Here is a 54,388-nt window from a genome sequence, read left to right on the forward strand (position 1 = left end):
GAGGCAGAAGTATAGGGAGGGCGGGGCATGAGTGGTATGTACAGTACCTATAAAAGGTGTTCACACCCTTCAGATGTTTCACCCTTTTGTTGAAATCATGGTAAAAATATATAAGGTAAAGCAAATAACTGCGTTAATATTCACCCCCTTGAAAGTGAGCGACCTAAACAACAGAGGCCCAGCTAGATGATTCAACAGTGTCACAATTAATGAAATGGAGATGATCTGAGAGCAGCTGATGTGTGTGAAGTGATTGTAGGATAAAAACACCTCTGGAAGGTCCAGTCTCTGGGTCATCAGTATTCCTGCTGCAATTACAACACAAAGACAACAGAACACTACAAGCAACTCAGAGAAATGATCACTGAAAAGTATAAATCAGGAGATGGCAACAAAAAGATTTCCATTTCACTGAACATCCAAGAGTTCAGTTAAATCCATCATTAAGAAATGAATCTGCTTTCAATTTGATATTAAACAGTTTTTTTTAAAAATTCTTGTCAAAAAGCCTTTATTGTAATAACAGTGTGGCTTTTATACTGTCATTAATATCTTCATAGTGAAAGGAATTACACCACCTGCAGTAGGACTAATAATATTCCTGTTTTGTAGAATCTGAATCGTGAATAAACTTTGACAATATTCTTTGCAGCTTTTTTAAAAATTTTACCTCATAAACCAATGGCCTTATTTAGATTGATTTTACATTTTGTATTTTTAGTGAATTGCCATGACTTTATTTTAGCATATTCTGTATAAACAAACATACATATGCAAATAGTTCACACAGCTCATTTATGCTGACTTTCTAGCTCACCTTTGTCAGCAGACCAAAACCACAACAGTCCCACATAGGGTGGTCAGATAGGAAACCAACGGGGTGAAACAGGCTCAGATCTGCTCTGAGTTAGCTGTTAATGATGGTGATAACAGAGTAATTAAAGAGACCTGTGAGAGAGATGCAATTCTGAGCGAGCCTGCAGGATTACAGTGGCCTTGAGGGATTGAGAAGTGGGAGGAGGAGGGGTGGAAGACGCCACTGTTCCTGCTGAACATGACTTCCAAATGCTCAGCAACACCTACAGCCTCCACTGGGACTCCAAGCAGTGCCAGGGTTACAGCCTCTCCGTTCAGTTCTCTCCTGGGAAACGTTGCTCTGCTTTCCTTACACATCCAGCTGACACACAAGGCTTTAGAGGGGAATCAAGAGCCACGATGGCAGCACCTGCATCTAGAAAACAGGGATTTAAAAAGTGTCGGAGTGCTACTTTCAGCATCGATGGCTTCAGCTTCACCATTGGTAAGAGACTTTCAGTTTCAGTGTGTGTGTGTGTGTGTGTGTGTGTGTGTGTGTGTGTGTGTGTGTAGCTTTTGTTAGGAGCTACTGTGTTGCTGTACAGATGATTTTCTTTCGTTAAGGTTTATTATAATAACTTGTAAGTGCTCATTCTCCTGGTGCAAAAACTTAACCAAAAACATGATGTGTTCTGTACTGACACATCTATAGTTCTATTTCCATTTCTGAGGTTTCCTGGTCTTTAATATTGATGTGCTATGGATTTAACGCTGAATCGGTGCTTACCCTCAAAACAATTGGACTCGTGTGTCTCTGTGTGTGTGTGTGTGTCTGTGTGTGTGTGTGTGTGTGTGTGTGTGTGTGTGTGTGTGTGTGTGTGTGTGTGTGTGTGTGTGTGTGTATAACATCATAAAGTTTAATACTATCCATCAGTTACTGAGGAAAGTGAAAATGTCACTTAATGACACTTACACACAAACCTCTTTTCGTAGTCTGGCCTCACTATAGTCAGGATAAGAAGTCTTGAGAAGCTAGTTACCAAGTCAGTAAGTGAACCCAGGGTTTCTGAACCTGGATATGAGTGTGTTCTCTTGAAAGAGGTGGAGTTGCCAATGGACAACCAATTGCAAACACAGACAGGTTTTCTTGCAGTGGAGTGTGGTATTATACAATTAGAAGGAAACTATGATATTTGAGACATGGGAAGATTTCAAACACAATACAGACTAAAACAGCTGCAGCAGCTGAAGAAGAAGGGAAAGCTGCAACGATCTGCAGACTGCCGGATTGCAGAAAACAATGGAATTATCATAGTCACCACTAAATTATTAGGGAACAAGTAAATATGACTAATTACAATTGTATATTCTATTAAATGAATGTGGTGCTGCTATGTAGCTTCAGACACCCATCCATGATTGATACACCGCTTAATCCTCATCAGGGTCATGGGGGGCTGGAGTCTATCCCAGCTGACTGAGGGTGAAGGCAGGAGACACCTGGACAGGTAACAGTCTATCACAGGGCTACACATAGAGACAAACAATCACACTCACATTCACACCTACAGATAATTTAGAATCACCAGTTAACCTCAGCATGTTTCTGGACTGTGGGAGGAAGCTGGAGAACCTGCAGAAAACCCACACATGCACAGATAGAACATGTAAACTCTACACAGTAAGATCCCTGGAAGGCTGGACGTGAACCAGGGATCTTCTAGCTGCAAGGTAAAAGTTCTAACCACTGATCCACTGTGCAGCCCTAGCCTTAGACAGTTTAGTCTTATTCCTTTAGATGCAACCCTGGTTTTATTCAATGGTCTGAGAGTACGTTAAAAACGGTCATGACAATATAAGTTGTGCTTAGTAGACTGACATAATAGAATAAGACACCATTAAGCCTTTTTTCATCCCTCAGTGGGGAAACTGGCAGCAAAGGAGAACATCAGCCAAAAAGTAAAAATAAACTAAAGATATAGAGTTCTTCTAAGCGCAGATATTTACATAAGTACAAATTCCTCTGGATGTGAAAAATAACAACATTGCACACATCAGAGGTACTGCACAGAATACTGACAAAAATTAAAAATATGCACAGATTAATCTGTAAGTAGAAAAATACTGATGCTGCACAGATTGTCACACATATCTCACATTGTACAAAAGGTCACAAGTAAGTGTGTACAACTTTATGTATTTCTCACAAGAATTACAAACTACAATCCTAAACCAAAGTGAGGAATTTAAAATATATGACAGGCTATAAATAGCCACTGCTGCTGCCAAACTCAGGAAGGAAACGTGCAAAAGCTGCACACTGCCACAATGTAAAGTGTAGTTAATGTGATATCTCTGTCCTGTTGCTTAGAAGTAGGATACTTTTTCAAGATTTACGATTTAGCCTAATTGTAATCATGCATCATAAGATTGTATAATGAAATTAGTCAGTCAGTCCCACATTCAGTCTCCTTCTTATGGTGTGTAAGATATTCTTTCCACTGCTTGGCTGTTTAAAATGTGAGCAAGTAAAGAACAAATATAAAAACAAGATTGCAATCGATATTTTATACTTGTTGCAAAACTTATAAGTCAGCAAGCTTTTTTGTTTTAATTAGTTTCTGTTTTGGGATAATACCACTCTACTAAGACATATAGAACAATGAACTGACTCCTAAAACCTCCTATCTTCTCCTCTCACTATCTGCACACCAAACTCTGAGTAAAACCAGAAGCTACCTCACAACCCCAAATCCTGTTTTATGGTACAGATTTCTGGTTTGCCTACATGTCATTAAAACCAGAGACGCTTTATTGTTTGCTGTGACACACATATAAATACATATACAATATTCATACCTACCTAAAACACAGACAAGCAGAAAATGATTAAAAGTATTAAAAACACTTTTACAGAAAATACTTTAGCAATAGAACCGATGTTCCAGAAGCCGTGTACTTTTGCTATGTTGGTGTATGAGTGTCTGTGATTGTGCATGTGTGTGTCTGTGTTTATTTACTGCTGTTACTATGGGAACCAGAAGAGATGGGAAATTACTTTGATGTCATTTTGATTGGTGCAGATAAATACTTGTGTTGTCAGTTGGCAGGGCGCTGAGCTCAGAGAGTCATTATCACTAATGAAGTGACCTCAAAGCACAACCTGACCGTTCTTTATCTCCACCTTCTCTGCCTGATTTCTGTTGTACTTCCCATCCCACAATCATTTTTACAGACACACACACACAAACATATTCCATGTTTCATATTCATCCTGTTACAGAAGATATTTACTTACTTTACTGACTTGTTTTCTACTCTTTTAAAAAAAACAAAAAACATGGTGTATACAATATGCTTCTAGTTTCATTTTATTAAAATTGGTTCAATTAGAGCTTTTCTTTGTTAACCACAGACTACCAGGAATACTAATTTGACCTGATGAACACTTAGAGGACTTCTGGTTACTGTTTCAAATGACCCGTGTAAAAGTAAAGTCAGAGAATGTAACTTTGTTGGTAAAGAGTCCTGTGCACAGATGTCTGCATGAGGGCAGAAGTTGTGCCCCTGTAGGGCTCAACCATGGCAGCTTTAGGCCTTTAGTTATTTAATTATCTGACATGTCTTACTATATTTCCAGTCAGACTATAAAGTAAAAGATTTTCCAATTATTTTCTACAGTTGCCAATGAAGCAGGAGAAAACAACCGGCATCCACTGTCCCGCTTTTCACGTGAGTTCATGGACTTTTTTTAAGATTTCAGTTCTGTCTTTTTTTACAGAGTTAAGGGTTGGTAAAGATGGGTGGTGTTGTGTCAAAGTAATATAGCATTACATTTTTAAATACTTTAAATATATGGTGTACTTTGTCACAGGTCTTCAAAGAACAAAAGTATGTCTTTATTAGCCAGACAGACAGCGGTGGCAGCGGGGCATAATGCATTCAGTCTTGTCCCAGGAGGGAAACCCCTGTTACCCCAGTTTTGGGAAAAATGTAATAACACATTATTATTATTGTATAACCCATAGCCACCAAAGTTCATAAGTTTTTATTTCTGTTTTTATCTCTCAGGAGTAATAATTGCGAGGTGTAGTATGTCTGTTTGATGCCTGTTTGTATGAAAACTGTTTAGGTTCACAGTCCCAGAATGCACTATGCACTGCTGTCACTGCTGGTACCACCAGCAACAAAGGAATTCTGATTGATCCACGCAGTGCTGAAGAGATCCTGGCTGATGAGCTGCCAATCCCTGATGCACCTGATGCCATGGAGAAGACGGCTATCAGGTGAAATACCAACATTTCATTTTTGTCCATGTTGGTACAAATAATGTTCCCAAACAGCAGTCCAAAAGTCTAAGACACCTGTTCAGCACTCACATCATACAGGATAAGACATACATTTCAAGACCGTTTTGGACTTAGAATATTGAGCTTAAACCCCTGTGACACTCAAAATGTGATCTTAGGATTGTCCTGGAATAAGTGGGAACAAGTGGATCTTTTTAGTACAGTTCAGTTTCAGTGTTGCCAATGCAAGCGTCAAAAGTCAAGCTCCACGCCCCTCACCCCTCACCACACACACACACACACACACACACACACACACACCCACACACACACACACACACACACACACACACACACAGAGAGAGAGAGAGAGAGAGAGAGAGAGAGAGAGAGAGAGAGAGAAACAAGGATTTTATTACAAGAAGCAAATAATGAACAGTACTGAAAGGAAAGAGGGGAAGGTGAATGAACTCATAAAGAGTTGAACTAAAACTGACACTAGAGAATAGAGAAAACAAGTTAAGAGACACTAGGAATAGGACTACAGCTATGAATGGGATTACACTAAAAAAATAACATTCAGCAAGGACTAGACAATAGAGGAATGCACAGGGAAAAGGAGGCTTACCAGGGCTAGAGAAGCTGGAGGGCAGGGCTATCCTATAAGGAATATTAACTGAACGAATGCATAAACTAGATACCACCAAGGCGGCTGTAAATTACCAAATGCCAACATGGGAGCTGTCTGTTGAAAAGGTTTTCATCTGTGAAATGACGGCCTGGTTAATGTGCCCCATAATCTTACCTACCGTTTTTATTAGATCGTGTATCTGAGTTTTAGATAGATTTAGATTGTCACATCAGTTTCCCAAACTGATGTGACAATATACCAACTAATGGATTCAATTGTTGCTCTGTAAAAGATTAACATTATGTTTTTGCAAACTCCGAATAAATGGAGTCTACGCAGGAAGTGAAGGCGCTGATGGATTTTGGCAGAAAAACGGTGGCGACCTGCGTCTGCCAGCCCAGGTCACATGTCAGTATGAACTCTAAGGTATCCGAATGAGGTCACCTGTTTTACTGTGTAGTTATGTATGGATGCTGTGTTGCAGGTTGCGATGTCTTGTAAAGCAGCTGGAGATGGGGGAAGCATCAGTGGTGGAACTGAAGAAAAACCTGGAGTATGCTGCCTCAGTCCTTGAATCTCTATACACCGAGGAAACAAGGCAAGGCGATTTGATGTTCGCTTTAATTAGACCCTGTTTTTTGTGTTTAAATAAATCTAGATTCAGAGATTTACAAAAAATAATATAAAATGTAATGACAGATGTTTGAGCATTTTGAGCAATATGTTTAGATGCTTTAATGCTCAAAAGACATTGTTTTTGTTATACTGTAAATCGCTGCAGCACCTCTTCTCACCCTTTCTCTGAAATGCTAGATTTTCGCTCCTGTCTCTTTAAGGCTTGATTATGCATACGTTCCAGCACTGATTTTAAATGGTATATTACTGTAAGATCTACACTGATACAGCATTATGTATGAATGCTGCATCAGTGTGTAGATTCTCCTCCATGTGGCAGAAGTGAAACAACATACAGATGAACATAATTTGCATGTTTGGGACACAAGACCACGCTAGGCACTGAAAAATACCTATATTGATTATTAAATGGCTAAATTGTAATCATTGTGAGCGTACAAAAAGTACTTATGAAGACTTGTTTGACACATAAAACAAGGACTGACTTTTCCAGTTAGGCACTGTTAGAAATCTCTACAAACCAAAATAAAGGCTTTTTAATTAATTGGCGGAACCATGAGTAGATGAGTCAACACTGTGTGCCAAACATGGTAATGTTTACGTGATTCTATATGCATTTGCCTTTTTTAAGTTCAGGTAGAAATATGTGTCTTTGCTGCCATAGAAATGAAATCATTAATCAACATTTCTGGAGAGAAAGTGTGATGAAGAGAAGTGTGAGTAAATAAACAGTGCAGCTGCACTAAGCATGATGGTCATTTGTATATTTGTATGTAAAGTAGCCTGCAGAAATGAATGCTGTATGACTTTTGGGTTTTTGGGAATCTTCTTGCAGACGGGTGGTGGATCCAGAGGATGAGCTCAGTGATATCCGGTCAGACGCTGTTCCATTGGAGGTTCGTGATTGGCTCGCCTCCACTTTTACCCGGCAGAGGGGCCTGATGCTGCGCCGCATTGAAGACAAGCCACGCTTCCGCAGCATCGTCCATGCAGTGCAGGCTGGCATCTTTGTGGAGAGGTTTCATTGTTTGGGTTTGCTTTAGTCAACCAGTTGTATAGCACACAGATCAGTATGTAGTACTCTCAGCCTGGTCAGCAACACAAAGCCAAACTGGAGGAACTACACAGACAATGTACACATGCTGTGTATTGCTTTTTGCTGTGTTTTATTGCCTGCTAATTTAAAAAGCTGTTTTCACAGAACCTATACAGTTGTATGACAATTTGTTCTATAGTAAAACATGTCAGATTCAGGTTATAACTTCAGTTTAGGTTAGGTTAGGTTAGGTTTGATGGATGATAATCGAAAATGGATGATTTCACATTTGGAAAAATACATACAGATGGCACCGTGGAGCAGTGGCAAGCACTGTCGTCTCAAATCTCAGCCTGGGATCTCTCTGTGTGGAGTTGGTATGTTCTCCCTGTGCCTGTGTGAGTTTTCACTGGGCGTTCCAGCTTCCTCCCACAGTCCAAACACATGCTGAGGTTAATTGTTGATTCTAAATTGGCCTTAGGTGTGAGTATAAGTGTGCATGGTTCATCTTTCTGCCTATTTGCCCTGTGGTGGACTGGCAACATGTCCAGGGTGTACCCTGCCTTTCGTCCAAAGTCAACTGGGACAGGCTTCAGTCCCTGCACCCTATATAGGATAAAGCAGTGTATAGATAATAAAAAAACACATTCTATTTTGGTATAACTGAAGTCCGCAAATAATATATAAAGATTGTGTGGCAGTCAGTCAGAATCCAGCCAATGAACTTCCCTCCAGAACAACGATTTATCACTAACTCACAAGTTATGGAGATTCTAGCTGGAGTTATTAACAACTGTATAATTTCTTCTTTGTTCCTGTAAAGAAAAGAGAAAGGAGATACTGGCTTGAAATTTGTCCCGACACAGACTCTGGTCTGTTTTGCTCAATTGTGTTGATATTTTTTTTCTAAAGAAAAGACTGCAAAAAAACAAACAAACAAAAAACCCTCTGATTCTTAACATACTAACCAGTGGTGCTTTGATTGTGTGCTGGGATGTTTGTTTGTTTTTTTTACCCTGTGTATAATGTATCTCTGCGACAGGATGTACAGACGATCCTCCAATGTGGCTGGTCTCAGTTATCCCTCAAATGTCATCACTGTGCTGAAGGTATGAATGTGTCTTTTTCTTTTTGAATGGAGAAAAGATTGTGGTAGATTCATGAGACAACCTCTTTCATTCTTTCATGATTTGCAAATTCAGTGAGGCCTTTTGTGCACTTAATTTTTTTACATAGATTTTAATGTTATGCTTTACAGTTCTACATTCATTTATTAATCCATTTTGAAATGTTGTAGGGCTGAGGGAGGATTGAAACCAATTTTGTCAGGTTGGGAAGACAGTTGTCATCTTAATATAATGAGAGTAAAAAGGAGAATTCCACTCCTGTTATTTCATTTGTGTTTGGACAGTGATAGCTGCAGTTTGACAGTTGCTTACAATCTCCTCCAAAAGTATTGAAACTGTGAGGCCAATTCCTTTATTTTTGCTGTAGACTGAAAACATTTGGGTTTGGCATCAAACGATGAATATGAGACAAGAGATCAACATTTCAGCTTTTATTTCCAGGTATTTACATCTGGATCTGATACACAACTTAGAAGATAGCCCCTTTTGTTTGAAGCCATCCATTTTTCATGTGAGCAAAAGAATTGGAAAGTGACTCACAGGTGTTTTGTTGCCCTGGTGCGTCCTGTTACATTGATTACTAAAATAATAAATAGCACTCTATGTCTATGTTTAGTTTCAGATTTGGGGTTTTCCTGTGCAGACTGCATCTATAGTTAGAGTTGTAACCAACATGAAAACCAGAGAGCTGTCTGTGGGTGAAAAACAAGCAGTTGTGAAGCTGAGAGAGATGGAAAATCAATCAGAGTCATTGCACAAACATCGACCATAGCCAGTACAACCATTTGGAATGTCCTGAAGAAGATAGAAACCACTGGTGGACTCAGTAACAGACGTCAAACAGGTAGACCAAGGAAAACAGCAGCAGTTGACGACAGAAACATTGTGAAAATTATAAAGACCATAAAACAACTCAGCCTCAAAAATTCTGGGACAAAGTTTGATGGACTGATGATACAAAGATGAACCTTTACCAAAATGATGGAAAGGCTTAAGTTTGGAGAAAGAAATGATCTGCTCATGATCTCAACATACAAGCTCATCTATGAAACATAGTGGAGGTGATGTCATGGCTTGGGCTTGCATGACTTCTTCTGGGATTGGCTCATTAATCTTCATTGATGATGTAAAACATGATGGCAGCAGCTAAATGAATCCAGAAGTTACAGAAACATTTTGTTGTGGAAGGTTTTAGACTGACTGAGTCAATCTCCAGACTAAAACCCTATAGAGCTGCATTTTATCTGCTAAAGAGGAGACTGAAGGGAGTAACTCCCCAAAACAAACAACTGAAAGAGGCTGTGGTGAAAGCCTGGAAAATCATCAGTAAAGAAGAATGCTAAAGTTTGGTGATGCCAGTGGGTCACAGTCTTGATGCAGTTATAAAAGAATTGCAACTAAATGTGAAGTCTTATTCATTTTAATCATTTTAAGTTTATCTGTTCTAATACTTTTGCTCACCTAAAAATCTGGTGTTCCATTACTAATAATGTTATCTTCTAAGTTGTGTATTAGATCCAGATGTAAATACCTGGAAATAAAAGCTGAAATGTTGATCTCTTGTCTCATATTCATCGTTTGATGCCAAACCCAAATGTTTTCAGTCTACAGCAAAAATAAATGAACTGGCCTCACTGTTCCAATACCTTTGGAGGGGAGTGTAGGTTAGGGTCCACTTTAGGTGTTACACATGGAGGGGGTAAGGACAGAGAGGCAGTGATTACCAGAATTTTAGCTGCCTGTGACACCATGAATGGGGAGAAAGTACCGTGTCTGATAGGAGCCAAACTAGATGACAATTAAAGTACAACACATTAAGAGTAGGGTTTGATATTTAAAAGGTTGGGGAGTAGGCTGCAGAAGGTGCAGTAGGAAAGTCTGCTGGGATGGCACAAAAGGGAAGGGAAGGGGTTGGGAATGGAGAGGCGAAAGATCAAGTCAATAAGAAATGGAGCAGCTTGGGAGGGACAAAGGTGACTTGCCTTAATTGGAGCAGTTTCTACTCAATTCACAGTTTCATGTGTTTGTAAGTGGCTTGCAGTTGTTCAGCAGCAACTTAAACAGTGTGCCCCATTTTAGGTTTTCCAGTGGGCTGCATAGAATGAAATCAGCTGAGCAATAAATATGGGTTTAGCTGCTTATTGGGTCAGGCCCTGTCAGACAGAACTGGGACAGTTTCTACACAACTTTCCAAGTTGAATTGATTTACAAAACCCTTGCAACATGTTTTATTATCTATGAAGCAACAACAGGAAGAATGCAGTCATAAATTGTTTGCAGTTCAGGGTAACACGATAATGCCACAGATATTTTTGTTTTCTTGTGTATGGTTTGAGTATTAAAGGTGTACTAGTAATGAACAGCTACACAGACAGGTACTTATGTGCTAGTAAAAACATTTTGTATGTATCTGTTCTAGCATGTGGACATGTGGTCTTTTGATGTCTTTGCACTGAATGATGCGAGTGGGGACCATGCCCTGAGATTCGTCTTCTATGAGCTGCTCACCAGATATGACTTGATCAATCGTTTCAAGGTAAGCTCAAACACAGATGGCTTCCACTGCAAGCGACTTTGTTAAGAAATACCTGGATGGGAATTCCAAATTTCCAATTTGGTTTCATTCTGTTGGGCTACAAAACCATAATTTTGGAACCACAAACAATAAAAATATGATGGCTAGCTTACTTTATTGCTGCAGTGCTTGTCATTTATCACGTATCTTTCTTGTGTTGTTCATCAGGTTCCTATCTCTGCACTCTTATCATTTTTGGACTCCTTGGAAATGGGCTATAGCAAACACAAGAACCCCTACCACAACCTCATGCATGCTGCTGATGTCACACAGACCATCCACTACTTGCTCCTCAAGACTGGCATGGTGGTAAGCTTTGTGATTCTGGGTGAATGCTACAAGTTTTCATCTCAAGACCATTCAACAGGCTTTAGGGTACCAAGAATACTCAGTCATTCGACATATAGAGATTTTCCTAAGTCACACCCTACCAAAACATGTCCATTTGTCTTGAAGGTCCTTACAATGATTTTTAAAAATATATTTGCTGTAGTTATGCTTGGTGGTATGGTTCTGTTTTGGGACCTCCCTGACCCCTCCTGCATGCATGGAAAGCCTTAGGACGGGGTAACACACCTTCTTGCCCTTCTATAAGCATACATGGAAAGCCAAAAGCAGGAAGGCAGCAGCAACCCCCAAAGTATAACTCAAATGAAATCAGATTTATTAATTTAGCATGTTTAAAACAACCTCAGTTGAACGAAGTGCTGTACAAAGGAGAAAGCATCACTAGCAACAGACAGACATTGATTAAGTCAGACACATAAGCTAGGGTGGAATGTTTGCAAAGTGACTTGCAGTGGAAGCAGCAACAGTGGGAAGGCTAAAACCGGATAAATAGGATACCCTGCATTAGATTTTCCATTGGGATGCATAGAAGGAAATCAGCTGATCAATTAGCTGATGTGTCAGACAAAATCCAGGTTTTGTTTAGGTTTTACGTTGTGATCAGTGAGGTCAAATCTACGTTCTACAAAATATTTTGGCTGATTTTTGAGAATTTTGTGCCTTGGAAATGAACAAGAAAGTACAACAATTTTAAATTAGAGTGATATTGATGGGCCCAAGAAATTTCTAGTTGTCTAGTAGTTAAGTTGAAAAAGTGCGCCCAGGTAAAAAATAGCAAGAGTCAAAGTTCACAGTTATAAATAAAACATTTGCGGTGTTGTATTGTAAAAGTAAATTAAAAAGCTCCTCTTTAATTCAATTCAATTCAATTTTCAATTCAGTTTTATTTATTTAGCGCCAATTACAGGTCAAATTGTCTCAAGGCACCTTACAGAACCCATATGCCTGAATTCAATTTAAAGCAAGACCCATTTACAGATTTAAAACATTGTGTATAAAACATGAACCTATTTCAGTATAGATTCCATTTCAGTCCTGTTCATGGGTTGAGCATCTTTTCCAAAAGTTTGATCTCTGTCCTTTTCCCTTTTCCCCAAAATATCACATCTCAGCACTGGCTAACTGAGTTGGAGATCTTTGCCATCATTTTTGCAGCTGCCATCCATGACTTTGAGCATACAGGGACCACCAATAACTTCCATATTCAGACCAGGTAATTTCTACTCAGTTTGTGATGACACTGAAAATAGTTGAGGGGGTTAGAAGCAGAGTGGGGGGAAAAAATCTGAACTGAGTTTTATATAACTTCTGTATTATTTTATGGTCAAGATTGTAGTGGCAAAGTGGTCTAACCCACAATGCAAATATACTGTTACAGTGGTGCTTCGAATGTTTGGCCATTCTAGAAAACACAAAACCTTGAACCCATTTTTCTTAAAAACTACAGAAAGTGGGTTGGACCACTCTGCTTCTAAACCTTTCAGTTTAGTGTTAACTTCTAAGTTGTGAATTAATCTACAGACCAGTCAAGTCAAAAAGCATTTAATGCCTTAAGCTTTACACTTTCTCAAAAAAAGAGATTTAATTCATAATTAAAAATCCACCTAAAAAGACATCCCCAGATGTTGTTAGTAACAGCTGCAAAACTTTGACGACATAATAAACAGCCCTGGCCTGGCCAAATTCAAGTAGAAGGGAGCTGAGGAGTTTCAAAATGCTTTTTCAAATTTAGCTAAGAAAAATGTTTTTTTCAATATGGGCATATTTTTAAAAATTTTTTCCCACTTTCTAAGCTGGAGATACAGTGAACTGTTACCTTATTTGCTATACTTTTTGGAAGAGAATTTATCACTTCAGTCTTGCTCTTATACAGTAAATGCATCAGATTTTCATTAAGTAGTTGTCAAGGCATTAAAATTTCCCGTTAATAAAAGTCTACTATCCAAAAAGATCAGCATATTTGGTCATGGTTCAGAATGTTTTTTTCTGATTATAATGAAGAAAATATATGTATATTGTTAATATGGACATATTTTTCATATTTGGACCCCACTTTGTCAGCATAAACCTTGGGAATTATCACTGCGTTAGATCATTGGGATGATATAATATAGCATATTATTACCATGACCAAATACATAAATCTGTTGGGTGATCAAAACTTTAATTGCAAATTGTTTCTCATGATCATTGTGGAAACTGAGCAGATCAACACTGATTATCTTGCTTTGTGTTCCACTGGAAATAAACTTGACAGTCAAGACCCATGTCACAAGCTGGACGATTTGCAGAAAGTCAAAGTGTGACTAGATGTACCTTCAAGTTACAGTCATCAGTGGTTCAATTCAATTCAGTGTTATTCAGTTTTATTTATATAGCTCTAATTACAATTCAGATTGTCTCAAGAGGCTTGACAGAACCCATATGCCAGAACCCCCAGAGCAGCCCTAAGGGAGCAAGGAAACATATAACACACATTGGGATACATGCATGATTACAGCAGCGGCAGTTAAAGGGATGGTGACGTATGGCCACATCTCGGGGATTCTCCACTTTGAGGGTCTCGTCCATTGAGGGGTCAGGACTCTGATCCAAACCAGGTTGCACTCAGGTGTGATTTTGAGTGATCTCGCGGTATTTCTTTGTCAGAGTTTTACTTTTACATGAAGGCCTATCTCTTTGTTCAGAGAATGATGGTAAGGACCAACATCTGTCCATCTCTGTAGAGCTTGGAGACCCGTCCACCATTTGTGCTCCTCTACCTTGTGTGATCCCCAACGATCTGTTTTGTGTTCCTTCTAATTTATACTGTGGAACCAAACAAGCACAAGTTGGTGATTGCACAACCAATGTACTAGCATTTTCTGTGACATGTTGTCATACATAAACTTTGAAAAACAACATAATGCAAATAAGTAATGGATATGGACTGACTCTGGTCTATTGTGAAAGCATTGTCAACAGCCTGACATTGTCTCTCTTAGATCTAAATATATCAATAAGAACAAAACTGTGCCAAATAATGCTTTCATGAAATTCTTGCTATTCAGGTTTTGCCTGGTACATGTTCTACTTGGATCATTTTGTGAGTTACACAACCAGAAACTATTTCAATTCAAATCACATCAGTTCGGTTCTGTTTTTTATTTATATTGCATCAATTCACAGCTAGGGCTGGAAGGGAAGATAGAACAGAATAGGAGATGGAAAACAAACTAGTCAAAAACAAGCTTTAGAAACCAATAAACACTATGGATGTTGGTGAGGCTGGTAACTTTGAATCAAAGACGTGCCCCAGATCAATGGATACCTGCAGAAGACAAAACACAACTACAGGAGAGAACATATTCTAATAATCTGCTCTGCTTCTTCACTTCTGTGTGAATTACATGTGGAGTACATTTTAATGTGAAAGCTGCATCCTTTATATGGTCAAGATTTTTTAATTAACTTAAATGCTCACTTTACAGCTGATTGAAAAAAAATGCAATGTATCATTTTTATTGTAAGCAGAAAAGGCTAAGATGATTGTATCTATGCTGGATTTGCAGGTCAGACACAGCCTTGCTGTACAATGACCGAGCTGTGCTGGAGAACCACCATGTCAGTGCTGCCTATCGTCTTCTTCAGGGTGATGGCGAAATGAACATCCTCACTAATCTTTCCAAAGATGACTGGAGGTGAGATGAAGCGGTCTGCATATTGTGGGTCTGTGAGGCTGCTGTATTAACAAATATCATCCCTTAGCTGTACAGCAGTAATTTATGCTACTGTATTGCTAGCAACAGCATGAAAACTTGCTCACAGAGACAATGTTTAGATACTGATATTTAGCAAATCATCTAATCTGCTAACATTTCCTCATGTTGAACAGCGCTAAAGTACCGTTAAGGGTGATGTGTCATGTAAATTATTCCAAAGGGAACAAGAATGCTCATGGCAATCCATTCCAGAAGTTGCTGATATTTTACTCTGATTCACTCTGTCAGGGAACTGCGAACTCTGGTAGTGGAAATGGTGTTGGCCACTGACATGTCCTGCCACTTCCAGCAAATCAAAGCCATGAAAAGCTTTCTGCAGCAGCCTGAGTCGTGAGTAGCAGATTTTAAGAAATTAATTTACACAGCTGTCATGTGTGATAGACTGCAGAGAAAATGTGTAGATCAAATGTTCAGTTAAATTCAGACAGCTTTATTTATCCCAAAGGGCATTTCATAGGTGGCTTTCCAAGTCAGTGCATTAAACATCAGCAGACAACCAGATACAGTTAAAATGCCAGAAGAATGTAGGAACAGGGGTGGCTGATCACCCAGAGAACACTGAAGAGGGGACAGTCCAGAAGAGGCACTGGTCAAGGAGTTGTGTGCATATTCTACCCAGAGTAACCAGTTACTCCAGTCACTAGGGTTCCTGGATTCCACACAATGAAGGAAGGTCTCTAAGGACTGACTGGTTCTTTCAGTTTGGTCACTGGACTGTGGATGGAAACTGGAAGTTAGGCTGACAGTAGCACCCAAGGCAGTGCAGAAAGTCTTCCATACCTCCGAACTAAACTGGGGTCCCCGATCTGAGATGCTGTCCTTGTGAATTCCATGGAGCCCGAACACATGCTGGATGAGGGCCTCTGCCGTCTCTTTGGAAGATGGCAGCTTAGGCAGAGCGATTAGCGGTTAGGAACAAACAAGCGGTTGTTAGGACCTGTACCTGGATCAGGGTGTTGCTCCAATGCTCTCCTGACTTGTGCCTCTATTTCCCAGGTGAAGGAGGTGATGAGGCAGTTCTTTGGGAGGATTGGTGGAGCAGAACAGAGACAGTCTTGAGAACACTGGTGGCTTCAGGCAGTCACCAATTCTTGTTGTCAGTTGATCTGAAGATTGTGTTTGTGTACCCAGGGTGCCCCAAAACTAGTAGTGGGTTTGAATGGTCAATCAGGCATTGATCTATCTTAATAGCAACAGGAATAATGGACTTTTATTAATTGATTAATAAAAGTTAAATAACATTGTATTACAGACATAAAAGAATTAAGTTTCTGCATTATATGAATGCTTTGTTTGGCCCATTTAACAATTAGTTCTGTGTTTACATCAAACTTTAGCTCTGAATCAAACAAAGTGCAAAGATATTTGTAGGAATCTACAATTTCAACCTTTTTATTGTGTAGAATGCTTGTTTTTAATGCTACTAATCTGCCTAAAATTATCAATAATCAACCCTTTTGTTTGAGACTGGAAGGTTTTATCACACCATTTCATGAGTTACCAAACTCTGTTCCATCTGCAGACTCTCTCTCAGTCTTTTAGAAAAGACAAAAACCCAGCTCTTCACTGTACACCTTTGCACTTGATAAAAAAAAATCCTATTACATTCACACTCCCTATAGGCACCAAGGTCCTGAACTTGTTACCCAGGTTGTTTTCTCCTAACTAGATCCTTGCTTGTGTTGTATCGACTCTCAGATGTGTGGGTAAAAGCGTCTGATAAATGAAATTGTAGAATTGTAGAATCACCATGGTCTAAGTCTGGGTCCTGAAGAAGAAAGCAGACAGTGTCATTGGAAAACTTCACAATATAACTGCCTTCCTAAGACAATCTCTAATTGTCTGTGTACATTATTAACAGCACATGTGACAGGATAGCCTGGGTTGAACCTGTATTAAAAAGTCCAGAGCTGGACACACAGGAGGAGGTTCAGTGTCTGACAGCAGGTCAGCAGTGATTGACTACACTCTATTTGCAGGGTTGACAAACCAAAGGCCCTGTCCCTCCTGCTGCACACTGCTGACATCAGCCACCCTGCCAAATGCTGGGACCTCCATCAGCGCTGGACCACTTCCCTGCTGGAGGAGTTCTTCAGACAGGTTGTCACCAAGAAAGTGAACCTTTACTTCATATATATATATATATATATACAGAACCCATATGTCTGAACAATGCACTATGAGGAATAATGAGCACAATGTGGCAGTTTGTAGATCATTTAAATGTGTTGCTTTTCATAATCAGTATTTCAGTTACCACAGCTAGATGTCCAAGAGGGGGATAAAACAAAAAGCTTATGACATTGGAAACAGCATTAAGTTTACACACATTAAAATGTGTTGTTGTATATTAATGAAGGTGGACATTTCTGAGAAAGATATTTAAAATTTGTTTTCAGGGTGCTAAAGAGGCAGAGCTGGGTCTACCTTTCTCCCCTCTCTGTGACCGCAAGTCAACCATGGTGGCCCAGTCCCAGATAGGTAAGATACAGAAATAGGCCTGACTCCTCTGTTCAGTATATTTAGATAATATTCACTCCTGTACAGTATATTCAGAAGGAATTCAAACCACTTCACCTTTTTCATGCTTTGTGTTTTAATTTTAAATATTGGCAAGTTGGCATTTTTTACAGTTAAAATATGAAAGTCTGTATTTTAAAATATTTTTTGCAAATTTATTAGCTATTTGTTTTGGCTATCCAAATTGTGCCAAAGGACTCAACGCAGACAGGCCCCATTTGAGATTCAAAACAACAATTTTCTAGCTGTGAGGCGACGATGACGCCCGTGAAACAACACAGAAAACATTAAAAAAAGTTTTAAAAAAATGAAATTTGACTCATTCTTATTATTAGGACAATTCTGGTTTCTAGCATATTTTATTTTTCTTCCAGGACATTTGTTTTAATTGGCTATTTTTAAAAATATTATATGTTTTTATAATTACACTAACATTGCCTTTTAATATTTTTATTCATATTTCAATTTCTTATGTGTCTAAATCTTATATTTTCTCATGTCTACATTGCAAATTAAACCCCCATTGTCAGTCTTTTCTGTGTTTTAATGATCATTAAAGGAACACAGTCAAACAAAAAATTAGCTTTTTAAATTATTTAGAACAACATCAACAACTGCAATTTTTTAATGTGGAAAAAATAAGAAGCCTCAGTGGCCTCTAAAGATGACTGCGAGTTGCCCATATGTTGTGGCAGCAAAGAAACCTCTGTGTGGCACATTTCCTGTTAAAAAGATTGTGAATTTCAGCCAGATTAAATGTAAGGAATTATTATATGTAGGCATCCTATGTACAGTATATGGGCTCTTGTCCCTGACACAGTGGCCTGGGCTCGCTTTACACCCATGGGGCTTTGCTGCCCCCTTTTCCTGTCATTCTTCAAAAATAATCTCATAACAACAAAGCAACATCACTCTAAACAGAGTCCTCAGAGGTCTGTCTGGTCTGATAAGGGGGATGTTTAACTCTGGGCAGAACTCTTCAGCAGTTTGTTGACCAAACACCAGGCTCTGCTGTTACCTGGATACCTGTGGTGAGGCGGGGTTTCTGGTTAAACCCTATAGCACTGTGTTGCTGAGGCCTGAAAGGTTCTTTCCTGTACAATGAAATATTTTGCCCAAAACCAACTCATCTTATTGTTTTGCTTTTATTGTTCTCATATTGTTGATGATTTATTTTACTGTAAAGCACTTTGGTTGGCCATAGGCCTTTAAAAGTGCTATATAAATAAATCTGACATGGACATTGACATCAAAACTTGTAGATTTACCCAAATATAATAGTGCAAAACAAAGTTCTATTTAGTGAGAAAGGAAATGAAGGAATTAAAGGTTTGAACATTTTTAATAAGATATTTAAATTTTTTGATTTTTGATAAATATGAATAAAATTCTAAAAACATGTTTTGACCTTGGTAATATCAGTTGTTGAGTGTAGCTATGTGGGGAAAGTGACAATTTAACAGTTACTTAAGTCCAGCTAATTCTCCTGTTGATGTTGATCTATTTGTGTGTATTGTTACCAAATTAAAAATAGTTCAAGTTTTGTATTCCTTCAAACAAAAATTTAAAAAACAAATGACATTAATTCATGAAACAATTAAAAGGCAATGCAACACATTTTAAATTCTTTGGTTAATGAGCCTGTTAACCCATACTGACTGTTTGCATCCATGAAACAATTTATGTTCTTAGGATAAATGAGAAAAACCTTTTTGATGGACAGTGTCTCTGATGGTTTTGTTCTTTTTTCAAACTAGCAATTCTGTCTGAATACATTCATTTATTTCATGCTAACAAGAGCAAGAAGAGGTTAAAAAGTCATTGTTAATGTGGAATGGTGGCTGTTTCCTGCAGGATTCATTGACTTCATTGTGGAGCCAACATTCACTGTGTTGGCAGAAATGATAGAGAAGATTGTGACACCACTTATTGAGGAGGCATCCTGTTCTGGACTGGCCAGCTTCAGACACGCAAGGTGACTCATGTCCTTTGTGACACTAACGTTGTATAGAGAGCATCATTACAGAAATATTATTAGAAAATGTGTGTGGATACTGAAACTGTGCAGGCCTGCTGACATCTCATAATATTAAAATACAAATCACAAAACATCTGCAACTATATGCACTTAAAAAACAGCATGTACAGCTACTTTCAGACATGCACTCCATTCATTAATTTGACAGCAACTGGATGTGACGACTTCATGTCCTCAAGATGTGTGAAGTAATTTAGGAAAGGATTTTTATACATTTCACCATCAGTATTCTTCCAAAGACATCACACAGAGCGTGTAGTTCACAGTCTGTGTGAGACGATAACACACCTCCTGTTTCTAATCTATTAGGCTGCAAAATTAAATGTCCATAATAATAAAACTAACAGCATAAATATTAGCGATACTCAGTGAAAAATTTATATAATCCAATTTTTTCCATCATAAGACATTATCAGGAGCTGAAGTTTGTACAGTGGGTACAGAAAGTATTCAGACCCCTTTAAATGTTTCACTCTTTGTTTCATTGCAGCCATTTGCTAAAATCAAAAAAGTTCATTTTATTTCTCATTAATGTACACTCAGCACCCTATCTTGACAGAAAAAAACAGAAATGTAGAAATTTTTGCAAATTTATTAAAAAAGAAAAACTGAAATATCACACGGTCATAAGTATTCAGACCCTTTACTGTGACACTCATATTTAACTCACCTGCGGTCCATTTCTTCTGATCCTCCTTGAGATGGTTCTACTTCTTCATTGGAGTCCAGCTGTGTTTAATTAAACTGATTGGACTTGATTAGGAAAGGCACACACCTGTCTATATAAGACCTTACAGCTCACAGTGCATGTCAGAGCAAATGACAATCATGAGGTGGAAGGAACTGCCCAAGGAGCTCAGAGACAGAATTGTGGCAAGGCACAGATCTGGCCAAGGTTACAAAAGAATTTCTGCAGCACTCAAGGTTCCTAAGAGCACAGTGGCCTCCATAATCCTTAAATGGAAGAAGTTTGGGACGACCAGAACTCTTCCTAGACCTGGCCGTCCAGCCAAACTGAGCAATCGTGGGAGAAGAGCCTTGGTGAGAGAGGTAAAGAAGAACCCAAAGATCACCGTGGCTGAGCTCCAGAGATGCAGCAGGGAGATGGGAGAAAGTTCCACAAAGTCAACTATCACTGCAGCCCTCCACCAGTCGGGCCTTTATGGCAGAGTGGCCCGACGGAAGCCTCTCCTCAGTGCAAGACATATGAAAGCCCACATAGAGTTTGCCAAAAAACACATGAAGGACTCTCAGACTATGAGAAATAAGATTCTCTGGTCTGATGAGACCAAGATTGAACTTTTTGGCGTTAATTCTAAGCAGTATGTGTGGAGAAAACCAGGCACTGCTCATCACCTGCCCAATAGCATCCCAACAGTGAAACATGGTGGTGGCAGCATCATGCTATGGGGGTGTTTTTCAGCTGCAGGGACAGGACGACTGGTTGCAATTGAAGGAAAGATGAATGCGGTCAAGTACAGAGATATCCTGGAAGAAAACCTCTTCCAGAGTGCTCTGGACCTCAGACTGGGCCGAAGGTTCACCTTCCAACAAGACAATGACCCTAAGCACACAGCTAAAATAACAAAGGAGTGGCTTCGGAACAACTCTGTGACCATTCTTGACTGGCCCAGCCAGAGCCCTGACCTAAACCCAATTGAGCATCTCTGGAGAGATCTGAAAATGGCTGTCCACCAACGTTCACCATCCAACCTGACAGAACTGTGATATTTCAGTTTTTCTTTTTTAATAAATTTGCAAAAATTTCTGCATTTCTGTTTTTTTCTGTCAAGATAGGGTGCTGAGTGTACATTAATGAGAAATAAAATGAACTTTTTTGATTTTAGCAAATGGCTGCAATGAAACAAAGAGTGAAAAATTTAAAGGGGTCTGAATACTTTCCGTACCCACTGTATATTCCAGCTATTTAGAACCGTTTCTTTTGAATTTATCACCGGCAGATTCAGGCAGCAGTTTATGTACATTTCCCAAAAAAATAGAATTGTGCACATTTGCACCCGTAACTTCATTCAGTTCCTAGAATTATAAACTGACGTTGAGAGACCAGGAACAGTGAATCAGGCTGGGTAGACAAATAATCTAAACTTTGACTAGCTGTTATTAGTTTCATTTTAAGTCTGTTATGGCGTAATTATGCACTGTACAGCCCTTTGTGTATTGTCTATCTTCCATGAATAACAAATATTGGAAAAGTGACCTTTGTCTGAATGACTAGAAAGTCGTCACTTTTACGGATCGATGCAGTCAGCAGTGTTCCATTTCCACTGTCTGAAATGGACTTGAATGACCTTTGACTTGATTGATGAAGTGATCAAGATGGCACAGCCAAGTCCAGACGCCACCGTGACTGCTCCACATAGGCTGTCAGTTTAGGTCTTTTTTTTTTGTTATTTTCATTTTTGTAATGCCAGTTTTTTCAGGTAGCATAGCATATGACTGTAACACACTTCTAGGCAAAGGAAGGCTTGTTCCAAATGAGTTTGTGAGCTTCACATACCCAGGAGTGAACATCACTGGAATCTGTCTTGGACAAAACTCATAGACTGTCAGGTGAAGAAGGCGAGGCAGCACTTTTATCACCTCACACAGCTGAGAAAATTCAGAGTTTATCTGAAGGTGACATAGAAAGTGTCACTGTAGCTGCTTTCCACCAATCAGTCTCTTAGTCAGTCATAGCAGTACACTGGATCACACCATACTTTGATTTTGGAACTACTTTATTAAAATAGTTATTTGAGGCACACATGTCCAATATCTAGCTTTTTCTCTGATGTTTCTGCCTACAACTCAGTCACATAGTCACTCTATTTTTGCCTCAGGTTTATCACAGAAAAGGACATCAGTCATTAAAGTCCATATAGATTCAGGATCCACTCTCTTGGTTGAACTATTCTCAGACAACTTTTGACTGGCATCTTCCTCACATCATTGTTACTTTAGGACTTATTACACCACTACATTTATGTTTTTACTGATATTCTGAATTTGGCTTAACTTTTCATTATTAAAATTATGTGGCTCATGCTGTGCTGTTACATGTTCCATGTAGCGTATAACTACAACCTGTCTGAAATACTTGCAGAGTAGTTTACACTACATTCATGTCAGCTATGCAGGTCAAACTGAGACATATTCAGCTATATATCATATTAACACTAGATGTCAGAGTGGGGCCACAAGAAGAGGATTGAATCTCATGTCTGGCTCTTTAGAAACCATTCATCTTTACTTCTAGTAGTCATTCCTATCATGTGTCCATTCTTACCACTAGGAGCCATCCAAAGTAGCGATAGAAGCTCCTCACTAGTATTTTTTAAAAAGCAGCTGAAAGATCTGACATAACTCAGGTCAACTGAAGGGTTTGGAAACAGAGTGGTCTAAATCCATTTTTTGTAGTTTTTGAGAAAGATGGGTCCAAAATTTTGTGTTTTCAAGAATAGTCATTCGAAGTGCCACTGTACCTCAGTATTTGGCTTGTGGGTTGGACCACTTTGCCCTTAGCATGTAGACTGTAAAATATCACAGAAATTATATAAACTCAGTTACTAGCTAGGACCACACCAGTGCTAGTCAGAGATCAGCAGCGGCTCCTGGACTGACGGATCCCCTTGGAAAAGGAGAAGAAGGAAGTATAGGGAGGGTGGGTGGGGCATAAGAAACAAGAATGAACAAGAGAAGGGCAGTGGGGTATATATAGGCGTACAATGTGAATGTCCATTTATTAACAGTTGACAGTTAATGATTATCATCATATCATCGATCCCCACATAAACTACCCATCTAAAGTTTGGGGTCACTTAAAAATGTCCTTATTTTTAAAGAAATGCAGTTTTTTCAATGAAGATAGCATTAAATGAATGATAAATCCAGTGTAGACATTGTTAATGTGGTAAATGACTATTGTAGCTGGAAACAGCTGATTTTTAATGGAATATCTCCATAGAGGTACAGAGGAACATTTCCAGCAACCATCACTCCTGTGTTCTAATGCTACATTGTGTTAGCTAATGGTGTTGAAAGGCTAAATGATGATTAGAAAACCCTTGTGCAGTTATGTTAGCACATGAGTAAAAGTGGGAATTTTCATGGAAAACATGGAATTGCCTGGATGACCCCAAACTTTTGAACAGCAGTGTACTTCCACTATTTAACAGCTGGTATACATGTACATGTAAATGTCTGAATCCCTGTTTATATGTATACTGTCTACAGTGTCAACAGTATTGGTGGCAGTGATGGAGGACATTCCAGTGTGAAGAATACAGGATCAGAGGGTAGCGGCTCTCTCACCACAGTGGACTTCAAGAGCTTCAGGGGTACATGGAGCCGAGAGATCCATCACAACAGAAAGACATGGAAGGCCCAGGCAGCCAGAGGTAGATACGATGACATATTCTTTTCAGTCTCTGTCTAAGACCCATAATTTCAAAGACAGATCTTAGAACTAGGCACCTCACAACAAAAAGGTTCTAGGGTTTGAACCTGCTAGCTGGTTTGGGCCTTTTGGGGTGTAGCATGCAATGGTTTCCTCCAGGTGTTCTGACTTCCTTTTACGGTTCTTACTCATGCATGTTCAACACATTCTCATCCCCAGGTCATTAAATACTGCTGTGTTAATGGCAGTGGGTTGGCAGGATAAATTCATTGTCCATCTGAAATGTAAATGTGTTTGTAAATGGTTGTCTGTCCTTATGTGTATGTGTTTTGGTAGACCTGGAGAAAAAGGAGGTGACAGGGGAGGATGACCAGGAAGACAACATGGCAAAAGAGGAAAAAGAGTCCAGGGGAACAGCTGACGGAGCCAAAACTAGACAGGAGAACATGAAAGCAGACGTGGAGAGTCAAAAGGAAGTGGAGAACAGGAGGCAGCAAGACAAACAGCAGACTAACAAGGAGGAAGGAGACAGAAGTCCAGGTGAGTCTGCAGGATCACTGCTGGTATCAGAACCAAATGACTCAAAATAAGAAGACAACTGGTAGCCACACATAGAAGCAGCAGTAGCAGTGTCAGACCAGTACACGTCCACTCATTTTTCATATCGAAGCCTGCTATGAGAACACAACACAGTGTAACTAGTGCACTAAATCTAGTGCTGGATTTAGATACTGTTTTACTTCATAATTCACTAAATTCATTTGATAGATAGTCTATATTTGCTAGTTATCGTGGAGATTCCACTTATATTCAGTCAGAATTCAGATTTGTTATCCAGTATACTGAAATGTGGATATCAACTCTGGTTGTTTTAAAGTGATTTATAAATAAATGTGATTTGATTAGATTTGATCATATTATGATATTGCAATTCGTCTGACCACCACTTCAGTTACAGATATTAAGTTCTTCATCTTGTAAAGTTACTTTTTCAAGGAACAATATGCAACTCCATCAGCCAAAAAAAGAAGGAAGCCCATACCATGACAGCTCTGTGATGTAAAGTTAGCTGGGATAGCTCCAGTTCCCTGCAGTCCTCCACAGGATAAAGTGGTGCATAGAAGATGGCTGGATAGATAGCAGGCCAGATAAACAGTAGGAACAGGTGACAACTCATGTCAGTTATAGAAAATGATACTTTTTTAAAATATCACAACTGTATGATCCACCCAAAACTTGTATTTATGAGATTTTGCAAAAGGTAGTTGCAAGAAGTTGTCATGACTAAAATTACATGTGCACACATGGACCCACAGCTGGAATGTGATTCTATGCTTAACTTAGATTTTGTTTGTTTCTTCAGACCATCAGCCTGACCGCCCTCTGATTCAGTACTGCAGGAGACCCAGCTACTGTGCCAGCTATTACCGGCTTGTCAAGTCAAAGGTCACCGACATGCGGCCCATTGATGCCAGGGCGAGAGCCAGGAGACTGCAGCACATCTCCCTACGGTGCCGGAAGTAGCCTTACAGTCTGTGGTTATTCCTGCATATTGCAGCCGGGTGTTCAGTTTATCTTAAGTTTAATTTCAATCTTGTATAGGGTACTGTAGCTACGTTCTCATCTTTGCCCCCTACTCGTTTTGTTGTAACATTGTGAAAATGTATCATATCTAAATATAGAATTGTTCATTTTAATGTCAGATTTATACTGAACTGAAATATAAACTCAGAGGTAGACAAATATACAGAATGGTATTAAATTAATTATGTATGCAAACAAGAGAATAGACAAAGAGCACATACTTCATAATTTATGCAACATGTAAGCATATATACATATCTATATATGTCTAGCTGGGTCTGTATTACTGAGAATAAGAAAGCGTCAGGTTCTGACAAAATTGTGTCACTTGTGTAGTGTCATGAACTTACACTACAGATCAAAAGTTTGGGCTCACTTAGAAATGGCCTTATTTTTGAAAGAAATGCAGTTAACATGAAATGAATGATAAATTCAGTGTAGACATTGTTAATGTGGTAAATGACTATTGTAGCTGGAAACAGCTGATTTTTAATGGAATATCTCCATAGAGGTACAGAGGAACATTTCCAGTAACCATCACTCCTGTGTTCTAATGCTACATTGTGTTAGCTAATGATGTTGAAAGGCTCATTGATGATTAGAAAACCCTTGTGCAGTTCTGTTTGCACATGAATAAAAGTGGGAGTTTTCATGGAAAACATGAAATTGCCTGGATGACCCCAAACTTCAAATGATATGTAAATGAGGCTCTCATTGCCCCTCCCCTTAGACTCCTCCCCTTCACACCACAGAGAGACAGATGTCATTGAAAACATGACTTTGTTAAAAAAAAAACTTTGAGTGTAAAACTTTTTTCAATGACAAATTCTTTTTTTCAGTGACAACCTATACTGTCTGTTTTATCTCCATATCTGTCCTGTATCCACAGAATACCTTCAAGATGTCCTCATGATTATAAAACTTCTCAAATCTATATTTTCAGCAATTCCAGTTTTCATTACATTAACTAAAGGACTTGTTTCTTACCATCAAACCTTGTCTGTTGTATTTTGTTGGAGTAAAAACAGAGCAGTAGAGACATTTTGGTCGAAGCAAGATTTATTTGACTGTGAACATAAAAACATAAACTGACCAAAACCAAATGAAGGCAAATAAATGCTTAATCCTTCACATCTTTCTCCTCATCCTCTAAGTGGACGATCTGTTTCTGCGCCTTCAGCAGTGTTGCACCTAAAGAAAAGGAAAACAAGTTGTCAGTTGAAAACAAAGAAACCATTTGACTGTGATGTTGACTGCAGCTTCCTATGCTCAATGCTAGTCTCCTAAAAGGACATTTACTTCCACATTCCTCAAGTCCCCCATGCATAAAACTATGCTAACCCTTAGATGCTCCAGTGATTAGACCCTACTCTCTTCCATAAAAATGACCCGTATCAGAATCAGAGTGTTTTTATGCCATTTTTGTCATTTTGGTTATAAATAATCATTTGCATTATTGTTTTTATTGTATTTTTGTCCACACAAGAATGATTTCATGTTAGAAATATATTTATTTTCTACTTTATAACAGATTTTAAACATTTTGAGATTGAAAAAGAAGAATATTACACAGAACAGCAACAGAAGAATGTCAACATCCATTTTGTTGACATTTTCCACTCTTTTTGTCCAGCTGTTGCTGCTCTCCATCCCTCCATCACCTCTGTATATAATATCAGTGATAAAGAGCTTGGGGTAGTAATACAAATATTAGAATTTCTTTAAAAGTATAAAAGGTAACTTAGAAATTTCAATGGAATGATATCAAAAACATATTTTATGAGGAATAGCTGGTATATGAAATGACAAAAAGCTTTTTATTACAAAGATATTGCCAGAAAACGACCTCATTGGATCATTTTTGATCCACTCATGCATCTAAGAGTAAAAAGCAAGCCATTTGGGAAAAGCAAGCAAATCTGTCTCACAGATTGCCAGGTTTGACTTTCTAGAGCTGTTTCTGCTAACTTTAAATGTGTCCACCATAAGCAAAGCAGGACAGCCCTCTCTGAACCTGGTTCTGCTGGAGGTTTCTTCCTGTTAAAGGGGACATTTTAGACTAGAATAGAATAGAACGCTTTATTGTCATCAAACAACAAATAATGAGATATAGAGGAAAAAAGCAATGAAAAAATACATCTTGATCATCGTGTCTGTCCCCCCATGTTTGTCCTATTCCTATACTATTAGTCAAAAATAGAGTGAAAAAGCTTCTATAAAGTATTTCCAAGGGGTCGTCCACTTACGTCGGAGTTCCATTCCTATAGATTAATCTGAGTTGATTTTTGCTGGAAGTCGGAACTCTAGCGAAAATGTAAACAAAGCCGTTTCGTGCATCACACTATGATCAGTTCTTCGGAAAAGTCATGAATACCAATGACTTTCATGCATGTATGAGTCATCTTACAAGAAGGTAACAGAATATGTTGCACTGTTTTTACAACTTGGGCCTTTTATTCTATCTAATTTCACTTCCATGGAGATGGTCTGTATGAGTGACCTGGCATTTGTGGAGGAGAGTTGAGGACAGGTGTGTCCTTCCTGCGAGGTTTCTTCAGCTGACTTTCCTCCTGATTGTCTGCACAGAGGGCATGCTCCTCCTCTTCATCACTCTTCATCTCTGACTTCCTGTCCCCCAGAATCTCCAGCGTCTCCTGGTCTGTCAGAGAGCCAGATAAACTGTTAGACAGTCAGCTTACTCCACCACAGCCGTCTCCATAGAAGCGACGGACTTACAAGAGAACACTGGTTACATATTTACACAAAAATCAGTTCAGAAGATTTCTATGTTAAACTCTCACAGCTTCATGGTTGATTTTGCAGTGAAAATTAAATTAATATACACATAGTGACTTATCAAAATCATCTTAAGAGTTTTTGCTGAGTTTTGACAATGCGTGGAGCGAGCTTTGCTTATGATGTCACATAGACTGATCCAATGGACGACAGCATCTCTGAGCTCTTCCTCAAAAACAATCAGGGTTTTTTCACTGAAAATTGGAGAAAAAGTCTTAACTTTTTTTAGTGGTGGGATGTGATTAAAAAAATTTAATTAATTAGAGGCCTTGTAATTAATTAATTAATCATGATTAATAACATTTTTGTCAAAAAGCAATATTTGACACAATAAGTTTTTCAATTCAGATAAATTTTGGTTGACAACTGAATGGATGAATAGACGTGTGTGAACCTAAACAACGAAAATGTTTGTTCCATTTATATTTATCTGCATTTTTCATCTATCTGCTACATTCACAGGTTACTTTAAACGTATCCAAAGTTGTTTAAATCAATCCAACTGGATTTTAAGAAGGTTCCTTGAAAAGGACCATGACCTGGATGAATGAGAAACTACACAGACATGTTAACTCAAAGTCCAATTCTAGTGATTATATTCAAAATTTTAAGACTTTTTGTAAACTCGACACAAGGCAAAACTTTTGTTCACCGTCTGAACTAGCCATCTTTGAACTAAAATGAGGACAGATTCAGGAGCTTATTTCTGAAATGTTTTCAGAAATACTTTTTGCTGAACAGTTTTTATAATAAAAGAAAAAGTTTGCAACTGAGCCATTGGTCCGATGTTTCTGCATTCAGTACGTCCTGTGGATCTTCTTCACGGCTGGCAAACAGACTTTAGGTTCATGCCTAAATGCGTTATTTTTTTCACACGTTATTTTTTCTGTAATTAATTAATCAAAATTAACGCATTAAGTCCCAGCCCTACTTTTTTTTTAAGAATATTTTTTTATTTGCCTGGGAAACAGATGAGTCTCAGGACTCAATTTTAATTTTCTGTTATTGAGCCTCCCTCCCACTGAAACAGATTTCCACCCAGCCCTGATTGTCACAGTCACAGCTGTTCTTCTTAATTAGAGCCAGTCTTATAAAACGACTGCACAGAAACAGAAGAGTGAGTTCTGTAAAGCGTCTTGAGACAATATGACCTGTAATTGGTGCTATATCAATAAAACTGAATTGAATTGAAAGAGTGCTGTTGAGGCGCTTTTGTACACGTTTCCCTCCTCTGATTGATTGTCTGTTCAGTTGCATCCAGACGCATTTTGGTTTCAGGCAATTTCTTAGAAACAAAATGTAAGCTATAATGTGAGAATTTAAACACTGTGTTATTAGGATTTTGTTATGTGAAAAAGAATCACACAGCTCTGTTCTTACAGTGGCTGTTCTCTTGTGTCATCAGTCGATGTTCAGGCTCCAGGGTCAACCTCATGCAGCCACTAGTCATCTCTGAGGACCACACACACACACACACACACACACCCACACACACACATACATTTATAATGCATTATTTATCAGCGGACCTTCTCACTCTAACAAAGGACAAAACACTTCAAAGCTGCCTCACTGACAAGTCATATATATAAAAATATTTTAGAGAAAAATCCATCAGCACAAGCTTTTATCAACATTCACATCAGTTTTTTGTCTATGACCTCAATCATTGTCTGCTTTACATTTTCTAACCTGTCCAAATATTATTGCATTTCTTTATTTTTTGTTGTTGTTGTTTTGTTGCTATGAGATTTTTCAAACAGACAAATATGACAGCCAGCATGGCAATGGCATGAAAGAAAAAGGAAACCACAAAAAAAAACAAAAGTAGTGAAGAATGTGCCTAGAAATTAATGTAAGTAGAGCCAGAAAATGTACAGAAACTGGGCTGAAAGCGGATTAAGAACAAGATGAAGAGAAAAACCCAGCAGTCATAATGAATAAAAACACCCTCTTACCTTAATGTCAGTCTCAGCAGTGACAGACACTATTGCAGTGTGACGCTGGTTATTGAAGCTTGAGGGAGGAGCATCCTCTGTCTATGCAAACCACCAACCCCCAAACGTCAAAGAAAAAAGACCACGCTCACTTACAGGCTTGGAAAGCTACTGGAAAGGCTGCTGGACAGCAACAGATCATTAGCTCTGATCAAGAGACGACCCTCTGAATGCCGCCATAAATAAAACTTTGATTGAAAGAAAAAGGCACTGGCTATTTAAAATTTAGCACATTCCGTAGAATATTCAGGCCATTTGGGTTCTGTAAAGCATCTTGAGACAATCTGAATAGTAATTGGCGCTATATAAATAAAATTTAATTGAAATTTGAATTGAAATATAAAGTGTTTGCATTTGTAACTTTATAAGCAGATGATAAGAAGATTAAAAGAAGCTGTACAGTGTCCCAATGGGGCAAAGAAAATTCAATTATGCAGTTATTTTTACATTACGTTTACATTTAACGCAAAAGCCTGAATGCTACAAAAAGCTGGATGCTACCATTTTTAGTGAGTTTAACACTGATAAACCAGAGGCTCTTATATGCTCCCTTGCTCTTTGTCACCAACATGCTTTGTTATTCTCTCCAACAACAATGATGAGGTGAATCCAGATTAAAGTGTGCGCTCCTAGTCACACTGGGTATACCATATACAGTAAATGTAGCTACACAAATGCGCATGTCTTTCTGTTTTCTACAAACACTTCTGTGGCTCTGATAAAATCAAAGCCTTTTGATGTCTTGAGCAGGACTGTACTCATCATTGTCCTCATCCTAATTGGTATATTCACTGAACTGTGAAGTGTGTGCTTTACTTTGTTGCAGCTGTTGTTCTGAACCTCCTCTGCAGCACAATATCCTCCATTTGTTTTTAGACCGTAAAAAAAAAGACTCAATGAGAAGATGAACATATAATCCACACAAATGTGTTTCACTGTTCTGAGGTTTATTGTAGTTATATGATCAAATGAAGCATAGAGTGTTTAATAAACTGAAGCCTAATGTGAATAAATATCTGAAGTTACTCACATTTGCAGCATCATCTTAACTTGAAAGCAAGTATTTTAATTATTATTATATAACAGTCTTTAGGTCTTATAAAAACGTATCCATCCGAGTATGTGAATGGGATGGCCCTCACCACCCCTGGGGGATTTCATCAAAAAGAAAAATGGTATTAGTAGTACGAGGTCAGCCATGAGGGGTGATTGTGAAGGAAAATTTTGAAAGTCCTCCTTAGCATAGATAATCTATTAAAGGTTGCAGAAACTGGAATACTTTACCTACAGCTATCAGAGAAAGCTCCACGTTTATCAGTTTTAAGAGACAGTATAGGACATGGCTGATTGACAATCAAACGTGCGAACATTGAGGAACTGAGGCACTTTAAATTCAGACATTTTAAAAACAGGCTTTTTAACTATATGCACTTTATGACAGACTATTCCTAGAAAGCACTGTTCTAAACTAAGCATTTTAGGGCAGGTTTAACCCACTACAGTTCCTGCAACGACATTAATTGTCGTTGTCTTTGTTTTACTGTATTGTTTTTTATACGTCTGTAACCCTGTATTTTTTTGTCATTCATGTGTGGGACAGTGGATGGAAATTAGCCTTGTGCTAAATACGGCATATTTACTGCAACCTTGTGTAAAATATTATGAGATTGTATGTTCATTAATATGCACTGTCCCATCCAAAGAAATAAAATAGTTATGCAATCATATATTACATTTTATATTTCTGTTTGACTTCATTTTGTGAAAAGTCTCCTTTCTTGTTCTGACAGTCTTTGTTGTAAATTCCCATCAATAAAAGCCAAATTAAATTGACCATGATTGAATGTTGACAAGCAATAAAAGCGGAAAACCTCCAAGTGGGGTGAATACTTTTAATGGGCACTGCATCCTTCGCCATTTCATACAAGATAAGATAAGATGAGATAAGATAAGATAAGATAAGATAAGATAAGATAAGATAAGATAAGATAAGATAAGATAAGATAAGATAAGATAAGATAAGATAAGATAAGATAAGATAAGATAAGATAAGATAAGATGAGATAAAATGAGATAAGATAAACTTTATTGATCATACAGTGGGGAAAGTTCACCGTTACAGCAGCTCTAAAAGAAAAATTATAAAGGCTGTACAAGAATAAATTGGAAGCACACAGTGCCAAATTGCAGAGAACATTATATACAGAAGATGTTTTTTTTTTAAAGAAGACTATATGCAGGAGGATGAGGTTATAACAGTCATTGCACATAAGTGAGTGAAACATGTATGTAAGAGGATAAAGTGCAGCAGTAACACAGGTAGACCAGTGCAGTTTTTAATGCAGCATTGTACAATCTGACTGACGTTGGAATAAAGGACCTGTGGAAATGCTCCTTCCTACACTCAGGGTGTAACAGTCTGTTGCTGAAGGCACTGCATCAGGAATATATGCTAGTGTTTTAGGTTTTATTTTGTTGCACTGCTGACAAGCCTTTTATACTGTCACACAAAAGCAGATGTGAAACAATATAGCAGCACATGATGACTTTCTAGTTAAAGAAGGTGGTTGTTTTAAGGTGTTTTACTTTTCCCCCTGTCACTTGTGTCTGAATTAATAATATTTGTAACCGAACTTTAACTGTCAGCTTAAGGAAAGACTCTGCAGATACCACAAAAAGGAGACACTGATGTGGTGTATTGTTGCTCATTGTTTATTTTGGATGGTCTATGTCCAGCTGTGTCCAGCTGCTGGCTGTGAACAGCTGTGATGGTGAGGCTGTGGCTGGATATGTGATCGCTGTTTGACTTTCAGCTGCTGTGGTTCAACCTGTGGTGTTCGGGATGTTTCCAGCTGTTACTATGTGTTAGTTTGGAAGAAAGCAGCTTCAATACAGCACTCCGCCTGCAGAGGCATCGCTGCTGCTGCATGTAGCCAGAGTTGCATTCATTTAAACTGCTCTCTGTTGTAGCTGTGGGAACTGTGCTGTATGGCCCTGCAGGCTGGAAGAACAATTGCAGTTTGTGAGTCTGCAGCAAAATTCTTCTGACGATGGTTGCTCCATGACTTCCTGCCGTTGTCTCGGTCATTCTGCTTCTGTTGGGTTCCTCCGATGGTTCTTTTTCATGGGTTGGTGGAGCTGGAGAACGCCGTCTCTGAAGGGTAAGACCATGGAACTGCAGCACAACTCACTCTTCCTCAAGACACACAAGATTGTGGCCAACAAAGACTACAGTGTAACAGCCAACTCCAAGGCGGTGTTGGTGACTGCTGGTTCCCGTCAGCAGGAGGGCGAGAGCCATCTGAATTTAGTACAGCATCTTCAAATTCATCAACAACTTGACATCGTCCAGCCTGTACCTGTGTTTTCTTGGGCTAGGTCTCCCTTGAAAAAAGATTGTAATCTCAAGGGACTTCCTGGTTACATAAACGTTAAAGAAATATCTCTAAAATCTAAATTACTGGTTTTTCAGCATCACGTTGAGGCAAAACACAGCTTCAGGTTCCGCCGGGGGTGTTTGGCCAAACAACAGAGTACTGCAGTGCTGCCTCAGAAGTCCTGGCTGTCATAAAAACCTCAGCTGAACAGTAAAGGCTATAAGCAAAAGTATTGTGTAGCTGAAACTAGCAGCTAAATATTAGCATGTTCATTGTTTTGGTAATACATGTTTTGATCAGAATATGCGATAATTACCATGATTCATTTGGCATGCAAGTACAAATGCAGTGGCATTTAAAAGAACAAGTCTTGTATTCACCTGTGGCACTAATGAATGCATGGTTTTCTTACTCTCTGGAGGAAGCCCACTATGTTGATCTTGTCTGCCTTAGTAGGAGAACCACCTTGGCCCTCACAGATGTTCTCTGATCCAGGAGGTAACTGTGTGGTGAAATCCATGTTCCTTGCAGTCCAGGCAGAGGCATGGCTTCTTTGCATTGGTAGCCAGGGAGGGAGACAGCACTGAGTGGCTACTGTCCTGTTGGGCACAGGGCTGAATGATGAGGGCACTCTTCCAGGTAGAAAAACTCTGAGTTGAGAGCAGAGCAGAGACTGCTCATCCAGCAGTCTGTGCATCTTCTACTCGGAAACAAAAAACATGACAAATGACACACACACCCTGGACTTTTATAACTAATATACACATTATACATATATTAACATTGGAACATCAAAAATATTAGAAGCTAAATTTCCTTCACTGAGCCCATGTGTATTCTCCAGCAGATGGACATTCTACTAGCTGTCCAGGAGTGTCACTCTTAGGATCCAACGCCAGGCCAAAAGAGACCATAAATTTTACATTTTCTAACTCTGAAGTCCAGTGAGTAGCAGAGCCCTCATTTTAGTTGATAGGACAAATCACTGGAGTTTCAGACTAATGAGACAATCTTTGAGAATAGCATTTGAACTGATGTAGACCTGGATACTACAGGCAAACAAGCATGACTGTTTCTATTGTGACTGTGTGACTGAGTTTATTACCAGTTTCAGACTGTCATCATACTGATGGGCCAGTTCATGTAACTGCAGCTCCAGCTCCCCAGCTTGCTGCTTCACTGCATGTCTCAGCTTCTGTATGTCCTGAACCTTCTCCCTACACACACACACACACACACACACACACACACACACACACACACACACACACACACACACACACACACACACACACACACTATTAGAGTTTATAAATAAATAAATAGCAGCATTAAAAGCACCATTGAAATGAATGGGATACCTACTAGCTCCCATGTTAACAACTCTGTTCAACCTCCCTCTGGATCACTGTGTGGTTCCCACATGCCTGAAGAGAGCCACTACTATTCCTTTACTAAAAATGCCTCTCCAGCCTCCTTAAATGATTATGGCACAGTAGCTCTTACCTCTGAAATACTGTATGGAGAGACTACTCTTCTCCCTTTACACATATGACTGTGTGGCTACGAACATCTCTAAGATTGTTGTAAAATTTGCAGATGACACAGTTGTGATAAGATGCATCAGTAACAGTGATGAATGGATGTACAGAGGAGATTGACAGTCTGTCATGGTGCTGTCAAACTAGCAACCTGCTGCTGAACATCAGGAAAACTGAGGAGCTGATTGTTGACTCAGGAGAAGCCAGCAGAAGAATTACACTCCACTGAGGATTAACTGATCACTTGTGGAAAGGGTGTGCAGTTTTAAATATCTTGAAGTGAACATCTCTGAGGATCTGTCTTTGACAAAACTCATAGAGTGTCATTTGAAGAAGGTGAGGCAGCGCCCTTAACACCTCAGACAACTGAGAACATTCAGAGTTTATCTGAAGGTGGAGCAGAGTGTTCTAACGGGGAACATCACCAGCACCACCACCCCAGTAACGGACTGTTTGAGGGGCTACACTCTGGCCAGTGCCTGAACAACCTCAAGGTGAAACAGAGAGACTCAGGAAGAGCTTCTTTCCTAATGCTGGCAGGACTGTGAACTCTGACCTCAGGTCAAAACCTATAATATGACACCTCATCTGTTCTACAGCACCCTGGACTAATGTCAATATGTAAATAACATGTGGGTCTACGCACAAACACACTCTACTGCATAACAAACATAACATGTTTACCAAAATGCTATGTTTGTTATGCAACATGCACATGCACACAATCTCTCTCTCTCTCTCTCTCTCTCTCTCACACACACACACACACACACACACACACACACACACACACGCACACACACACACAAAGTGCACTCTTGCACAACGTACATTGCACTTAGACTGGAGCAAGTGAAGGTTTGCTTTAGATTGTTGTGAGCAAAAAGTTGCCAAAAACGCCTAATGTATCAAATTTGATACAAAAAATACATCATAAACAAATTGATATGGCAACATTTTTTTTTAATTCTGTTAAAAGGATAAACATGTCACTTCCAAAAAAATAGAATTTTCTGGCTATTTTTTGATGGGTCAGGCTTTACAGGGTTACGATCTACCTCATTATTTATAATGCTGACTTTTTACAAATTTTCTCTTGTTTTTCTAAACATACGTCCTTTTATAATGTCCTATTGTTATCGCACAGCCTTGAGAACAGGCACTTTAATACCGTATGAGCATGTGAATCTTAAAAGGGAGTTTTTTCTTCCCACTGCTGCCAAATGCTTTTTCAGAGGGAATCCAAGAAAAGTTTGGAATTGTCGTTCTTCTATTTATCATTTTGTAAGGTCTTCACTTGACTGTGAATCGCCTTGAGATGGCATATGTTGGGAACAAACAGACAAAACTTAATTGAAAAATACCTGAGCTATAATGCACGTATGACTGTTCTCTAATATGCACTTGATAATACCTGTCCTTGTCAGAGAGGGCGCTGTAAACTGCTGCCTGGTCTTCAGAGAGTTGTAGCTCCATGTTACTGAGCACAGAGCGAAAATGCTGCAGACTCAACATCATCTCCTCCAGCTCATCCAGAGAATACTGTGGAAAACAAATACAAGGGTTACCTTTCCACCAGATACTTGCACTGTTGGCCCAAATGTTGGTTACTGCTTGTAAATGTGGGGCATTTGCTGTAAAGCACCATTTTAGTGAACACAACACTTAAGTTTGTGTTATAAGATCATTGAGAAATTATCCCATGGGGAAATAGAACTCAGAATGGGTGTTTTTGTTTTCAATTTAATGAGATAAAAATGATATAAAAGTGCTGCTACAAGAATGGCAACAGGATGCAGATATCTAAGTTAGTCACGAAACAGTCAACAGGAGATTGGTTGAAAAGAGTCTGAATGTGAGACACCAACGGGAGAATCTCCACAGGTCTGTTTGGAGATGAGTTGCATTCTGTTGAGCTGACACCCTGTGTCAGGGTTGGTTGAATGCCAGGTGAAAGACTCAATGGAGATAAAATCTTTAGCTTAGGTTCAGGAGCAGGACCACTCCTCAACCACTCCCCTTCCTGTCGTTTGTCTATATATACCACTCTGCTCTTCCCACTTGTTTGTTCTCGCTTCTCGTGCACGGACCGACACACGGCATCGCTCAGCCATTCTGCCAGTCTGAAAGTTTTAGAAAACTCTATCATGAGCCGCTCATCCATCAGCCCTGCATGAGGAAACATTCAGCCAACTCCAGATCTCCTCCACACTGATCAGCCTAATCCACAACAAGCCCCCAGAGAAGAGGGGATCAGCAAAACTCCAGAGATGCTACTAGCCGTCACCAAGACGACTCCAATCAGAATCCCTCTCCCCATCCTCCGGTGCATCAGACACTCATCCGATCGATCCCTCGTCAACTTCCACTCGCTTCAGCGTTCATGCCGAAGTGGGTGATTGTCCAGAGAAGACGCTGCATCCACAAACCATCTGCGTTTTCCCTCACTCCCAACAGATGCTCTGATGTCCCTCCACATTAAATCTCCGACCAGACCATCACAGGTCTTCATAAAGCAAAGAGAAAGACTTTACCTGTCACAGCGCTGACAACAAAGTTGAGTTATTCTGACTTCAGACAAACTCTTGGAACTTAGATCACCTGATAAACCACAACAGTCCTCCATGAGCATGACGCCATTACTCTACCCATAGCTCTGCCAAGTTAAAAAACACAAACAAAAACTTTGATGCCTGAAGCAAGCAAGCCTCCAGAGAAGCGGAATCCCTCTCTCAGTGCACCCAGAAACACTCATCACACTCCCACATTCCTGACCATTCTCTTGGCGATGGGGTTCCACATGAAATCTCCGAACAGATGGTCTCCAGATGGCTTAAGAGAAAGTCTTCAACTGCCACCTCGCTAACGTCAAACTCACATTAATTCAACTTCTGACAAACTCTCGGAGCTTTCAACAAATGATGAATCACAACAATCTTCTCCTGCAAGCTGGTTGGAAACCTTGTGTAATCAGTCTCTCCTCTAGTGCCTGTGTGTGTTTCTCCTCATGGTTTCCTGAGTTTTATGTCTTTTGTTGGACTTTTTTGGGGGGATATTTCCCAGATTTACAGCTGTCTTGTTTGTGACCTAAGCATTTGTTTCACAGTTTGGTAATCCATTACAATAAAAATGATTAAAATGACCCTTTCTTTGTTGAACCTGCCTGTTGATTTTGTCGACCCTCTTGTGTGCCTCTCTGAGGAGTGGAGGGGGAGCCCTAGTGATGGACACAGGAAGGCTGTGTTGCACTAAAGAAACAGCCCTGAAGCCTTGGCTGTAAAAGTTGCCTGTGTGGGTCCATGATTCCTGAGACACTCTTGCTTCCTTGCCTTTTCTCAGGTCAGCTAACCCTCTGCCAGCTCTGTTTGTTTCTGATTTTTGTCTGTTGTGGTGTTGCTTCCTCACTTTGTGTGTTTTTACTCCTTTTTTGATTGCCTACTCCACCGTTATTGGTTTAATGTGTGTCTTGATTCCCAATTAGTAGAAAGAGATATTTCTTCGTGTTTGTAGACTCTGTTCACCCACCTGTTTGCAACCTTGTGTGTCGTACATCTCTTATCGCCCCTTGTATTTCTCCTCATGGTGTCCTGAGTTGGATCTGTTGTTTGTGACACTGTATGCCCTTGTTTTGCCATTTTGTAAGTTTTAATCAAGTTACTTTTTGTTTTTTCAACTGGCATGTCTGCTGTATGTCTGCATTTAGGTCCAAGTTACTGATCAACAAATAGGAGGTCTGTGAGCCAACACTATCCCTGTGCTTACATCAAGACTTTAACCTTTTAAAACTTTTAGTTTTACTTGTGTAAAGTTTTGGATTCAGGACTTTTATAACTGAAACATTGTTCTCATTGAATTCTCAAAGCCTTTTATACAGTAAGAAATTGCATAAAGGTTTAAGTTCTATCAAAGCATGTGACACAGTGAAATCATATGACAGAGTACCGTTAAAAATTAAAAAACATTAATTTTCTACATAATTATCTTTATTACTCCACCATATTTTACACAACTGCAGAGGCACTAATTAAATGTTTCAGTATAAGATAGATAAAATAAGCCTTTGTTGACTCTGCATTCTAAATTCATCTTAATGTCATTTATGGATATGCACTGAATTACATTGAATTAATGAGAGAAAACAGACAAATGCAGGGTGGAAAACAGACTAAAGAGAGAGCTCAATAAGCTCCACATGTAAATTAAACATTCATATGTTAATGTATTGTTGGCTCTCAAGCTTCCTTCTCAGGAGCTATGATAACACGACAACAAATACAGTGTTCATGACCAAGTGCAAGTGTTATGACTCATTGCAAGATGAAAACAACACATCTCCCTCCTCAGTGCTAAAGGTGGTGGTGTTTAGTTTGACACTGCACAACCTATAAGCAGGTCTGACCAATGTGTAACCACGACACATCGCATTAAACATTATTAAAATCATAACACTACCTTACCCTTACAAACGGTGCACACTTCACTTGCACACAAAACACCAACCCAACAGAAAAAAGAACTGCTGTCAGTCCCATTTATGGATCATATAGAATGCCTTGATGACTGCATTCTAGTTCATCACCTCCTTGTTGGTCTCACTGTGGCTATGGAAGCTGAAATAGGCATAGATAAAGGAGGTAAGTTCATTTAGATCACTGTCTATCGGCCCACTCATTGCTCCAAACTGTGCTATAAGCCTTCCAAAAGCACATTCAATTAATATTGAAGACTCAAGACAAGGACAGTCCAAAATAGCAGTCTTAAAAAAGGAATATTGAGCTTTCAGTTAAACTAAGACTAATCAGAGTACACGATAACGACACAAGATTCACATGACTTCAGGTGTAGTTGGTTATAAAACCAATTTACACAACAACAGCAGGTAAGTTTACAGTTTTTAAAGTCTCAGCTGTTTACAGGTACTTCAACAGAGCTATAACCTCACAACAGAACACATATCCAGAGGCAGCTCAGATTTTAACCATGTGGATTTAAAGACTGTTCTCCCCAAATTTAGAATCAGGACTTGGAATAGTCCACATTAACTGTACTCTACTACAGTAAGAGCTGTGTTGACAATGTCACTGTCAACAAACATATCTGGGTGTAGCCCAGTCAGAAGGATGACAAAGAAAGTGAAATCTCTTCTCAAGGACTGTCTTCAGGTGTGGTAGCAGGGCTCTATATGGTGCTGCTAGAGCCAGCCTGGAGAGAGGCATCAGGAATGCTAAAGTTGCCTACAGGAAGATGCTTGAGGAACACTTCAACAACAACGAGCCCCGGCAGATGTGGCAGGGCATCCAGCACATCACTAGCTACAAGAACAGCAACCTCACAACTGCTGACTGAAGAATTTAACACTTCTTTGAGCACCTTGAGGTGAAAACAACAGCAAGCACAGACACCACGTCTTCACCAGCGTCAGACAGCCACCACCTCACTGTGCAGGAGCACGAGGTGAGGTGTTGAACTGAACTAGCACTTTGGACATATTGTGTTGATAAGTGAACACCTGACAGCACTTCACCATACTGGGCTCCAGCCCCACTATTGTATTTGAATGTTTTTACGCTACCTGTCTTCTAGCAAATCACTATTTATTAGCAGGTGTGTCGTGATGAAGAGATAATCGGTGTTATTCACTTCACCTGTCAGTGGTCATAATGTTATGCCTGATCAATGTGTGAATTATTCTATTAATAAAATGTCGGCAGCTAGGTCTCTGACTCCTCAGTGGCATAGCTTGCAGTTTTGTGTGGTCTTGCTTCGAGATAGACAAAGAAAAGGCACTAAAAAAATCAGAAATGATCAAGACAGAGCATGATGTGTTTAGTTTTAAGAGAGTTCCACAAAAACAAGATGAAAAGCTCAGCCTCTTTTAAGTGCTACCACTGAAGTTTTTATATTTTAATATACATACATATACATATATATATGATTCAAATATCTTTGCTGTTGTTGTCAAACTATGAAATTTGTCACGCAGAAAAATGCAGGTTATTAAAACTCTGCTGTAAGTTCAGCTATGATGACATTTAAAAAAGCAACAGATAAAGTTAGAAGCAACAAAAAGACAAAAACTGACCTGCACACATGTATGTAGTTAAAATGACTGAAAACAACTCAACACTATAATGGCATAAATGAGACTCATATTACAGATCTATGACTAAATCTAAAAAATCTGTAAGAATAAACTCTTCAAAATGAAAAATAAACTTTACTCAGTGAAGTGCTTTAATATGGAAAAGAATGAAGGCATTTTGTCACGATTCTGTTTAAAGTCAAATTCGTTAATTTTTTCAGATTTCTGTCTCATTTTTTCAAAACTTTCAAAATTTTTAAACACGTCAATACTCAGATATATATTTTTCAGTTGCCCAAATCCTCTCTGGTACTTTTAGCAGCACTAAAGGTTAATAGCAGAAGGCTAAATTATTTTAAGAAGCTATCAACATGCATGTTTGACTGAATACAATGAGTGAAACAAGAACACACTGTGGAGAGCGTGGTTTTACTCACAGGAATGTTTTCCACGGCTTGCTGCTTGTTGTAACTCTTCTGAGTACAGACGGTACAGTGATGATCACAGGAGCAGCAGCATGTCATGGTGGCTGTACGATGTCCCTCCAAAAGCTTCTCCTCATCTTCTTTTCCTTTCTTGTCCACTTCATGTGGTTCACCAGGCCACAGTCCTGTATCCACAGAGGCTGACACAGGTTCACAATTTCGGGCCATGTTAGGGACAGAGTCTTTTGACCGACAGTCATCAGGCAGCAGAGGAAAAGATGGAGGCACAGAGATGACTGGATGTCTGTAGGTTGTTTCTGGGGCACTCCTGGAAATGTTCACTTTGTTTGGTACAGTATGAGGAGCGACGTGTGACAACTGTTTGGTGAGAGCATTTTGTTGAATATGCAGGTCTGTCCATGACTGGACAGCACGGAAGGGTGTGGAGGTGTCCAATGGGAGACTACCGGAGAAAATGTGTTTTGACTCAGTAATGAGGGGAACATCCTTCCTGTGCGCAATATGTGAAGACAGCATCTGAACAGAAACGGAGCGGTTTGATGGCTGGAGGTTTTGGGTCACGGACAGAGATGGGACTGAAGCAAGAATCAAGGAGGAGTCAGTTTTCATTCTGGAAGTCTGCTCTGTGTCTATTATTGTTGAGGAGGACAAAGATAAAGACACAGATTTGCTTGGTGATGAAAATGTATTAAGAGCAGCAGGGCCTATAGGCAATAAAGGATTGCTGTGATATTTGTCTGAGATTTCAAGACTGCCTGACTCTTCATCCACAGGGGAGGGATTGGAAACCTGGATAGGCTCTGCCCAAAAGACTTGTCCTTCAGTATCAAGCTGTTGGAAAAAAGCATCCATGTCTACATTTTCACAGTCTGGGCTATCCACTGAGGTTTCAAAAACCTGATCTAAGCTTTCAATCAGATCATTGGGTTTCACTTCAGGTCTGCTGCATGCCTCTGGAACTTGATCATGTAAAACTATGTACCTTTTAGAAGACTCATGCTCTATGCCATTATTAGTCATTTGACATACTTTTCCAAACTCCTCCTGTTCAGTTTTAGCCAAAAGCTCATCGTGCAAACTATGAGACGGGACCCTAAGATCTATTTCCATTTGGCTACATATTTTTGGATTGACTGGTAAAGAACCTTCTGACAGACCAGCAGAGCTTCCTATATCTGAATTGTCAACCACAGCTTCTTGATTTTGCACAGTACAAGTGAGTCTCTCACTATCTCCCGCTTTCCTTCCAATTCTCTGAGGAGCATCATCTGAGTGAGTCCAAAGTCCCGAGTCCAAAGAGGTATGATCCATATTAACACGAATAACATCTTGGATAGGAGAGACTGAAGGAGAGTGTGTGTTATCATCATGTTTGTCTTGGTTCTGGACTGTCCTATGCTGTTGGGCGTTGGACCGCTCTGTTGGGTCCAAAATTCTTCCAGTGGCCAAATCTATGAGACCATCTGACAGATGTGATTGGGAGGAAAAGACAGGGTGACAACATGGAATGGGTTGGTTTGGAGGAAGGACGGCCCGTCTTTGACCGCCTTCTTCTAACTTACAAGAACTTGGACCAAGAGGGGATGGAGCAGTGAGACTGTCCATGTCCAATTCTCTCTGAAAGGAGAGAGAAGAGGGTTTTTCATCATCTTCCTTTGGTGCATCGGTAGGTGAGTCAGAGAGATCTCTTCCATCTGAGTTTAGGAAAACAGCATCATTTTGATTGTTTTCTAGGCTGTGTGAGATGGACTCCTTTAAAGTGGAAGAGGCTAAAGAGGTTGGAAAACGAAAATCAGGAATGGCAGAGGGTGGTAAATCAGGGGAAGAGGGAAACAGAAATGATAAATAAACAGAAGCAGAGATGAGGTTTTCATGCAAAGACACGTCAGTCCATTTGGGATGTATGTTCCATGGACATCCAGAGGAATCTGACTGGGCTGAAAACGTAGAAGTGGATTCATAAAACTGACAGTTCACATCTGGAGAGGGGGAGAAGTATGAGTCAGGAGGAGGTACACTTGAAAAGGTAAAGCATGTTGTGCCTTCAGGGTCATGAAAAGGACTAGAGGGATAGGTGAAAGGAGCAGTTGTGTCCACAGTTTTAATGGGAGAGGAAGTAGGAGAGACAGAGGTAAATGATACAGGAGAAGGGTAACTTGGAGATTTGGAGAGAGTTATACTCTGTAATTTGGGTGAGGAGCAGGAAGCAGGAAGGTATTCACACGGCAATGCAGAAGTGGAAGAAGGCGAAGATTGTTCCTGATCTGGTACTGTCTCTGTGTTTGGAATTTGCAAGTCAAACTTTGGGAGACCCACCAAGGCAGGAGAATGAGAAGCGCCAAAGGCTTTTAAAGGAACTAGTGGAGGACAGGGTGAGGAAGGGAGATATTTATCACCAGCAGAAGATGTCTGACACAAAGAGATGAGGGGAAACGGGGAGATATAAGGGGGGAAAGGAGAGGATCCTGGCCCCTCGCTCCTCTGACTGTCAGTGTTTCCCTCTGACAAGTCTGACAGAGCCTGCAATGAAAGAGATAATACAATCAAACATCCAGATACTGTAACTGTTATATAAATAGATCATTCCATCTCAGCTAATGAGAGGCTAATGTTTGAGGCTTCAGAGAGAACTGGACATGCATTTGTAATGTAGGAAACCTTGATGAGATCAGATCCTGGTGACACTGGCTGAATGATGGAAGGGATAAAGGGCTCCTCTGGAAAACTGCTGCTGTCTACCGGACAGCTGTTGGTCCTTATTAGATTCTGCACTGCTCAGAGACATGAAGGAGAAATGGTAGAACAAAGGGTTGGAGAACATTATAATCATAACTTAAGAGCATTCAGTGGCTCTACACCTTTGTAAAGGTTTTAATATAGACTCCATATGGTCAAAATCTATTTTTTATGTTTTGTATGTCTTAAAAACACGTGTAAAATGGAAGCTCTAAGAATCTGAAGATGCTAATACTGCCATTCCTCTAGCTCCTCCTCAAGGAGTTAGTCTCACAGCTTTACAAACGAGGAAGATTTTTGTTCAGTTGGTAAGTAGAAGTGAGAAACCAATGGAACCTGTTTCAATTTTTCATCTAGTTTACAAAATAGTGCTTGGCAACCAGCACTGGGGCTGTTAGCATATATGTTCATAAAAATAAATGGTATTCCTCTGATTGTTGCTTGTACTATTTGAAACCTGCCCTGTTCTACTTCACTTGATGTTACATGGTTAAAGTAAGGTGTTGTGAAAACAGTATTGCTATCCCTGCACTGAGGTCAACAGTGAAACCCCTCCAAGGGAAAACCACCTTCAGTGCATCGCCCATTATTATGCCTTTACAGGAACCTTTTCCCATCTGGCTTTACAGAGTTTAGACAGAACCTTTGTTTACCCAGTTGTTCATACCCTACCTGTCTTCTTACCTTTAGAACTGCCTTAATACATTTGTTAACATCAGAGAAAAAATCTGTTATTTCTACAGACTGTTTGCCATACGTTTCATCCAGGAAATAATTAATATCCTGTAAGGAGTATGACGAGCATGGCTGATGGTCATCTTGTGAAACAATGTCAGAAAATTGTGACAGTGAATCATCATCTGGCATCTCGTTATCATTGTTTTCACCGTGTCCAATGTTTGGGTCTCCTGTTTTGATTTTCAGTCTCTTCATCAGTTACACTTCCTCTGCCCTTTAACTTCATGTTTGTCACAACAGAGTGGTTAATTACCCAAGCTGGTTTGTCAGTCTGCGTGTTGCTTAATAAGGAAACACAGATTCGTGAGCGGTGAACCATGGGCTTCAGTCTAATTATTGTTACCTAGCCAGCGGGGCTTCTTGGGTGGTTTTGCACCACCTGCTGGGGCCTGAACAGCTACTGCAGCATCCAATTCAGTAAGCATCACCTCAGATGATGGAAAAGTAACATATTTATCAAAAATTCTATTTGCATTAAGAGGAAGAATGAGCTGGAGGAAGCAGGGAAGCAGAGGGCAAGACAAAGGAAATTGTTTAAAGTGTGCAATTGCATGTTGCGATTTGAAATTAGCTGCTGTACACAGAAATGTGTTATTGTATGAGCTCAGATGTAGGAGATATATCCATGTGCAGCAGCACCTCAGTGAATGAAGTGAGACAAAATCCTTACTACAAAGAAAGCAGTATGCTAACATTTAAGATGGTTCCTAATGCCTATGATGTCACATTACAGGCTCTTTCATGCTGCATTGGTTTTGGTGTTCCTACCTTGTAATACACATTATATTATAATAACTGGACCTAAGGAAAAAGAACAAGGCAAAATAATTTCTGACCAACCTAAATTTCCTGTGCTTCCAGTGTAGCTCCCTTTGACACTATCTTCACCAAAACCGTGGATCTAGAATCAGAAATGAAAAGATACCAGATTTATGAAATGTACAGGAAAGTGAACACAGCTGGAAAAATATTAGAACATAGTGATAACATCCATTTTACATGCAAAACAATTCAACTGTATTTTATAAAACCAGTCAATTTTAAGTTTTTAATGGCTTTTTAAGGATTTGTTTAGTATTTTGCCTGTGACTACACTAAAAGAAATTGCACTTGAAAACCTAAGAGTGATTCTTAATGCAATATTTCACAGATGCATGGGGTGTTCAAAAACTTTTTTCCACCACTGTGCATGAAAGACGTGTGCTTCAGTTGATTATTTCCCAGAGCACATTGTTGATCTGATCCTGGGAGACTGCTGGGGCATCATCCCAGAAAACATCTAAGGGATATGTTGAAAGCAGTCTTCCATTTGTCTCCTTCCTTGATCTGGGTCAGATAGTTTGTGTTTACAGACATCAAGCTTGGAAAAGATGGTGACTCCATGTAGAAATGTGAAAGCTGAACTGATTAAAGGGGGTCGATACTGTTTTTTTACAGTGATGTTGTTGAAACCTGTGAAAACTATATAGGGTCCAGGTCCAGACATGATGGGTCACACCATAGTGATGCCTCCAGATGCGATGACAGATCATGTAGCGATGCCTCCACCACCCGTCAGATCCAGACACGAGGAAAGATCACCGCACAGTGATCTCACCAGCCCCACTTATGACAGCTCATAGTGAGTTGTTTAAAGGAAGCAATTTTCAACAAAGCACTCTATTATTGTCAACTTTTGTCATGCATTCACATTTTCTATTAACATATAGTATGTGTTGTGTCATTATTCATTAATAACAGTAATAAATGTCTTGAGTATTAAAATAATTTGCACTACAGTGCATTTCTTTGTTTGGTAACTGGACATTACTAAAATCAGTAATGTCTGAATATTTTTAATAAATATTTGATCTAAAATATCTTTTTCTCTCAAATAAATTCCTGAGTGGTGCCCCTGATTTAACTGAGGGTGATTCCAAACTCAAAGTGTAGTTATGCTACAAGAGTGATCCACACTCTGCATTTGCATCTTGTCCTGAAGACAAACCAAGTTGCTACAATAGATTAAGAGTTGTTTTTAACTTACCTCTTCCATTTCAGATGACTCCTTGTCCTGCCCAGGACTCCACTTTCTTTGTACAAAATCGCTGGAGACTTTGTCTGTAAGACTGGGTATGGGTTGCTGTGACTCCGATGTACTTTTATGGTTGTAGATTTGACCAAGCGACTTCTTTGAAGCTCGCCTGAACAGAATGCCCACACGCCTCCTTCTCTCCAGGGTCTCAGGAGACATGTCTTTTGCTGGTAGTGCTTTGAGAGGGGAGGAAGCTTCCACCAAGCAAGAGAATGCAAAGGTTACCTGCTGGAGGACCTCAAGCTGTCTAAATCTATCTGGTTGAGAGAAGAAAAGACAGAAAACAAAGAATAATATGTCAGTATGCTCCTGTTTGCTGGTGGCCATGCAGCAAAAACTCACCGACAGCAATGTCTATACCAGTATGCACTTACATTACACTCTGGCTGACATTTCTAAAACCGTGACTCTATCATATCTGTAACGCTGTTGCACAACCATAACTCCTCTATCAACTTGCATGTGAATAGACATAACATCTCAAGGTGCAAATTCAGTTGATCTCTGCTGTATGCCGGATTACTTGAGCTTAAACTTGGTTCCACATAATTTAGATAGGACATACTATTTGGTCTGGATCTGTTTATCACTGGTTTTATTCCCTTACATCTAATGAACTAAAGCCTAATTCTTCTAAATGCAGCAGTATTTTAGGCGGCAGTTTGTGTTTGATCACAAAGTCAGTTCCATAAGAAACTATTTTGCCAGTTATTTTTGCCAGAGATCCCCAACCTCAACCTCTTCCAACTGGTTAACTGGAATGCACACAGTGAACCAGACTCTGTTTGCCAACATCAGTGTTTGACCTCAGCAAGTTTCTGTGGCTGACTGAGAACAAATTACTGTAAGCCAGGTTCCAACATTTTGTATAGCAAAAACAATTTAACAGAGGGTGTTATATCAGTAAGAAGATGGCATGGCAAACTTAACAATAATCCTACATCTCTCTTGTTGAAAATGTTTTTCAACAGGTGTGTACCGCTGGTCACAGTGCTAAAATTTAGACTTACTGCTAACATCTGGATTCTCCAGGTCCAGGCGGCTCTTCTGGGCATCCAGAAACACCTGGAGATTTATTCCTCTCGCCCGAGACTGATAATTAATGAATCGAGTTGGAATACGGCTAGAGAGGTCAGGTTCATCACATCCAAAGCCCAAGTCAAAGAGAACCTCCTCCGGGTCATCATTCCACAGGTTTAGTTTATCCATCGTACTGGAACAGGAGAAGGGGCAATAGAGCATTGTTCAGGACTAATTAAACATAAATCTACACAACACACTCAGCACAGCATTGAGAGGTTTCATGTGTTGTCATGTTTTCATTTATAGACTGATGATACTACAAAAATAAGATTAAGACAAAAATATATAGGAAAAAATAAAAATGAACTCCTTATAGCCTAATAAATTTTTCCCTTGGAAAAATCGTCATGGTTTAAATCCACATATAGACATGTAAAGTAATTTCAAACATTAAACTGTGAGATTAAAAACATTCTTGTGTCTAATTTCAGCTGCAAAGTATATCAACCATGCCACACCTATTTCAGTCACAGAGTAAAACACAAAGACATTGTTACCATTACTGTTTGATACTCAGTTGCTTGACTGATCACAAACCGCAGCCAGTTTTAACTGACTTGACCTGAACTTATCATGTGGTTCTGTACTGTAACAGAAACTATGGCTTCCTATCTCCTATGTATTCTTTTCCATTTACATAAGTGAAATATCCAGGTTGCTGGGAATCCAACTATGGATCACTGCTGACAGCATTTGCACTCATATGGTATATTTCATAACTACTTAGCAGCCGAGTCACCCTCTTTTAACCAGGCTAGATCACCATAACATATGCTGCAGGGCTAACCTGGCCCAGAGCAGGTAATGTTCAGAGTTCTTAATTGAAATCAGCTGTAAGAAGAATTTCCCTTTATGTAAATCATAGCCTGTTGAGCTATACATTACTATTACCACTGTATGAAGCCATGGATTCACAATATTGCAGACTGTATACTGCAAAACCCAACATACAGTCATGGAAAAATTATTAGACCATCTTTGTTTTCTTCAATTTTTTGTTCATTTCAATACATGGGCTGTTGGAAAGCAACTTGTTGAAGCTGGTCTGAAGTCATACAGGGCAGGAAGAAGCCCTTCATCAAGGAAAGGCAGAGAAAAGCTGGTTACTCTTTGCTGGGATCACAAGGATTGAACTGTTGATGATTGGACTAAAGTTCTCTTCAGGGATGAATCCAGTTTTCAGTTGATGTCCACTCCAGCCAACTTCCTGGTTAGGAGGAAGCATGAAGAAGCTACAAACCAGACTGTCTGCCCCTACAGTAAAACATGGGGGTGGATCAGTGACCATCTGGGGTAGTTTCAGTCTGGGTGGAACAGGGCAGATGAACCAGGTTATGTACAGGACTACTCTTGGAAACAGTCTTCTTCCATCTGCTGGAAAACTCTTTCCTGCCTCCAATGACTGGATTTTACAACAAGACAAGGTCAGTTAAAGCCTGGATGGAGAACCAGAACATTGGAACCATGTCTTGGCTGCTCAATCACCAGATCTAAATCCAACTGAAAACCTGTGGAAAATCATCAACTGCAAAATGAAGACAAGCCCAAAAACAAAGCAAATTAGTTAGAATTAGTGAACAGGAATGTGCTGCTGTGACAGCAGAACAATGTCAGAAGCTGGTGGAGAGCAGCCAAGATGCATGGATGCAGTCATCAGAAACAATGGTCAGCTATTTGTGTCAATTGTACAGGTGTTCCGAATAAAGTGGCCGATGAGTGTATATTTTTACTTGTTTTTGATTGTTTTATCATGATCATGATAAAACAAATTCTCCCTGTCATAATCTCATTGAAAACATCGTGACAACGTCCTCAGTGTGCTTTAATAGTAACGGGCCTGTGCGGTGCTTTATTCTGACAGTGATATAGACTCTGTTTCCTGTCCCTGGAATGGTGATGCCAGCATTTCTTACTTGACTAAATATATTGAATAATAAGTATGACATGAAAAGAGAAAACTATTGGGAGCAATTTTAAAGAATCTAAAGTATAAAACATATTCTGGTTTGTTTAACATTTTTGTTTACAACATGTGATGATCAGCAAACGTTTGTCTTTCTGTCTGTTATTCTGTCTGTGTGCAACATTACTCAAAAACGGACTAACGGTTTTGAATGAAATTTTGAGGGATTGTCAGAAATGACACGAGGACCAAGTGATTAGATTATGGCAGTGATGCAGCTTATAGTCTGGATCCCCAGATTTGTTAAAGATTTCTGTAGCACTGGGAGATAGTGGCACAGTGTAACTTTAACTATAGCCCCTGGCAAAAAATGATGGAATCACCAGTCTTGGAGGATGTTCATTCAGTTGTTTAATTTTGTAGAAAAAAAGCAGATCACAGACATGCCACAAAACTAAAGTCATTTAAAATGGCAACTTTCTGGCTTTAAGAAACACTAAAAGAAATCAAGAGAAACAAGTTGTGGTAGTTAATAACAATTGCTTTTGTAGATCAAGCAGAGGGGAAAAAAATATGGAACCACCCAATTCTGAGGAAAAAATTATGGAATCACCCTGTAAATTTCCATTTCCAAAACTAACACCTGCATCAGATTAAATCTGCTCATTAGTCTGCAGTTTAAAAGGAGTATCACACCTTGGAGAGCTGTTGCACCAAGTGGACTGACATGAATAATGGCTCCAACACCAGAGATGTCAGTTGAAACAAAGGAGAGGATTATCAAACTTCTTAAAGAAGGTAAATCATCACAGAAAGTTGTATAAGATGTTGGCTGTTCAGTCAGCTGTGTCTAAAATCTGGACCAAGTACAAACAACATGGAAAGGTTGTAAAAGGCAGCATACTGGTAGACCAAGGAAGACATCAAAGCGTCAAGGCAGTCTAAAGCTCTATTTAGGCTTTAAACAGGCAACAGTGGACAACAATAAAACATGAATGACAAACAACCAAGCAAGGTTGTTGTTCTTGAAGGTGAGAGAGGAGGAGTAGGCCAAAGCATGAAGATAATTTGCTGTTACCATGGTTTTCTCCACCAGCATTTGCATGCTGTTTGAATGGCCTGGTCTAAGGGTGGGGTGAGGGAGGTGAGGGTTAGATAATACGCATTGCTCAACAAAAACATTCATACATTCACCAAAGTAAGGCATTTGATTTCCCGCTATCATATTTTCAAGCTCAGTACTTAAAAAAGTTTAAAATTTAGCCTTACCACAAGAAAATGTGACAGTGAAAAGCACTCTTCAACAAATCACCTGAGCAACTGTTTTGTGGAAAAAACTTTCAGGGTGTATTGGGGGAAAAACATTCAGAACAAATTCAAAAAAATCATTATTAATACTACCACAACAACAACAACTACTAATAATAATAATGATAGTACTTTCCACGCTAAAGCAGCAGTTGTGGCATAACTACATGAGGCTAAAGGATTCTTCTGAGCTCTCAGGCCGCCAGCACAAAATTTTCTAAACTACTACAGAAACTAGACCAACATTGTACTCACCATCACGTATCACTGAATCACACAAGAAAGCAATATAAAGTTGTCCCAGAATAAAGGCAGTGAACACCTCTCTGCAGTTCAGAGAAAGAGGATTCCCATTGGTCACACCTCCTCCTTTCTGCAGTGGCTCATGCTTTGCATCTTTTCTAGAAGCACAGCTCACAGAGTACACAACCATTTAGACACACTTTCATCTCTTTGCAGGACATTATACTGACTTACATGAATTGATTTGCAGCTTACCATACCAATTACCATAGCCCTAACTTAACCAGAACATTTCTCCATAGCTTAACCCAAAACTAACCTTACCCTAACATTAAATTAAGACTTAGATTAAGACTTTAGACTAAAAGTGTAATTATTTAATTATGGGGACTTGCTTTTGTCTTTAAAATGAAGGCAAGTCCAATTATTAGGCAAATGTAACAGGGTCAGTAGTGCAGCAGTGGTCCAAACTACAAGAGAAGTTGGTCAGTTTGGATTATATGACTAGCCTTGTAATATATCATGCAGAAAATCACACTCTTTAAGCCCTCACTGATCTACCCACAACAACAGCTTTAAGGGCACATATTGATGGAACTCACTCTTTTCTAATCCTGGATTCATCATCAGTGTTCTTTCCAGGCGGATTTTAATGTGCTTCCACAATGTTTTCTTGGCATAGAGTCCTTGACAATGAAAACAATGAATGAAATCAACGGCACATCTACACTTTCATGGTCTGTAGCAGGCCTGCAGCTCTCCACTGCCTTTCCTCACAACACTGACATTGTGGGTAAAGTTCTCAAGTCTTGTAAGAATGTTCAACCTGTTGGGTCTTTGAACACGTTTTTAGAAAGAAGTGCAGCTGCAAAAGAGAGGGAGACGGTGTGGGAGAACATTGCTGCCCGGGTCAATGCGTTAGTTTAAATGTGGTTCTTTGCAATCACAATAATATTACAGGGGAAAACTGTTTGAATGGTAGCATATTAAACTATTTCATTTAGGTGCAAACCTGCAGGGGAGAAGCGCATGTGGCAGCAGCTGAAGATGAAATATAAAAACATTGTTCAAACAGGTAAGACCTCAGCATAATCTCATGGAGCTACCTCATTTTGATCATGTTTTACATTGTGAAGTAGCCTAAATATTAAGTGGTTGTTTGACTGTGCAGTGGTTCTATCCCACACAGCCTAAATGTCTGCATCCTTATCATGTTCTGTTAAATAATGAAGCCTATTTAAACTAACACAGACTTCTACTCAGCCAACAGAAAGAAAGCAGATGCCTGTAAAACGGGTGGTGGCCCAGCACCGCTGGCTCTAAGCCAGAATTTCAGAATGCCAGTGGCTGCGGGATTCCCTGGAGGGAGCTCATCCTCCGAGACCACCTCCCAAGACACAGGTGCTTTTATAAAATATGCCTATATATATATATATTAAAGCATATTCATACAAATATTTCTCTTCTGGCCCAACAGATTCTGATGGTGTTATCTGCCTGGTTGAGCCCCTTCATGCCACAACAGACCTTGTAACTGTAAGTAGGCAATACTCCAAAGATTTATCCAAATGGTAGTTTAAGTCCACTGAAACATATCACTCATCTAGGATGAAGAGGATGAAACTGTGTCTGCTGCCTTTACAGAGAGGGATCCAGAAAGGCATCTAGAGGTATGTTACTGATAGTTCTCTTCCCATTCACATTTCTTAACATCCTGGTGGAATATAGAGTGTGACATTTAGCCTACACTGAAGTATTGCACATTCTCCTCCTTTTTAACAGAGCATGGCTGGACAGCAGCAGGATGCTTCCTCAACTTCCACTGCGCAGACTGACACAGTGAGATGGATGTTCAGTAAACACCAGAGGTTCAGTCCATGGAATTCATGTGCAACTGTATAATTTAATGTCCTTTGTGTATTCCCAGTTATCAGTAAAACAGATTTACAAAATGCATTTGCTGGAAAAAAAATCCAGAAAACAGATAAAGAAATGCAGTACTTGGACCACCAGATTAGGAGGGCAGATCTGGAAACTGAAATACTGGAGCACAAGTTAGAGGTGGGTGCAGGTCACTGGTGAATTATGTTAACTACTGGAACATGAACTAAACTAGCTCTTTTATTTGTAGGAAATAAAGAAGACCAAATAAAATGTGTATCATGTGTTTATTTCACTGCTGTGGTGGTGATGATGGAGACTTAAACTCTAAAGTGATTATTGCATATGGTGTCTCTGACTGCTCTGCTGTCCTGGATAGCTGGCAGGTGGATGAGGTCATCATCTGGGTCTTCAGTTTGTAGGGCAGAGTGTTGCTCTCCTCTAATA

The 54,388-nt window shown here is 39.4% G+C and overlaps 3 protein-coding genes across 3 annotated transcripts; 1 reads left to right on the forward strand and 2 right to left on the reverse strand.

Annotated features, from left to right (window-relative positions):
- Positions 1-1,133: 1,133 nt before the first annotated feature.
- pde1ca (phosphodiesterase 1C, calmodulin-dependent a) lies at positions 1,134-26,713 on the forward strand. Its single transcript, XM_023299984.3, has 17 exons — positions 1,134-1,300; positions 4,477-4,527; positions 4,928-5,081; positions 6,200-6,313; positions 7,187-7,369; positions 8,430-8,496; positions 10,934-11,050; positions 11,258-11,398; positions 12,550-12,650; positions 14,989-15,117; positions 15,427-15,528; positions 17,178-17,298; positions 17,598-17,679; positions 19,573-19,693; positions 23,990-24,153; positions 24,489-24,692; positions 25,516-26,713. The coding sequence occupies exons 1-17, from the start codon at positions 1,216-1,218 to the stop codon at positions 25,674-25,676; spliced, it is 2,097 nt and encodes a 698-aa protein (XP_023155752.2). The 5' UTR covers positions 1,134-1,215; the 3' UTR covers positions 25,677-26,713.
- Positions 26,714-26,783: 70 nt separating this feature from the next.
- On the reverse strand, positions 26,784-30,578 carry ppp1r17 (protein phosphatase 1 regulatory subunit 17). The gene is made up of 4 exons (XM_023299982.3): positions 30,491-30,578; positions 29,913-29,984; positions 28,237-28,395; positions 26,784-26,927 (listed from the first exon to the last, which is right to left on the reverse strand). Exons 2-4 carry the CDS (start codon positions 29,980-29,982, stop codon positions 26,857-26,859), a joined length of 300 nt encoding a protein of 99 aa, XP_023155750.1. The 5' UTR covers positions 29,983-29,984; positions 30,491-30,578; the 3' UTR covers positions 26,784-26,856.
- Positions 30,579-32,598: 2,020 nt separating this feature from the next.
- On the reverse strand, positions 32,599-48,732 carry itprid1 (ITPR interacting domain containing 1). Its single transcript, XM_055007323.1, has 8 exons — positions 48,534-48,732; positions 47,476-47,780; positions 46,290-46,350; positions 44,634-44,746; positions 41,967-44,495; positions 36,862-36,989; positions 35,012-35,123; positions 32,599-34,606 (listed from the first exon to the last, which is right to left on the reverse strand). The coding sequence occupies exons 1-8, from the start codon at positions 48,730-48,732 to the stop codon at positions 34,295-34,297; spliced, it is 3,759 nt and encodes a 1,252-aa protein (XP_054863298.1). The 3' UTR covers positions 32,599-34,294.
- Between the last annotated feature and the right edge of the window lie 5,656 nt (positions 48,733-54,388).

Source organism: Amphiprion ocellaris, chromosome 22, assembly GCF_022539595.1.
Source record: "Amphiprion ocellaris isolate individual 3 ecotype Okinawa chromosome 22, ASM2253959v1, whole genome shotgun sequence".
NCBI classification, from domain to species: domain Eukaryota; kingdom Metazoa; phylum Chordata; class Actinopteri; family Pomacentridae; genus Amphiprion; species Amphiprion ocellaris.

Bases quoted from the DNA above. Each gene is read 5' to 3' on its own strand.
- itprid1 (XM_055007323.1), bottom strand. From the start codon at position 48,732: ATGGATAAACTAAACCTGTGGAATGATGACCCGGAGGAGGTTCTCTTT. The intron at 46,351-47,475 runs GTAAGTTAAAAA...TTCTGATTCTAG, and splicing joins AGTCATCTGAAATGGAAGAG to ATCCACGGTTTTGGTGAAGA. The intron at 36,990-41,966 runs GTGAGTAAAACC...TGTTTTCCACAG, and splicing joins AAGCCGTGGAAAACATTCCT to TATTCTCTGGATGAGCTGGA.
- ppp1r17 (XM_023299982.3), bottom strand. From the start codon at position 29,982: ATGACTAGTGGCTGCATGAGGTTGACCCTGGAGCCTGAACATCGACTG. The intron at 28,396-29,912 runs GTAAGAACAGAG...GCTCTCTGACAG, and splicing joins GACACAAGAGAACAGCCACT to ACCAGGAGACGCTGGAGATT. The intron at 26,928-28,236 runs GTCACTCATACA...CCTTTTCTTTAG, and splicing joins CTCTCCTCCACAAATGCCAG to GTGCAACACTGCTGAAGGCG.
- pde1ca (XM_023299984.3), top strand. From the start codon at position 1,216: ATGGCAGCACCTGCATCTAGAAAACAGGGATTTAAAAAGTGTCGGAGT. The intron at 8,497-10,933 runs GTATGAATGTGT...TATCTGTTCTAG, and splicing joins ATGTCATCACTGTGCTGAAG to CATGTGGACATGTGGTCTTT. The intron at 24,693-25,515 runs GTGAGTCTGCAG...TTGTTTCTTCAG, and splicing joins GGAAGGAGACAGAAGTCCAG to ACCATCAGCCTGACCGCCCT.